Genomic DNA, 72,089 nt, shown 5'->3' with positions numbered 1-72,089 from the left:
AACTTGTCCACCTGGGAAGACCCATGGGACTATAAGCAACTACATTTTTTCTTGCAGAGTCAAATTTACCTATTAAAAATGAAGTCAATAGCCTACACACTTCATATAATAATTTTATATTTTAAAAAGGAAGAGGAATATTACTTTAAAGAGAAAAATGAGGAAGTTAGGAGAGGCTGTTTTGAAGGAGAAGTTCATTAAAAGCAAGCAGGGATTTAGAATGGTTGTAGTTTCTCAGTGGCTGAGCGCTTGCGGTTTCTCCTTGGCTGCTCTGTTGCTGGGTAAGGAGAAAATCTTCGTTCCTCCATCTAAGGTGGTAAAGAAACTTTTTCTTGCCCAGGAATGTAAAGTAAGCTGCAAGGGATGGTTATGTGTGTGAGAGCTCCCCCTTAGGACTTCCCGACTCCACTTTAAGTGAGGTTCCCCTTCTTGAATACGGAAGAATTAAAATGTCTGAAAGAATTAACTATTTTGTAAAGAATTAATAATCTTTATATCAGATTATTGAGAAGAATTTATATATAATAAACTTTACCATTCTTGTGTAGAAGTCTATGACTTTTGACAATGCTTAAAATTATATATCAGTCAAAAAAGATAAAAATATCTCATACCACCAAAAGTAAGAAATCACATACCCTTATCCCCTGATACTCTCTGAGACAATCATTTATCTATTTTCTGCCTATGTAGTTCTGTCTTTTCCTGAATATTATATGAATGTGTAGAGGATTTTGATCTCACTTCTCTCCCTTAGCAAAATGCTTCTGAGATGCATTCAGGTGTTGTAGGTATCAATTGCTTGTTCCCTGTTATGGCTGAGTATTGGCATTTATGGATATACCACAGTTTGTCCATCCATTCATCAGTTGAAGGGTATTTGGGTTGTGCAATTTGGATGATTATGAAAAAAGTAGTTATAAACATTTGCATACATGTTTTTGAGTAACATACACATTTTTATTTTTCTTAGTTAATTTCATAGGAGTTGAATTTTAGCTTTCAAAACTGTTGTCCTAATTGCTATAATACATTTCAGTCCCACCAACATTGTAAGAGAGTTAGAGTTGCTTGACAGTTCTGCCAGTACTTCGCATTGTCAGCTTTTTTTGATTTTGATTTTGGCTATTTCACTTTAAATATGTAGTGTTATTCCACCACTCTCTTTTTAATTACATTTCCTTAATTACTGATGATGTTTATTCCTTTTTACATACTTATTTGCCACATTTATATAAAATACATATAATGTAAAATCTTATATACCTAAGTATATAAGGCTCTTAGTTAGAATATGGATTATTGGAACTTTCTTCTGGCCAATATTTTTAAGAAATGCAGGTCTACTCTATGGTGTTCTGCTTGGAGGAGGATCATAGAACTTAAATTCAAGGTTAGGAGTATCATTAAGCTTTTAAACTTCCATTATGCATATATAATTACTCCTGTTGATTGTATACTCTAATAATTAGACACAAAAATTACAAGACACTGATGAAAATGACACAGATAGAAAGATATATTGTGTTAATAGTTTCAAAGAATTAATTTAGTTAAAATAACTATACTACCCACAGTAATCTATTGATTCAACACAATTCTTTAAAGTGGCATTTGTCACAGAACTAGAACAAAAAAAAAATCTAACTTTTTTTTGAAATATAAAAGACCTCAAATAGCCAAAGCAATCTGAAAAAGAAGAACAAAGCTGAAGGTATCACTCTCTAAGATCCCGAACTATACTTCAGAACTACTATAACCTAAGCAGTATGATAGTGGCACAAAACTATACACATAGATCAATGGAACAAAGTAGAAAAGTCCTAAATGAACCTTAATTTATATGGGCAATTCATCTAAGACAAAGGAAGCCAAAATATACAGTGAGCTAGACAACCTATTCTCTAAATGGTGTTGGGAAAACTGTACAATCGCATGCAAAGTAATCAACTGGACTACTGTCTCACACCATGCATAAAAATAAAACCAAAATAGATTAAAGACTTAATGTAAGACCTGAAACCATAAAACTGCTAGAATAAAATATAGGCAGTACACTCTTGGACATTAGTCTCAATTTTTTTTTTTTAAAATATGTCTCCTTATGTAAGGGAAACAAAGGTGAAATTAAACAAGTGAGACTATCAAACTAAAAATCTTTTGCACAGCAAAGGAAGCTATCAACAAAATTAAAAAAGGCTACCTACTGAATGTAAGAAGATACTTTCAAGTGGTACATCTGATAAGTGAGTAATATTCTAAATATATGAAGAACCCCTACAACTCAATATTAAAAAAAAAGAAATGATTAAAAATGAGCAAAGGATCTTAAAATATATTCTTTCATACTCTACACACACACACAAAAAAAATGAATAGATGTTTTAGAGTTTATGACCAAGTGCATAGGAAAATCTACCTTGAAAATTTACTGTGGAACTGACCAGAAAACTCAGAAAAGCAGAGTAATAAAAGAAAGAGACATAAGATTAAAGGAGGCTTTTTAATGGGAATCACATAATTCAAATGATCTAGTTGTAAGGGACATCCTGAAGATGTAAGAGAACTTTAAAGATCTAGGCAAAAATTGAAGATGTGAATTAATTAACAGGACAAGAGAGGATATAGTGCAAAGCAAATGTGGAGGAATTGGCCTCTCTTAGGAAGAGGAATAATTTCTCTTTCTTAACAATAGAAAAATAAATAAATAAATAAATAAAGCCTGGGGTATATGGTTTTAAGTTCTAGACTGCCTATTAGAGAAATGAGGGAGTTCCCATCTGATGGCTTCTATTTCTTACAATGAGTCCCATGACAATATGAGCAGCAGAACATGTGTATTGGGGGTGTTAGGAAGAACTAGGATGTTTGAGAGCAGAAAAACATAATCCAGAGTCTTTAGGGAATGTGGTAAACTACATTAGATAGGACTGAATTGTCTACCGTTCAGTTAGTTTTGAAGAAATGGCTAGCACAGGATGATCCCTTTTAGGAAGGTTCAAATTTTAGCATACCTGGGAATATAAATTTATGTTATGGGTCTACTCCAAGAGAAGTAACACATAGATATCAGATATAGTGTGGTAGTCTAAGTAAGAAGAGCAAACATGTTACTAGGTCCCACCACTTACCACACAACTTGGACAAGTAATATAACCTCCTAGTTTAAAATTTCCCATATGAAAATTTAAAATAATAATAATAAACCTCACAGAGTTGATGTATTAAAGGACTTAAAATGTGTAAAACATTTAGCACAAAATATGGTGCCTAATGATATTTCAGCAGTAGTTCTGGTGAAAGTGGTAGCAGAAATAATTTTAGACCCACAAAATAAGGACAGTCAAAAAGAACAGAATACACCGAAATCTGTTTTCTTTGTGCCTGGAATATAACCAGAAACACCAACAACCTACCAAAGCATACATACATTTACACACACACACACACATATGCACACACACACAGCCACTCACTCTTCATAGCCAAAAGAGTATATTTAATCTTTAAAATTAAATTCAATCATCTTTCCAAAAAGTCTTTGATTAATACAGGTCAGTGGTCATTCCTCTTTTCATTCCTCTGATATATAGTGAATCATATAATATTCTATGTGTCATCTGGGATTGATTGTGAGCTCCCTGAGAGAACAGGAAGTTTCTTCCATACATTAAGCACTTTACACTGTTACTATAAAAAGTAGGGCTCCATTTGTAGTCACCTAATGAATACACAGGAGTTATGAAAGCAGAGATGTCTCCATGCATACCGTAAGCAAAGTTTCAGATCAGCACATTTTCACAAGAATAATCTGGAGATAAATGGAGTATTTCCGAGTTATTAAAACCCTACAAATGTACTATCAGCAATACCGGTGGCAGCAGCAGAACCCCAAGGTGATTCCAGATTTGTTAAGAAGAAGGATCATCAATTCTGAAGGATAATAAACCATATAACATGAGGTGATATTGGCGCACAAGTGAAGGTAGGTTATTGTGGAGCTTTCCAGAAATAAAAACATCAGATACCTAAATTCTTAATATCCAAATAAAATGAATGATTAAAACAAGCTCAAAAAAATTTAAAGAGAGAAATTAGGGCATGGACATAACCTTTTATGATAGGAAATGCAGAAAAGCACATAACAAGTAACATGATATTTTGTGCTACTTCTTATTTTGGGGTGCTTTTCCATACTATTAGCAAATTTTGTTTTCTGACTAGCTTTTAATCTAACATTTCTTGTCATAAGCTAATTTAATTGTTTCATGGTAGGTTTTGGTGATAACTGTTGGGTGTAGAGCAACTCTGCATGTAGTTAATGGATTTACCTATTCTTACAAAGAATTTTGTTTGACCGTGATATAAATTTACCTCCCATTTCAACAAAATGTGTTATTTCAATAATCTAACAGTGTGTTTTTTAGAAGCAAAACCATGGATTTACTGAGATAGAAAGAAAAAGACAAAAGCTTTGTCTCATCTATTGTATTTTTTAAGCAAGATACAGAAAGGATATTTGAGTTTAGTATCATTTAATGTTATGAAGCAAAAAATGTCCATACTATTAAAAGAACTGTTTAAGTTATATATCAGATAATCAACTCTTTCCCATTGTCCATTGTCAATGCATAATATATTCCCCCTTCTTTAAATTTGTTTAATATAACCTGTTATAAGTAGTTTCCAGTATTTTATAAGCTTTAACTATGATTCACCAGTCTCACCCATCAGGAAGCTTACATATGCCTCTTATCCTTATCCACCAGAGGGCACACAATGAAAACCACAATCACAGAAAACTACCCAAACTGATCACATGGACCACAGTCTTGTCTAGCTCAATGAAACTATGAGCCATGCCATGTAGGGCCACCCAAGATGGACAGGTCATGGAGGAGAGTTCTGACAGAATGTGGTCAGAACATTTTGAAGGGAGTGGCAAAACACTTCAGGATTCTTGCTTTGAGAACCCCAAGGACAGTATAAAAAGGCAGAAAGATAGAGCAAAAAGGATGAGCTCCTCAGGCCAGTAGATGCCCAATATGCTACGGGAGATCAGTAGAGAAATAGCTCCAGAAAGAGTGAAGAGATGCAGCCAAAGCAAGAACAACACCCAGTTGTGGATGTGACTGGTGATGAAAGTAAAATCTGATGCTATAAAGAGCAATATTGCATAGGAACCTGGAATGTTATGTGTGAGAATCAACGCAAACCGGAAGTGGTCAAACAGTAGATGGCAAGACTGAATGTTGACATTTTAGGAATCAGCAAAATAAAGTGGACTGGAATGGGTGAATTTAACTCACTTGACCATTATAGCTCCTACTGTGGGCAAGAATTCCTTAGAAGAAATGGAGTAGTCATCATAGTGAACAAAAGAGTCCAAAATGCAGTACTTGGATGAAATCTCAAAAACGACAGGATGATCTGTTTGTTTCCAAGGCAAACCATTCAATACCACAGTGGTCTAAGTCTATGCCCCAACCAGCAATGATGAAGAAGTTGAAATTAAACAGTTCTATGAAGACCTACAAGACCTTCTAGAGCTAAAACCCAAAATGGATGCCCTCTTTATTATAGCGAACTGGAATGCAAAAGTAGGAAGTCAAGATATACCTGGAGTAACAGGCAAATTTGGCCTTGGAGTACAATATGGAGCAGCACAAAGGGTAACAGAGTTTTTCCAAGAAAATGCACTGGTCATAGCAAACACCCTCTTCAAACCACACAAGAGAAGACTCTACACATGGACATCAACAGATGCTCAACACCAAAATCAGATTGATTATGTTCTTTGCAGTCAAAGATGGAGAAGCTCTATATAGTCAGCAAAAACAAGACCAGGAGCTGACTGTGGCTCAGATCATGAACTCCTTACAGCAAAATTCAGATTTAAATTGAAGAAAGTAGGGAAAGCCAGTAGACCATGCAGTTATGACCTAAGTCAAAGCCCTTATGATTATACAGTGGAAGTGAGAAATAGATTCAAAGGATTAGATCTGACAGAGAGCCTGGAGAACTATGGATGAAAGTTAGTGACATTGTACAGGAGGCAGTGATCAAGATCATCCCCAAGTAAAAGAAATGAAAAAAGGCAAAATGGTTGTAAGGCCTGACAAATAGACGAGAAAAGAAGTAAGTCAAAAGCAAAATAGAAAAGGAAATAGATACCCATTCAAATGCAGAGTTCTAAAGAAGAGCATTAAGAGATAAGAAAGCCTTCCTCAGTGATTAACTCCAAGAAATAGAGGAAAACAATAAAATTGGGAAGACTAGAGATCTCTTCATGAAAATTAGAGATACCAAGGGAACATTTCATTCAAAGATGAGTACAATAAAGGACAGAAATGGTCTGGACATAACAGAAGCAGAAGATATTAAGAAGAGGTGGCAAGAATACACAGAAGAACTATACAAAAAAGATCTTCATGACCCAGATAACCACGATGGTGTGATCACTCACCTAGAGCCAGACATCCTGGAATGTGAAGTCAAGTGGGCCTTAGGAAGCATCACTACAAACAAAGCCAGTGGAGGTGATGGAATTCAAGTTGAACTCTTTCAAGTCCTAAAAGATGATGCTGTGAAAGTGCTGCATTCAACATGTCAGCAAATTTGGAAAACTCAGCAGTAGCCACAGGACTGGAAAAAGTCAGTTTTCATTCCAATTCCTAAGAAAGGCAATACCAAAGAATGTTCAAACTACCACACAATTGCACTCATCTCACCAGCTAGCAAAGTAATGTTCAAAATTCTCCAAGTCAGGCTTCAACAGTACATAAACCGTGAACTTCCAGATGTTCAAACTGGATTTTGAAAAGGCAGAGGAACTGGAGATCAAATTGCCAGCATCTGCTGGATCATCAGAAAAGCAAGAGAATTCCAGAAAGACACCTACTTTTGGTTTATTGACTATGCCAAAGCCTTTGACTGCATGGACTCACAGCAAACTTCAGAAAATTCTGAAAGAGATGGGAATACAAGACCACCTGACCTGCCTCCTGAAAAATCTGTATGCAGGTCAAGAATAACAGTTAGAACTGGACATGGAACAACAGACTGATTCCAAATTGGGGAAAGGAGTACATCAAGACTGTACATTGTCACCCTGCTTTTTTAATTTAGATGCAGAGTACATCATATTAAATTCTTGGCTGGATGAAGCACAGGCTGGAATCAAGATTGCTGGGAGAAATATCAATAACCTCAGTTATGCAGATGACACCACAGTTATGGCAGAAAATGAAGAACTAAAGGGCCTCTTGATGAAAGTGAAAGAGGAGAGTGAAAAATTTGGCTTAAATCTCAACATTTAGAAAACTAAGATCATGGCATCTGGTCCCATCAATTCATAGCAAATTAATAGGGAAACAGTAGAAACAGTCAGAGACTTTATTTTTATGGGCTCCAAAATCACTGCAGATGGTGACTGAAGCCATGAAATTAATAGATGCTTGCTCCTTGGAAGATAAGCTATGATCAACTTAGGCAGCATATTAAAAAACAGAGACATTACTTTATAAAGACAGACCACAACAGTCCATTTAGTCAAAGCTTTGGTTTTTTAGTAGTCATGTTTGGATGTGACAGTTGGACCATAAAAAAAGCTGAGCACTGAAGAGTTGATTCTTTTGAACTGTGGTGTTGCAGAAGACTCTCAAGAGTCACTTTGACTACAAGGAGATCCAACCAGAAAATCCTAAAGGAAATTGGTCCTGAATATTCATTGGAAGGTCTGATGATGAAGCTGAAACTCCAATACTTTGGCCACCTAATGCAAAGAAGCAATTTATGAAAAGACTCTGATGCTGGAAAAGATTGAAGGCAGGAGGAGAAGGGGATAACAGAGGCTGAGATGGTTGGATGGCATCACCAACACATTAGATATATTTGAGTAGGCTCCAGGAGTTGGTAATGAACAGCGAAGCCTGGTGTGCTGCAGTCCACTGGGTCGCAAAGAGTCAGACCTGACTGAGTGATTAAACTGAACCAAACTGATGGCATCAGTGGTATTGCAGAGCTGCCTGTCAATAGAACAAGACACAAGGCTGTGGCCTTTTAGAGGGAGTGACTCTGTCAGTTCTTAAATACTACTAAAATAAGGAAAAAAGAAAGGAATATTTCAAATAACCTTTGTTTAAAGAATTAATTCCACATACACTAAAGTGAACTAGATTATTCATCCATGAGAATTATAGATGGGATTCCTTTCCAATTCCATTGAAAAATGTGACATTGCAGATATCCAAGGGCCTTTCCAAACATTATGCTTCATACATCTTTTAAGATATCTTTCTGTGTCAAAAATACTGCTTTCAAGAAAGAATAATTCTGTCCTATTGATCACATAAAATTATGAGTATTTGTTTTAAATCTGCATTCTACACTTGGTTGATAAGTCATAGTAGACAGTTAAACATTTCACATGTTTAGTCTCAAAATCCCTTAATCCATTAATAATGTACTTTCATAGTCCAGAATCCGTTTAGATTACAAATCAAACTGAAGTAATTTCTTTAGGAGAAAAGTCTTACCTAATTGTTAACATTGACTGCATATATTGAAGGGAAATGTTTTTGGTACATCTTAGAAAGCATTTTCTTTTCCTTATGGCTGAGAAAATTATTGTTTACACACAATATTCAGTGCATTCACTTTATGCTAGTGATTTCAATTTGCTAAAGGTTTGTTTCCTAGAAAGAGTTTAAAAGCTAACCTGTAATGTCAGGTCTTTCAGGTTTCTCATGTGATCATCTCCTTATTCCTCAGAATAAATTGCTCATTAGATCTCAGTTTTTAGATTAGGAAGCTGAGGTTTCAAGAGAATAAGTGACTTGCTTAAAGTAATAGGTTTCATTGCTGGAATCTCAATGTAAGTTTTTTTCTGAGTTCAGGGACTATTCTCAGAAATCCCACTTCAAAGACTTCTATGACAATTATTATTTTAAGTCATAGGTTTAATTTTTATTTCTTGAATATGTGCTATTGGCTCCTTTCTGGGTTGCCTGTTTAGAATCTATCACATTTTTCAGGGCACAGCCTTGAGTTTCTCAGTTGTATTATTTAAGTAACCTGTTTAATACTATAGAGTCCTGGTGTTACAGAATCCTAATATCAACAACTAGCAAGGGAAAAAGTGATCAATTAGGGATTATTTTGGTGGATAGGTATGTTTGAACCATTCCTTAAATCCTATGCGGCTTCCCTGGTGGCCCAGAGAGTAAAGCGGCTGCCAATAATGCGGGAGACCTGGATTCGATCCCTGGATCGGGAAGATCCTCTGGAGAAGGAAATGGCAACCCACTCCAGTATTCTTGCCTGGAAAGTCCCATGAACGGAGAAGTCTGCTAGACTACAGTCCATGGGGTCACAAAGGGTCGGACACGACTGAGTGACGTCACTTTCTTTCTTTAAGTCCTATGCAAAGGTTTGATTTCAATTACTCATGATGGAACTGAATTGAATGACTTAGCATTTGTGTATAGAAATATTTAAAATTTTTCTTCCAATCATTCATTAGTTAATTTAGAATGCTGTTTACTGTATTTTTACAGATTCCTAATAGGAACATAGTCCCTCAAATAGGCAAACTTTATTGCTTTTACTTGATCAAGGATACAACACTGAACTTAAAACTTTTCAATTTGTAGTTGCATATCACATGGTAGAATACATTGCAGGGACTTTCAAGAACAGATGAGTGAAGCTTTCTACTCTGGATTCCCCTATTAATTCATGGTGCATTAGCATACACTAATGAGAGAGAATGGACAGTAATTTGTGATTGTACCCCACTTTTATTTAAGTCTAGTCTGGGGCACTGCCCAACTCCCTTTGTGTGATGGACTCCATGCATTAATAAAATTTCCTAATCTTCTCCTATTAAACTTTTCTCTTTTTTAAATTACCCAAAGATGCTATTTTTTTTTACTAGAATGATTGTTGCCAATGACATTAGTTTCTTTCTCCTTCACAAATCCTAAGTGATCTCATTCAAACCCATGATTTAAACTCCTTTGGTTTCCAGTAAAGATACATATACTGATGTTTAGAAACATATACCTATCATTATGAGCCCAATTTGATATGCCTCTTACATTTTCAACAAAGCTCTTACTTTGCTTTCTATGTTCTTTTGTTTGGTTAATTTTTGTTTATTTTGTTTTTAGCCTGTAACTAGGAATAAGACATTTCTTTTATATGATTGTCCCATAAAATTGACAACAATCATGACATAGATGATTAGCATGTAATTTGGCTCACAAAATTACAATTGTTAATAACCTGAATTCCCTTAGAAAATAGTGAAACCTTTGTTTTAAAATTTCAGGGAATTCCCAGGTGGTCCAGTGGTTAGGACTCTGCATGCTTTCACTGTGGTGGCCTGAGTTCAATCCCTGGTTGGGGAACTAAAATCCTGCAAATAAATAAATAAATAAATGAAAGAAAAATTTCAAGATTGTTCATCTTCTTGTGGTACAGGAAACTGCTGGAAAAAAATCTCTTTGAATTTAAGAAAAAGCAATAGTTATATTTTTAGTGATCTCGCTGAGGAGCTCCAAATATTACACTAGTCACACTGATTTGAAGAAGCCATGTATTTATATATTAATTATACTCATTAAAAGTAAAGGTCAAACATTTGACATGTATAAAGTTTTTAGTTATGTTAGATGAATAAGTTCTATAGACCTACTCTATAACACACGGCCAGTAAGAATACTTTTATATTTGTTCATTGGATAGATCTCACGCTAAATGTTTATACCACAAAAAAAAAAAAAAAAAAAAAGAGGGGAGGAATGAGGGAACTCTGGAAGAAGGTGTTGCATATGTCTATTATCTTAATTGTTGTGATAGTATCATAGGTGATTGCATGTAGCCAAACTCATCAATTAAATGTGTTAAATATGTACAGTTCTTTGTATATCAACTGTACTTCAATAAGGCTGTTTAACAAAAGTAAAGGTAGAAATAATACAGGGGAAGACAGTGAAGTAGGAAGCTTCAATAATTTCTTGCTACCTACAACACGGCACTAGCAGAACAGATGTAACTATTTTGGAGCTCTGCAGTCTACTGAAAGCTCATACTTTGCAGAAGGAAACTTAGACGGTAGATTGTGCTTAATTCTAGTCACTTTCAGGTCTTAGCATAGCAGCAACTACTCCCCACCACCCTAGCCCATGTCAGGCAGTCACACACGCATTCCAGACACAGTTTACATGCAACTCGTAGGAGCCAGGATGGGAAGAGATTCTTGCCTTTTAGTTACCAGAATCTGTGCTCTGATCATTCATTGCTTCTTCAGAGCTCAGAGGTACAGACAAACAAGAAGGCAGCCATGGTTATGCCTCCTCTCATTGTGGAAAGCCCTTTCCCTTCTGACTGAAGGGACTACCAGGAGACTTATAAAGCTAGTGCCTTAGTTGACTTCATTTTAATATTTCCCCCACTCTGGGAGCCACACATTAAAGATTAGAACATTCAAATACAACTGCATATGTGTGTGTGTGGAGGTAGTGGCAGATTAAAGAAAGCCACTATGTATGCCCAGGGAAAGGCATAGGCTTGGATAAAATTGAGAAAACTTTGAGTTGACACCTCAGGCTCTTAAAATGGAAAGAGCCTTTATCAATGAAAAATAAACAAAGTGAAAAAAGAGCAAATGTGGGAAAGATAGAGTCAAATTAATTAGCAGAATTACTATATAATTATGTCCATATGCTTACTTTTCAATAGCAACAACAACAAAAAATCACAGGAGACAGAAACATAAACATAGTTCAGTCAACAAAAAATATGTCAACAAAACCTTACCCTGAGAAAGACCTGTTGATGGATCTACTAGATGAAAAGTTTAAAATGACTGTCTCAAAAATGTGCAAAGAAAGGAAATGAAGGAAGATGTAGAGAAAGTCAAGAAAACAATGCATAAAAATGATGGAAATATCAGAAAAGACATAGAAAACCTAAAAGATAACAAAAAGAAATTCTATATTTGAAAAGTAAAACTGAGATGAAAATTTTACTAGTAGGATTCTAAGGCAGATTTGAGCAGGCAGCATAAAGAATAAGTAAACTTAAAATTAGGATGATGGAAATTATGGAGTCTAAGGAATAAGAATAAAAAAAAAATAAAGTGAGCTGAGCATTAGGAATCTAAGGGACAACATAGATCATCATATACATCTTAAAAATCTCAGAAGGAGAATAGACAAAAGGGTAGAGAGAATATTTGAATGATTAAAGTCAGAAAACATCCCATATTTGAGGAAGGACACTAATGCAAACATCCAAGAAGCTAAAGAAACTTGAAGATGAGCTCAAAGAATCCCACTCAAGACACATTATAATCAAATTTTCAAAAGCTAAAGAGATAATTTTGAAAATAGCAAGAAGTGACTCATCACATACAAAGGATCCTCACTAAAATTATATGGAGATTTATTACCAGAAACATCAGCGGCTAGAAGGCAGTTGGCCAATATAATCAAAGTGCTAAAACAAACAAATGAACAACAAAAAACACAAAATAAATGTTAACTAAGAATCCTATATCTGGCAAAACTTTCCTTCAAAAGTAAAGAAGAAATTAAGACATTTCTAGGTGAAAAAAAGATGAGAAATTTGTTGCTATTAGACCTTTTGAGTTTCTAAAGAAGATCCTGAAGGCTAAAATAACATGATTCTAGAGGGTAACTTGAGGCCATATGAAGAGATAAAGATCATAGTAGAGATAAGTACACAGATTATTACCAAATCTGGTATTATTTTAACAATGGTTGGTAAATCCACCTTTTGTTGTATATATGATTCAAGAGACTAATATGTTTAAAAAAAAGTTAATTGAAAAGCTATTGTAATGTTAGCTAAAACCACACCACATTTTTATACATAATGTAATAGACTAATCTATTTTAAATTTAAAAAAAAAAAACAGTTTATGTTTGGAGGCATGCAATATACAAAGCCTTAATTCTGTGATACTAAAAACTGAAAAAGGTGAGGACAGAGCTAAAAGGAGCAGAGTTTTTGTGTTATTGAACTTGCTGCTGCTGCTAAGTCGCTTCAGTCGTGTCCGACTCTGTGTGACCCCATAGACAGCGGTCCACCAGGCTCCTCTGTCCCTGGATTCTCCAGGCAAGAATATTTAAGTGGGTTGCCATTTCCTTCTCCGATGCTTGCATGCATGCTAAGTCGCTTCAGTCGTGTCCGACTCTGTGTGACCCCATAGACAGCGGTCCACCAGGCTCCTCTGTCCACAGGATTCTCTACGCGAGAATACTGAAGTGACATTTCCTTCTCCAGTTATTGAACTTAATCTAGTATAAATTCAAGTTAGAGTGTTAAAACTTTAAGACTTTAAAAAACAACAACAAAAAAAAAAACTTTAAGACTTTAAATGCAAACTCTATGGTAATCACAATGAAAACAGCCTTAGAAGGTGCACAAAGGGAGAAATGAGAAAGAAATATTCGCTTTAGATCCAAAGTCACAAAGGGGTTTGTGATGAAAAACTCCATTTGCTGTATCAGCAAAAAAGGATGTGTGGCCATTGAGCCATCAGCCAATACATCCCCACATCCTTCTTTTCCCAAGAGTGAGCCCAAGAGATCTCAGGAAGGAAACTAAGGTGCTGTACACTGCCACGTCCTTAGCCACTGCAGACACTCCCAGTGGTGTACCCTGGGGGAACTCAGGATGGGAAAGAACAGAATACTGGCCCTAGAGGGCTAAAGTACACATCAAATGGATGATTTCAATAAGCCCAGACTCTTACATCTTCTCATACACTGAAAAGTGCTAATAAATTCATTAGCTTGAAATATCTGGTTTTCTTTAATTAGCAGTACTTTTTGATAGTCTGACTACTTGGTCTTTGTTTCAATTCCTATATATTCCAGCTGTTCCATTACCTCTTCAGAGCAGTCCTTCAGCACTATCTGAAAGACTGCTTTTCAGGCTTGAAGTTTGCAAAATGAATAAAACAAAATTCTCAATTTTTGTGTATTTTTTTTTTCAATAGACAGATTGAAACTGAAAGGATGGAAAGATATTCCATGCACACAGTAACTCAAAAAAAGCATTAGTGGCTACACTTTTATTAAAAAGAAAACAAAAAAACTTTAAATCAAACAACTATAAGAGACAAAAAGTACACTATGTATTAACAAAAGGTTCAAATCAGTAAGAATATATAATGATAATTAGCATTTAATTAAAGATCTTTTATGAGCAGGAGATGGGAGGGAGATTCAAAAAGGAGGGAATATACATAAACATTTGGTTAACTCATGTTGATGTATGACAGAAATCAAACCAATATCATAAATAAATCATCAATTAAAATTAAATAAATATCTTAAAAAATTACTTTAGGGAAAAAATAAAAGATACTTTCAATATATGAAGGAAAACGGACAGAATTAAAGGGAGAAAGACAGTTCCACAATAATAGCTACAGACTTCAATATTCCACTCTCAATAATGGACAAATTACCGAACTAGAAGATAAGTAAGGAAATAGAGGATTTGAATAGCATAATAAACCGACTAGAACTTAGAGACAAATACAGAACATTCTACCCAACAACAACAGAATGCAAATCTTCTCAAGGTCTCATGAGATATTTTTTAGGATAGACAATACATTAGGCAACAAATTAAGTCTTCACAGATTTAAAATGGCAAACATCATACAAAGCATGTTCTCTAACTACAATGGGATGAAGTTAGAAATCAATAAATGAATGAAAACTTGAAAAAAATATGGAAATTGAACAATGCCTTCCTAAAAATATAATAGATCAAGGAAGAAATCACAGAGAATTGCAAAATACTTAGAGACAAAAATGCAAACAACATATCAAAATTTATAGGAACATAGAGAAAGTACTGATAATGAGAAAATGTGTAGCTATAAATATCTATAATAAAGAAAATGTTTAAATCAGCAATCTAACTTTAGAAATAAAGAGCTAGAACAATAAGAATGAACCAAATTCAAATCCATCAGAAGGAAAGAAATAATGAAGATTAGGGCAGAAACAAATAATAAATACAAAATCAAGAGAGAAAAATCAATAAAATATAAAGTTATTTCTTTGAAAAGATCAACAAAGTTGAGACATCTTTTAGCTGAAAGGAATAAGAAAAAAAAAGAGAGACTAAATTAATAAAATCAGAAATAAAAATGGAAGTATTGTTGCTGATTCTATAGAAATAAAATAATTTTATATGAAGTCTATAGAAATTGTATACCAACAAACTGGATAATGTAGATGAAAGGGACAAATTCCTACAAAAACAAAACCTAGTAAGATTAAACCCATAGAAACAGAAAGTCAGAACAGACTTAAAAATAATAGGGAGACTGAATCAGTAATTTAAAAAAAAGCCCTGGACCTGATGGCTTCATTGGTGAATTCTACCTAGCATTTTTAGAGAACTAACACTAACACTTCTCAAATTTTCAAAAATGAACAGGAGAGAACACTTACTAATTTTGAGAGGCCAAAATTACCCTGATATCCAAGTCAGAAAGAGATATTACAAGGAAAGAACATTACAAATTAATATCCTTTATGAACAATGATGCAAAAGTTAAAAAAAAAGTTAGCAAACCAAATTCAATAACATATGAAAAGAATTATACCACACACCCAAGTAGGATGCATTTATGGAATTAAGAGATGATTAAACACATAAAAAAATGACCAAGGAAATATACCATTTTAGCAGAACTATTTTTTAATCCTATTATTGTCCAATTGATACAGAAAAAGCAAAAGCATCAGAAAAAATTCAGCAGTTTCTTAGTAAAAAAAAAAAAAAAAAAATCAGCAAATTAGAAATAGAAGAAAACTGCCTCAAAATAATGTCATGCATAAGCAAAGTTCTAAAGATGGATGGTGCTAATAGTATCACAACATTATGAATTTGTTTAATACCTCTTAACTGCATAGTTAAAAATGGTTAAGATGATAAATTTTATGTTAAATTTTTCCACAATAAAATTTTTCATTGTGGAGATAATTATCCATTTTTTTCTACAATGAAAAATGAAAAATAAAATAAAGTTCCATTTTATATAATGTAAAAATAACACAATATGAAGTCTTTTTTTTTCTTTTAATAAATGTTTGATATAGAACATTGCATATTTGGGAAGGAACAATTGCATAATTGTTCCAACACTTCAAATTTCCTGTTTAGGTACCACATTTTTCAGTATGTATATGCAGTTGCTTATCCTATGTTGCAGTGGGGTTTTTGATGTTTTTCTCAATTGTTATAGCTAGCTTATACTACAGTAAAACATAGCCTCCTATCTATATAACTTAAAACAGTTATAGTTTGTTTCCATTTGTGCTATAAGTTCACACTGGTTTTGCTGGCAGCTCTCTTCCAATGTGTCTCTACTCTGAGACACTGGCTAAAACAGCTTTCATGAGAATACTTCTCAAACTTTAATGTGCATACATATCACTTGTTAAAATGCATATATTGACTGAACTCTGGAGAAGTATCTAACATTCAATATTTCTAGAAATGTTCATAGATAATATTTATGTTGTTGGCCTGTAAGCTTCACTGATTAGAAAGATTCTAGAGCAGAAACTCTTCATGCAGGAGGAAGAAAATCTAGCAAATTGCTCATTGGCTGTTAATGAATTCCAAAAGGAAGTAAAATGTCTCAGTTCCATTCACATTCCATTTACAGAAACAAGTCAGACAGCCATTTTCTACTTGAAGAACACAGCTGCACTGTATTTCCAGACATGGGAGAACTAAACACTAGGTAATGGCCTTGGTAACTATCATAGAGAACAAAATGTCTTCAGTACATAGAGATGTTATTATAAAGGAACAGTTGCACCAATAACAGCTATTTCTGAGCACTACAGACTAAAGCAACTGAGCGCGGTCCAGAAACTTAGGTTGTGCCAGTGCAGGTGAGCCCCCTTGATAGAGCTTTGACTTTTAAAGCCAGGAAATATAAATAAACATTTTAGCATCCCATGTCTTATAAGACATCTTATGAAGCGAAAAAAAAAAATTGTTTAATCCTAAAAAAAGTTCTTATCTAAGATCAATTATCATCCTGCCCCACAGAAATTAGCTGAAGCAACAGAGGCTATGGTCAAGTCTGCATTTGAGTTTCAAGAAAGGAATGGAACTGATAAATATAGTCATAGGAACCTTATCACCTAAGAAATGTTCCAAAATATAACGTGTTATCTCAAAAGGTTGAAATACTCAGTTCTATAGACAAATTCTAGTTTTATTTGATTACTTAATAAAATGGCTTCTTGCCCTACTTTTTATCCCTTTTTCTACAATTCTGAGCAATATATCTCCTCTTTTAAACCAGTTCCTCAATCTTCATTGGATTTGGAGAACTGGTAGCTATGGGGTCAGGAAAGAAGGATGTGTGTCATGACATCATGGTAACAATATTTAGCTTTATCACTTTATCTCAAAGTAAAGTTATTATATTCAGCCTCAACAAGACGTAAGGAATGACCAGAATCAGTTAAAAATTAAGACCTATATCTCAGGAAGGTCAGTACAGGATTTATAAAATTGGGAAGTAGTTACATAAACACGATAGTTCAAAAGATGTAAGAGTATAAAGACAGATTTTGTCGAGAGAGGAAAGGGTCTATGGAGATATTCATGCATTCGACTAAATGAAGGACGAATAGTGTACCGTATTAGGAAGGAAACAGAAAAACTGCAATATCAGATATCAAGGAAGTATAAAAGTGAAATAATAACATGGCAGTTAACAGTAATGAATCATACAGAAAATTCAAGATAACAGTAATTCTGTGATAACTTGCTTATTTTGAAATCTGGTTTCTAGTAAGAAGAGGCCTGGTAGTATATAAGCTTTGGAATTAGAAAACCTGAAATTAATCCCATGTTTTGCCACTTTCTAGCTCTTTGGTACCCTTGGGTGATTTGCTAAGTTTTCTAACTTCCAATTTGTTATCTATGTGTGGGTTAAAGTATACCATCCATGTGAAGGTTCTAGGTTTTGTCAGAAATAAAAAGAAAAAAAAATTCAATAAATTTTAGCATAAGAATAATGATTTGATAACATTTATAAGAGGAGTTTTGAAGAGTGATGAGAATCAAGCCTAACTCCAAAGGATTTATGATTTGGGCATTAATTATAATACAGAAGCAGTAAACACTAACTCGTCCAATAATTATTGCAGTAGAGAGGTTAAGTGTATCAACTTTGGTGGGTACAAGATTTGAGGTTATAAACCTTTATTTTTTCCTGTTACTAGTTTTTAGAATAAAGTTCTTTTGAACATATTTTTAGTGGACTGGAAAGATACAGTGAAGAGACAGATTTGAAAAGAGAGAAAAGTCACAAAGGATAAGAAGAAAGAATCATAGCCTCAGTAGGCAGGTTAGCTCTGGTAAACAAGACTGAAAGGTATTCCTCTGAACCCAGAGGGGAGTAGAAAAGGAACAGGCATGTTGAGATTAGAAGGTGGAAGTTTTTTTTCAAGTAGCCTCAGTCTAAAAATACATTGTGAAAGGTCAGTTGGAAAGTGGCAGTAGCAGAGATGGGGTTTCATACTGAGAAAGCAGAAAGTTTGGGGTAAGACCAAATAGAACATTACATAGTGTCCAGTCTTAAATGACTAAAACATTTCCCAGAGTTAGGAAGATAATAAAGATAGGGTGACTCAGAGGTTAAAGCATCTGCCTGCAATGCGGGAGACCTGGGTTCGATCCCTGGATTAGGAAGATCCTCTGGAGAAGGAAATGACAACCCACTCCAGTATTCTTGCCTGGAGAATCCCATGGACAGAGGAACCTGGCAGGCTACAGTCCATGGGGTCGAAAAGAGTCGGACACGACTGAGCGACTTCACTTTCACTCTCACTTTCAAAGATAGGGTAGGGATCTTTGTTATACCTTAACCCAAAGTATAGAATCTGTATGTCATTTGTAAGCATTGAACACCAAACAAAAATAAAGTTAATCACATAACTCTAATTGGGAGTAATAATCTCAGAATACCATTGAAAATAGAGGGGTAGGATAATCTTATAACAAGAAAGACTTGTCAATAGCCATCTTTATAAAATAACTCAGTGTACAAAACAATTAAACTGAAAATGGGAGCAGGGAGAATGAAATGGATGTCTGATACAAGATTTTTCAGTTCAATTGATCCATTTAATTTACATTTATAAAACAGCACACAGACAAGAATGTGGTTGTCTGATATTTTCTACTTTCCCAACACAGATCCCATTATAGGTTATGTAATTTATTTGAAACTTAATTTTCAAATAAAACTGAAGTAGTATGGCTAAGTTTTTTTTTTTTTTTTTTTTTTTTTTTAGATTTTTTTTTCAATTATTTTTATTAGTTGGAGGCTAATTACTTCACAACATTGCAGTGGGTTTTGTCATACATTGACATGAATCAGCCATGGAGTTACATGTATTCCCCATCCCGATCCCCCCTCCCACCTCCCTCTCCACCTGATCCCTCTGGGTCCTCCCAGTGCACCAGGCCCGAGCACTTGTCTCATGCATCCAACCTGGGCTGGTGATCTGTTTCACTATAGATAATATACATGCTGTTCTCTCGAAACATCCCACCCTCGCCTTCTCCCACAGAGTCCAAAAGTCTGTTCTGTACATCTGTGTCTCTTTTTCTGTTTTGCATATAAGGTTATCATTACCATCTTTCTAAATTCCATATATATGTGTTAGTATATTGTAATGGTCCTAATCTTTCTGGCTTACTTCACTCTGTATAATGGGCTCCAGTTTCATCCATCTCATTAGAACTGATTCAAACAAATTCTTTTTAATGGCTGAGTAATATTCCATGGTGTATATGTACCACAGCTTCCTTATTCATTTGTCTGCTGATGGGCTAAGTTTTATTTATCCAAGTAATTGACACTTGACTATGTGAGAAACAATGAACTGATTGGACTGAAAAAAAATTAATTAGCATGATTTGAGACTACAGAATCAGCAGTCTGGATTATTTAATGAGGGCTGTAGTCTATTCAGTTTTCATATTAAACCAACTTAACTGTTAATTTTTCTCTAATACAAAAGTTGAAGAAAAGACTCTTATGTAACTTGGTGCTTATAAAATGCTCATGAACAGATCACTTTTTTTGTTCTTTTAATCTGAGTAAACGTCTGCTTGCTTTTGTTCTAAAGTTTAAGGCTAGTCTTTGGAATCAAAGCAAACTTACAAGACCAATATAGTCATTGGAAGTTTGCTCTAAAAATTAATGAAATGAAAGTCCTGTTTGTAGAGAAAAACCATGTTTTGTTTATGTAGGGAGAAAAGAAAGCATACAGTTCTTCTCCAGGGAAAGACATTCTCTGTTGATTTATGTCTGTGGCAGGAGAATAACATAACAGATATATATTGCCTGGAATAAAGCATATACTGTGCACAAATTTAAATCATATACAACTTGTATTTTATAGAACAGCTGTGAATTATACTTTTTTTGTTTCCATGTGTAATTAGATAATATAATAAATGTGAACATTAACTTTAATATTCCCATTACAAAGAAAAAAAGATATATGCTGCCCAGGGACAGGAGGAATTTTTTCTTTGTGTAGATTTTTTCCTTTAGAAAGATACAAGAGATGGGAGGTGGACTGTAAGCATCACTATCTGGAAACCTACACAGTAAGATAAGTCACAAAATGTGTCAACACTAACTTATGACTATGCTCAGTTTTAGGCAGTAGCCTGAGGATTTGGAGTCCTCTGCTGAGAGATTTAGAGGGTAAAGGACTGGTAAAAACTAATACGGTATTGCCCAAGATATTCTTACTTTTGGATGGCTTATTGTGTCCACCTGCTCTTTCGAAAATGTCTTTGTCCGCCGCCCCCGCCCCCCACTCCCCAAAATGGGATTAGAATACAAGGCAAGCTAGTAGGCAGGCATTTGCTCTTTCCTTCTGTGGCTATTTTGGCTGGAACTATCTCCAAGAGAGTGGTGGCCTGTAGGTTGGCTGTCTGTCATGCTAGAAAAAGTAGATGAAATAAATCAACCCATGGTAACAAGGCTACAGAGGACACTGTGGTAATAATTGTCAACTTTATGCTGTGTGTTTTTGCTGCCATTAATTTAATTTGTACCCACTAAATTTTATGTTTTCAGTTTGAATTGGGAAGCAAAAGCAGGATTGATGATGATCTGCCAGACTCACCCTCAGGTTTTGAGCAATACTCTGTACTAGATGAGAAATTGTCAACTATTTTGCAATATTTTGCACAAGATAATTTTGCCTTAAGCTTTTTGAAAGAAGGATTTAGGCAAGCCCTGTGTCAGGGCCAAATTCTATCTACACATACCATATTTGATCTTTTGGATTTAATTTCCTTACTAAAAAGTTATTATGTAATTCCAGAAAGAAAATCTCCTAAAAGGACTCCAGATTCTGAAGACTAAAAGACAGGAATAGGAAAGCACTTGATTCACAGCATTTCCTAAGAAAACAAGTATTTAGTATTAATTGAATATCTGAAAGGAAGTCTTTGAAATGTTTCTATTATAGACAGAATGTTAAATAATTTTGGAATTTAAAAGTTTCTTAATAATTATCATAAGACCAGTAACAAAATTTTATAAATAGACATGATAGTGGTATTGATTCAATAAGAAGTAAACTGGTCATTAGTTTTATAGTGATTAAACAAATCATTTCCATAATATTTCACTCAGTTTGATCAGACTGCCAGGATGAACATACAATTTGTATTTTTTACATACTTTTTGATGCTATTAACAAAAGATATTTTCAAAGACATCAGTGATTGTCAAAACCCATGAAATTAACAATAGCACATCATTTCCTCATTTTTTACCTGTATAATATAGATGGTAATACCAACTTCACCAATCATTGTGTGAATTCAATAAAATGTTGTGTTAAATGAGACCAACAAGGTTGCTTTGAGAAGGGGTAGATATCTAGGTTTGAACCCTCACCACAAAACTTCCTTCTACACCCTGATATTTACTTTCTGTTTCAAATTCGTGTCTCTGCAAAGGAACTACTATTTTTTGTAGTTAATTGGCAGAATCATTAAATCTACAAATGTTTAAATTCACTATCAAAGATTTACCATCAATTCTGCCCTCAGTTCTAACTGACCAGTTTGTCCAAAGGCAAAGAAGGTTGTCCAAAATCTGCTATAAATATCTCTGATTCTATCAGCAATGTGAATCACAATTTTATTGTTATTTGTTCTATACCCTTGGACCTAAATAGCCTTCATTTTTACATTTGTTGTTTGATTTCCAGTTACCAGAGTGTAGATTATATGAAGACAAAATTAGATAAGTACAGGTGCAGTTTCTTATTTAAAGCTCTGTGGGTTTTTTCCTTAGTGAAACCATAGTAAATCCTAATAGTTTCAAATAGATGCTATTTGCTAACCTGCAAGAGAACAAAGTGAGTTTTAACAGCAGGTGATGGCCACAGTATTCCAAGGAGGACCACATGAGATATGGATGAGGGATTGAGCCTGGATAATCTTGCCTTTGTGATGCTGTCCAATTCTGTAAATTACTTCCTCACTTCATTCCACCCCCTCCATCCAACCATTGGCCAGCCTATTCTATTTAAATCACTCTGTCTCAGCTTCTGGTTTAATCAGAATGGTAGTCAGCACTGCTCAACTTATTGCTCCTGTGGTGTTCAGCTCCACAGGAGCCAGAACATAATGGACCTACATAATGGATGACTGAATTGGAAATAAAAATAAGCTATTTGTTTGAAATTTACCTCCCATTTATTATATACTTGCATAGGAGGTCTCTTAAGAATTTCTAGGAGAGCCTTGTCTGGAAAAGTTATATAATAAATGTTTATGTGCTGAGAGTTGAATACACATGTGATTACCATGGTGTTTCATTGCACTGATTTTTTTAGTAATATAGCCTTGAGGAAATTGAAATGCAAGTCCTGTCACCAAACACATGCCTAAATAACATACTCATTATAAGAGAGTCATGCAGATACATACACACAGACGTAAATCATAGTTGGTGACCGAAGTTCTGATCATTAGGGAGTTTGAAATGTTCTTCAGTTGTACGCTGTGACTAAGATGATCTTAGCAAAATAAAAATGATCTCTTCATGCATACCATGAGATCTGTCAAGACTGAGAGCCCATCATCTAACGATCTAGAATTAACATTATAAAGATCTATTCTCTATACTCTCAAAGAGCTATTACTTCAAGCACAAGTGCTATTATTGGTAGAAGGAAGTTTACTCATATTTCACCCTATGTATTATTGAAGACATACTTCTATGCATCTTGCATTATTATTATTACATGATGGCTATTCAGCATGCAGACGTCAAAGTGCAATCTATCTGGCTCTTCAGCTGAACACCAGAAAGCAATGAGTTAGTATAATTTGCTGGCTCTGGAGAGGAGTGTCACTAGAAGTTTATGACTTCTTAAGTGAAAATTAAGGATGATAAACAAAGGCTTATAGGAACAGCTGTCTCTATGGGAAAAGGGTTAACATTGGTAATCTAACAGGTTTCAGATATTTCCTTAAAGTCTCCTAAAAAAAATTCCTCATTATTGAAGCCTCTGTATAGTAACTTGTGAATGCATCTAAACCATGGCGTTGCTTTGTATGAACCTTAAACAAAAGAAAGACTTTATTTGTTCCAGGACTTGCAGATATTAGTGTAAATCATCTCCACACATATTGGGAGATACTTTAGGTTATTCTACAGCTTAAAAAAAGACAATTAAGTGTGTGTGAAAGAAGACTGGGTCAGGACAGTCTACTGCTTCTAACTAAGCACAGCAAAACATAAAGATAGAATGACTAATTCAGTTTTTCCTGGGACTTTTATCCTAGTTTTAAAACTGAGTCCTATACCCTGAGAATATCCCTAGTACTGGACAAACTAGGATAGTTGGTCTCCCTAGACTAGAAAGTGACAACAGTTCTTTATTAGACACTTCTGTTATCGAACAACAGAAGGTATAGAGTTCATGTGACTTGGCTCCATATCACAGACATTTAGATATGCATAAACACATACACATAAAGATGGCTAGGTAAGATCAGCAAAGAGGACCCACGAGTCAGAAACTAGGAAGCGAATGATAGACCAACAAATGGCAAAGGCAAAACTAGCTGGACCTCACCTTAGCCAATGCTTACTAATTACGAAGTTCAATTTTCATAAAAAGATAAACATCTTTAGCACACATTGTTGCTTAAAAGCATGATCTTTGGAGTTGAATTACTTATAAAACATAGATGATGCATATGGATATAATGATATATTATTATATATTATTTAATACATATAAATATACACATATATTCAATACATACAAAACACCAAATATAATAAATGTTGGTATCATCCTTTTATCTTCTGGTTATCATTTGATATAAGAAATAGTACACTAGTTCTCTTTACTAATATACCATGAGACTCTTGGAACTGGGATGGCACTGAGCAATAGGAAACACAAAAATGAGGTGATAGAGTTTCTGGTGCTGATATTTTGATATTGCTTCACTTTTAGACTACTCTGAGGTACATATGATCAGATTCCCTGTAGAGAGTTCACTTTGAGTTGACAGTTATATAATGAGTCATTTCTCTAGTAAGCACAAATTCAACACTAACAGTGTTTTTTTGTAATACATGATTGCATTATTTATAAACATGTAAAAGTTTAATTTTGCCACTTATTGCATGAATCACCTAAAGTATCAATTAGGATAGAGAAAAGGAGCAAGGAAAAAGTAAATGAACAAATTGGTTGAACTTTTAACTGCAGCTCTGGCAAGTTTCTTATGTAAAAAATCTTTGTTGAATAAAACTCAGGAAAATATTGTGAAAGTTGGTATTTCTCTATTATTTAAATTTATAGGTAACATGAAAGATAGAAATAGTATAGATTTATGAATAAACAGTTCAGGGTTTGAAGGTACTAATAATGTGTGTGTGCCATGTGCTCAGTCATTTCTAACTCTTTGCAACTCCATGGACTGTTGCCTGCCAGATTCCTCTGTCCATGGAATTTTCCAGGCAAGAATATGGGAGCAGGTTGCCATTTCCTTCTTCAGGGGATTTTCCCGACCCAGGGATCAAACACACGTCTCTTGTGTCTCCTGCATTGGCAGGTGTGTCTTTACCAACTGAGCACTAATAAACTGGAATGCATTTGTAGAGTTTGTATTTCTTCCTGTTTAATTGACATAAAATAGTGAGTGAAACATTTAGGAGTCAAGAGTAACTCATTACATCAAATAGAATAAAGATGTAAATTATATAATAGTTCTCAGTTTCTGAGATAACTCCACGGCCCAGTTAGTTAAGTTGCTCAGTCGTGTCCAACTCTTTTGCAACCCCATGGACAGTAGCCAACCAGGCTCCTCTGTCCATGGGATTTTCCAGGCAAGAGTACTGGAGTGGGTTGCCATTTCCTTCTCCAGGGGATCTTCCTGACCCAGGGATCGAACCTGGGTCTCCAGCATTGCAGGCAGAAGCTTTACCATCTGAGCCGCCAGGGAAGCCTTTACAGGTGACAGTAAGTCAAGCATTAACACAGGAAATTACACCTCCATGGTCTAGAGATGCTTGCAACTTCTGACACAGAATACATATTCTGCTACAGAATGTAATATCTCTCACAGTAAACATGCTTTCACTTAAAAAAAATAAACAATATAAAAGTCATAAACTGCAAATATATGAGGGCTCACTGTATTTACTTTTCATAACTTCTATCACTTCAGCCAGTACTATAGTTTATAAAGAAAAGGAGCATAGCTTGGATTTGTAGATATAATTAATATTAAAGTTGATTAGATATCTCTTTGAAAAGAAAACTGTGTTTTCCTTCCTACTTCTTTAGGTATTTACAATAATCCATTCTGATTTCTTGGGAAATGTTTTACCAGGTTAATCCAATAGAGAGGATTTTTTTTTTTTAAATAAAGATTTCATAGGCCATTATTGGTGCATAATTCAGCTGATGTTATGCTTCTATTCATATGTTGCTGCAAATTTTATAGACACATATATATGTACACATTTAATTAGGATAATGTTAATTATTAATGTCTTCAAAGATGGTGGTCTCCTGAATTAATTTACAAGCTACAGTAAACAACATTTAAAGCCTGCTAATACTTTAAAAGATACACATTTTATATAGCTAAATGCAATATCTCTTCCATATGTTTCCTAAAATGTCAGTCTACAAAAGATGCTGAAAGACAGCATCCAGAAATTAAATTTTGAGTGGTACTCTCATTTCCTGGGGAGATAGTGAGCTGGCATAGACTGATGTTTTTTCTCACCATATTTTACTCTGTAGAAACTATAGAAGAGATAGCTTAAGCCTGAACCTCAGGACTACAAATAACTGTGATAACTACTTGTAAAGACTAAGGTTCTTTGAAATGATATAAAAGGAGAGGTATGTACCAGTAGTCAGGGATGTTTGGTGATAGACTTACCAGAAGGAGAATATTTTAGAAAAAATTAAGTTGTTCTTGGAAAGAACTTCCTTACTTTCACACTAAGAGGGAAATAAACAGCAATATCTCACCTATGGGGAATAAGATACCCTATTATTAAGCTTTCCTAAAGTCCTCCTGGGGAAAACAGTTGATGAAAACAGGTTTGGGCAATAAATTTGTCCACTCGCCTCTGTTCTTCTCAATATTCAAATATTGAGGATTATAAGCTAGGAAGTGTAACCATTTTTCAGTGATATCCATTTCAAAGATTTTGAGCGAGATTCTCTGATTAAAACTTTGCATGAGAATGTGGTAGCAAACTTTGTTGGTCAATCATTAATCTGTGATACCTAAAATGATGTACCCACAGTACTTACCATATTCCTAATATCACAGAGATACATCTCCTACTCTGCTACCCTTCTAGAGAGAGTATAACTAAAACTTCTGTGGAACTTGAGCTAACAGGTCAAAAATAACTAGACATTTCAAATAACACATGACCACAGTTAAAACAGATAGTGAACAATGCCATATATCAGAAACAAAACATTGGAACACCCATATCAAGGGTAACATATAGACTATTATATAATGACATACATAAATTATACATACACACAAATACACATACATGCCTCAGGGGAAAACATTCATTTTATACAAAAATAATTAAATAATTATTTAATTATAATTTAAATAATTAAATGGATATAAAATATTCATTTTATAAAATAAGTGAAATTATGTTCAAAATTGGGAGGAGGATATATAGGATGAATGAAGCCAATGGAAAATTTAAATTCATAATCTGAAAGAACTTATTGAGTAACTCTTCCAAATGATATCAAGTTAGATTAAAAAGATAAAATATAAGGAAACAAGTTGTAATAATATAAAATATATCATCATATAGGTAACAGTTTCAATCACATGGGAAAAAAAACAAGGACAGAAAATGAAGGAATAATGAAAAGAATTTTCCAAAGTCAAATCAAGATGAAGACATAAGATGAAAAATTATCAATGACTGCCAAATAGGATAGAAAGTGAAAGTACATATAAAGAATTATTATAGTGAAATTTGAAAAATTAAGATAGATAAATAGTTCTAAAGACTTCAGAGAGAATATAAAAATCATCACAAACAACAAAAACTAAAAATTAGACCCAGCAATCCTGGGTCTAATGTAAAAATAATGTCTTCAAAGTACAAGAAGAAGTGACATCTGAATGTCCATCCTGCAAAATTGTGAATTATATGAGAATATGCAACTGAAATATTTTTTAGGCATATAAGGCTTCAGAAGTGAGTACCACAAGGGGCCATCAAAAAACATTCTTGGAGAAAGAACTGAAACAAGAATAGAAGCAATCCCTCCAAATGAAGGGGAGCACCACCTGAGGTAGTGTATCAAGTATATCAATGTGACTCACTAAAACTAGAAAATGAGATGTTATTCCCTGTGATAATACACAATAGTAGGTAATCTATGAAATATACTACTTAAGGCAAAATTAACTTGACTCTAACCAACAAAATAAAAATACAAATTTCTGGGAAATATAAGGAATATGAAGGTAAGTTAAATTACATCCTGGAAAGCTCAAACGGTAAAGGGTCTGCCTGCAATGTGGGAGATCTGGGTTCAATACTTGGGTCAGGAAGATTGCAAGGAGAAGGAAGTGGCAACTCACTTCAGTATTCTTGCCTGGAGAACTCCAGAGGAGCCTGGTGGCGTATAGTCCACCGGCTGGCAAAGAGTTGGACATGACTGAGCAACTATTACAAAATTACATCATTAAGAAGCAAATTAACCTGCATAATACAGTAATTTTAGAGCACAGATAACACGGTTTTTACTACAAAGCAATGGTTAACAGTGGTTGAAATTAAATGATGGGAAAAAAGCTAAGTGTGAATATAAGCAAAAACAAGAATAAAAGAGTGCAGCCTTTTTAATATTTGACAAAAGAGAATTCAGTTAAAATGGGTAATTTTATATTTCTAAAAGAATACTTAAGAATGTTTATTTTCAAAATGTATTTGTAAAGCAAAGAATGACCTGAGTCAAAACAAATCAACATATTAGTAATAGTGTATTTTCAGAAACCTATAATTGAATATGGGCTTCCCAGATGGCTCAGTGGTAAAGAAACTAGTCTGCCAATGCAGGAGCCACAGGAAATGCAGGTTCAATCCCTGGAATGGGAAGATCCTCTGGAAAGGAGGATCTTCTTCAGTATTCTTGCCGGGATAATCCCATGGACAGAGGGGCCTGGCAGTCAGTCTACAGTCCGTGGTTTGCAAATAGTTGGACATGACTGAGCACGTATGCAAGAACAAATAATTGAATACATTGATTTCTGATTAAAATTAAATAAAATTTTAAAAATCAATATCAAAATTTTGTGTCACAATTCTACAAACTTTCTTTAAAATAAAACCATTGGATATAATATTATATTTAGGACTGAATGAAAATTCTACTGTTCTTATCAACATTTTTGAAGGTATAAGTAAATTTATTAGAAAATAGAAAAAAGCAACATATAAAATACTCAATATGAGAATTTGGGATAAAAGATCATGAGAGTAATCTCAAATGAAAGTGAGATAATAAAGATAGATATCAATGAAATAGAGGGCAGTAAAAATAAGTAGAACATATTTGGTTATTTGGAAACACTATCTATACTGATTTTCAAAAATTGGTAAGTGGAAAGAATAGAGATAAAAGTTAATAAAGTTCAAGATTAAAATGGGGAAATCTTTAGAGAAATAGCTATTCAGTTCAATTCAGTTCAGTTCAGTTCAGTTCAGTTCAATCACTCAGTCGTGTCCGACTCTTTGTAACCCCATGAATCGCAGCACGCCAGGCCTCCCTGTCCATCACCAACTCCTGGAGTTTACTCAAACTCATGTCCATCAAGTCGGTGATGCCATCCAGCCATCTCATCCTCTGCTGTCCCCTTCTCTTCCTGCCCCCAATCCCTCCCAGCATCAGGGTCTTTTCCAATAAGTCAACTCTTCACATGAGGTGGTCACAGTATTGGAGTTTCAACTTCAGCATCAGTCCCTCCAATGAACACCCAGGACTGATCTACTTTAGGATGGACTGGTTGGATCTCCTTACAGTCCTAGGGACTCTCATGAGTCTTCTCCAATGCCACATTTTAAAAGCATCAATTCAGCGCTCAGCTTTCTTCACAGTCCAACTCTCACATCCATACATGACCACTGGAAAAACCATAGCCTTGACTAGATGGACCTTTGTTGGCAAAGTAATGTCTCTGCTTTTTAATATGCTATCTAGGTTGGCCATAACTTTCCTTTCAAGGAGTAAGTGTCTTTTAATTTCATGGCTGCAATTACCATCTGCAGTGATTTAGGAGCCCAACAAAATAGTCTGACACTGTTTCCACTGTTTCCCCATCTATTTGCCATGAAGTGATGGGACCAGATGCCATGATCTTAGTTTTCTGAATGTTGAGCTTTAAGCCAACTTTTTCAGTCTCTTCTTTCACTTTCATCAAGAGGCTTTTTAGTTACTCTTCACTTTCTGCCATAAGGGTGGTGCCATCTGCATATCTGAGGTTATTGGTATTTCTCCTAGCAATCTTGATTCCAGCTTGTGCTTCTTCCAGCCCAGCGTTTCTCATGATGTACTCTGCATATAAGTTAAATAAGCTGGGTGACAATATCCAGCCTTGACATACTCCTTTTCTGATTTGGAACCAGTCTGTTGTTCCATGTCCAGGTCTAACTGTTGCTTCCTGACCTGCATATAGGTTTCTCAAGAGGCAAATCAGGTGGTCTGGTATTCCCATCTCTTTCAGAATTTTCCACAGTTTATTGTGATCCACACAGTCAAAGGCTTTGGTATAGTCAATAAAGCAGAAATAGATGTTTTTCTGGAACTCTCTTGCTTTTTCAGTGATCCCAGCAGATGTTGGCAATTTGACCTCTATTAGATACAATAATTTGAAAAGATGCACTATACCAACACTGGAAATTAACCAGAGAAATTAGATATTTCAAAGAATGTTAAAGAAGTAGTAATGACATCACCTTCCAAAATGAAAGAAGCAAGTTCCAGACATTTTATCAAATAAGGTCTTTTGAACTTTGAAGGAACAGATTATTCTTCTTTTAACTTTACAGAAAATATAAACAATAAAGCTCTTTATTTCATTTTAAAATCAAATAAAACCTTGATACTGAAAAAGATGCAGTGAGGAGCCTATTTCAGTTATAACTAGATGTGAAAACCCTAAATAAAATATTGGCTAACTGAATCCAATGATGTGTTAAAATGATCCTCTGTGTTTAACTGAACTAATAGGCTAATGGAAAAAAAAATTACATGAATTAACTCAATAGAGGGAGTATTAGCATTTAATAGTATTAAAAACTTCAATTATGGCTTTAAAAATTCTTGGCAAATTAAAAATCAAAGGAAAATTATTTAGGACCAATAGAATTTTAGAAAATCTGTAGCAAATATTATCTCCAATGGAGAAACTTCACAAATTGCCCTCTAAATATCAAGAACATACCAGGCAAAGCAAAACAAATAATATATGAATACATATAATAAGGAAGCACATATTCTATTATTTAGAGATGATATAAATATTTATGCAAAAAACAGAATATGAAATTAGTACAAATGATTTCAGCATTTTAAATACAAAATCAACTTTAACATATCAGCTACACAAGTCATTAACATTCCTCCCAAAGAATAGCAAAGAGAACATAATTCAAAGTAACATACCAATATGAAGAGCAACAAAAACTAAAAACACTCTTTTCTAAGCAAGCTTAAAACATGCAGCTTAAATTGCAGCTAAAAATGACTCTATAGTGAATTTTTAATTCATGTTAAACAACATGCATATACTTTTAATAATAAAACAGTTCATGCTCTTGGATAAGCAGATTTAAAGTTATAAAGATCACTGTTTTCCATAAATTCATTACAATTTTAATATATACAGAAATAATATTTATTATTCTAAACTGGAAAAAAAAATAGTGAAAATACATTCTGCACTTAGCTGCTTGGTCATGTCCGACTCTTTGCAACCCCATGAAATGTAGCCCACCAGTTTCCCCTGTCCATGGGGATTCTCCAGGCAAGAATACTGGAGTGGGCTGCCATGCCCTCCTCCAGGGGAATCTTCCCAACCTAGGGATAAAACCCAGGTCTCCTGCATTGCAGGCAGATTCTTTGTTGTCTGAGATACCAGGTAAGCTCAGTGAAAATAATAACAGTTATAAAACAGGCAAAATATGGCTTAGTATAAAATATGAAAAACAATAATTGAATAAAAATATACAAAGTTAATAGAGAAAATGAATGAAGGACCTATATTAGGAATTTCTTAGAAATACTTCTTTTCTTGAATAAAAATGTCTTTTTCTTACTAAAATCAATACAATTATTAGTAAAATAATGATCTTTGACTTTTTTCTACTAAAAAGTACTTATGAAAACTGTATGACAAGTGCTTAGAGGGAAGCTGTTTGAATAAAAAGGCATTATCATATCCTGGAAACAGGAAAGTAGTTTATATAATCTACTCAGTTAATAAACATGCCAAATTTTGACAAAGAAATATGGAGTGATACTAAGTAATTGGGCTTCCCAGGTGACTCAATGATAAAGAAAACTTCATGGCAGTGCAGGAACCACAGGAAACATGGGTTCCATCCCTGGGTTGGGAAGATCCCCTGGAGGAGGAAATGGCAACCCAGTTCAGTATTCTTACCTGGAAAATCCCAAGGACAGAGAAACCCCGGAGGGCTATGTTCCTTAGTACTGCAGACTTGGACATGACTTAGCAATTGAGCATTCTTTAACTAATTTTCTGTAGGGTGTGTTTGGAAGATGTCTTTTCTTTTTCATTTGCTGATTACATGAAATATTTGTATTTTTTAAAGAAATCACACAGAATTTTCTTTCCATTGTTCCCCAAGTTTCTTTCATGATATGTGTTTTTAAGATATTCATTGATCAAACATATTTCTTTTGCTTAGATGAATAATGGTATGAGCATCCCTGTTTGAGAAACCTGTATAAGAAACCTTTGATTATACAAAAACTTCTTTTCTACTTGACTGATTCTCAGGAACACAGCAAAAATATGCAATTATTTTTTCTAAGGCTCATCATCCTCTCCCTTTTACACTGCAAATATCAGAAAAACACTACAATTTATCCATATATATCACATTCACTAAATACCTAAGAGAGTCAAAAATCTATGAAATACATGTATGAATGTGAGAGTTGGACTATAAAGAAAGCTGAGTGCTGAAGAATTGATGCTTTTTTTTTTCTTTTTTTTTGAATTGATGCTTTTGAACTGTGGTGTTGGAGAAGACTCTTGAGAGTCCCTTGGACAGCAAGGAGATCCAACCAGTCCATCCTAAAGGAAATCCATCCTGAATATTCATTGGAATGACTGATTCTGAAGCTGAAACTCCAATACTTTGACCACCTGATGGGAAGAACTGACTCATTTGAAATGACCCTGATGCTGAGGAAGATTAAAGGCAGGAGGAGAAGGGGATGACAGGGGGCTAAGGAGATGGTTGGATAGCATCACCAACTCAATGGATATGAATTTGAGCACACTTGGAGCGTTGATGATGGACAGGGAGGCCTGCCATGCTGCAGTCCATGGGGTTGCAAAGAGTCAGACACAAATGAGAGACTGGACTGAACTGAACTGATCTGATGAAATACATGAGTAACTGTTATGTTTGCTAGCACACAACAGGCAGCATAAAACAAGTGGATGTTTTCTCTTTATGACTTTAAATGTCATGTGTATTCTATCATATTTTTACAAGAGGTAAAATCATAATATAATAAAAAAAGCAGACTTTTAAAAATTCTGTGATTTCTTGTATTTTTCTCTTCTTAGAAAATGCTATTTTCTGAATCACCTATATCAAATAAATGTCATAATTTCAAGCTTTGCCCAATTCTAGAACATTAGTTAAACAACCCATAGCTGGTATGAGGCAAATATAAAGATTTCTAATCATCTAACACTACTGACAAGGACTTGTGAATGCTTCCTAAGGACACTGCAAAATGTATTTCTTTTGGAAATTTTTCTTTGAACATCTCTATCTTAATCTACCTGGAGGTAACTTCTCATATAACATTGATACAAAGATGTTTGGATGCAGTGTGCTAAGGTTCAATACTGGCTGTGCCACTTAATCGTTCTGTGACCTCAGACAAGTCATTTTACTTTTTGGCAGAGTATTTTAATATGTAAAATAAAGATGATGTCAGTTCAACACTGCAGTAATATTTCTCTCCCCATGCCTATATCCACACATAATCTATAAACTCCTGTCCTCCAAGGAGCAGAGATCCTTTTTCATTCACCACAGTGCACCTCAGCCTGGCATCCTTCCTGGTCACAGGTGCGAAGTGGGTGAGGACAGAATGTGTGAGGTCAGTGCTTACCTCTTATGCTCATTTATTCTATTCTAAGCAGAGCTGGAGTTGTACTCTGAGATGCCTGAGTGAGCTTCACTCCAGGGAAGCACAGTCAAGGAGGAGAGGCCAAAAGTGCTAAGCAGACAAGTTCCCAAATGCCAAGACCCAGGGAGGACTGCAGAAAGAACTAAGGACTGAATCTAGAAAACTGGGGTCTTTGTCTAGGATCTGCAACCAATTCCCTACATGTCCTTTGGCAAGTCACTGCCCATGCCCTCTGGAGCTTTCTGGAATCCTCCCTCTGAATTGTCTCCATGTATAATCTAGGAGCAGTTTGGACCAGAACTTTCTCAGTTTAGCAGTCTACCTTGTCCTCTGGAGAACGCAGGGTTGATTTCCTTTAGGATTTACAGGCTTGATCTCGCAGTCCAAGGGACTCTCAAGAGTCTTCTCCAGCACCACAATTCAAAAGCATCAATTCTCTGGCACTCACCCTTCTTTATGGTCCAACTCACATCTACACATGAGTACTGGAAAAACCATAGCTTTGACTGCACAGACCTTTGTTGACAAAAGTGATGATGTCTCTGCTTTTTCACACACTCTCTAGGTTTGTCATAGCATTCCTTCCAAGGAGCAAGTGTCTTAATTTCATGGCTGCAGTAACCATCCACTGTGATTTTGGAGCCTAAGAAAATAAATTCTGTCACTCTTTCCAATATTTCTCCATCTATTTGCCATGAAGTGATGGGACAGTATTGCTTCCCTGATGACTCAGATGATAAAGAATTTGCCTGCAATACGGGACACCTGGGTTTGATCCCTGGATTGGGAAGATTCCCTGGAGGAGGACATGGCAACCCACTCCAGTATTCTTGCCTGGAGAATCCCCATGGACAGAGGAGCCTGGTGGGCCGCAGTCCGTGGGGTCACTAAAACTTGAACACGGCTGAACACAACACAGTCATAATCTTAGTTTTTTTGAATGGTGAATTTTAAGATAGCTTTTTCATTCTTCTCTCACTTTCATCAAGAAACTCTGCAGTTCTTCTTCACTTTCTGCCATTAAGCAGTATAATCTGCATATTTGAGGCTGTTGATATTTCTCCTGGCAATCTTGTTTCTATATTATGCTTCATTCAGCCTGGCATTTCACATCATGTGCTTTGGATGTAAGTTAAATAATCAGGCTGACAATATATAGCATTGACATACTCCTTTCCCCAATTTGGAAGCAGTCTGTTGTTCCATGTCAAGTTCTAACTGTTGTTCTTGACCTGCATACAGATTTCTCAGGATACAGTAAAGTTGTTCTGGTATTCCTATCTCTTTAAGAATTTTCCACATTTTTTGTGATCCACACAGTTAAAGCCTTTCATGATGTCAATGTAGCAGAATTCTTCAGTAAATAGAATAAATAAGGAGTTTGTACCTTAAGACTCTTCGAATCCCTTGCCTTAAAACCCATCCTTTGTGTACCAATCCTATACTACTGAAAAAGGATCCCTATTAAATATTTTCTGGTTATAACTTTATACATTTCTATGTGCAAATAGTATACTCTATAATCTGGATACAGTATTTTCATTTATTCATATTATTTTCTTTGAATTTGTTGAGACATGTTGTCCATGCACTCTACACTTATAATGAAAAATAAGCATTCTTCCATATAGGGTCATCGTTACCATTTTTATAAATTCCATATATATGCATTTATACACTGTATTAGTGTTTCTCTTTCTGGCTTACTTCACTGTGTATAATAGGCTCCAGTTTCATTCACCTCATTAGAACTGACTCAAATGCATTCTTTCTATAGCAGAGTAATATTCCATTATATATACGTACAACAAAAGAGACACAGATGTAAATAACAGACTTTTGGACTATATGGGAGAAGGTGAGGGTGGGGCAATATGAGAGAATAGCACTGAAACATATATTAATATATGTCAAATAGATGACCAGTGCAAATTTGATGCTTAAAGCAGGCCACCCAACACTAGAGCTCTGGGACAACCCAGAGGGATGGGGTGGGGAGGGAAGTGGGTGAGCGGTTCAGGATAGTGGGATACATGTATATCCATGGCTAATTCATATCAATGTATGGCAAAAACCACCACAATGTTGTAAAATAATTAGCCTCCAATTAAAATAAATAATTAAAAAAAAAAAAAGAAAAGTAAGCATTCTTGAAGTGCTTAACTTAGTTATGGAGAGTCTTACATAAAAGTGGTATAGGCTAGTACCTTTATTCTCAGTTACTTGTACAAATCTCTTTCCTAAAGCTGGACAAACTGAGACAGTAACTAAAGACACACAGAAATAATTTTGTCCTTATCTTTTAAGAGAAAATGACTCCAGATTGTTCTTCTCCTTAGCAATTTCAGCCTGGAAAACACTGACAAAGTCTCCTTAAATAGAACTTTAAAGCCTCCCATTACTAGAGGAAAAAAAAAAAGAAAAACTCATAGAGGTAACACTCCTGCAAACTATAGCAATTTTTTGCCTAAGAAGTAAAACAACACATTTCAACTCAGAAAACAGTGTTTTATATTTCTATTTAATATCATAATGCCCTAAAAAGTATATGCTAACTATAAATTAACTATAGAACATTCGAGTTTTATGTAAGAAACAATGGAGAGATTTGTTTCACTTATATGGAAGAAATCCAAAGGAGTTTTAAACTGCATGTTTTCAGAGACATATGCCCTTTCTTTTTAGAGAAAAATTACCATTTCATTTGAATACTGCAATTGCTAGGGGTAGAAAACATCAGTTTAAAGAATACTTATGACTAGGACAAAGGTAGTGACCTCAAGGAGAGCTTGACATCTTCATTCATCCACATTCCTTCTGACACAGTGGGCTTCATTCAGGCAGTGGCAAAAGGGATATTTGAATTGCCAGCTTATAACAGCATCTGAGGGCATCTGTGGCACCCTTAAGACAATATGACGAGTATCAATATGGGAAGCTGGAGCTTCATCCCTGTGGACATCAAGCCAATGAAATGCAGTAGACAAAGGCACCAATACAATACCTAACACCCTCAGGAGAGCTCTTGGAAGCCAGCAAACATAAAAGCAAAAGGAAACCCCAAAGAGCTCACATTATCGTATTCTTGTAGAAAACTTTAGTGAACCTGTACCTTGAATACTGCAAACACTTCTGGTCATCACATTTCAAGAATGATACTGGAGAAGATCCAGAGAGAGAGAAGTAAATAGCGAAAGGATGTGAATGCCAACTGAACATAACGCTACCCTGATGATGGGGAGAAAAAGCAAACAAAAAACAAAAAAGGAGTAAGGCACAATTAAGATAGAATAACTTAAGAAAAAATAAAAATAATTTAAGAGGCAAATATAAAAGAGTTAAGGGTGCATATTAATAAAAGCAGATGGTACATTACATAAGGTGTAACAAATATATAGCATTTCTTACATTATTTTATAATCTACAAAAATGTGTAGTTTTACGACAGACTTTGGAAAATTCATGGATACTGCACAAAAAGAGAATTCATGATGGTTAAATAAGATGACCATACAATTTATTATCCAAATAGGGGTGATGCTGAGAATAAGCAAATAATTAGAAAAAAGTATATAAATACAAGTATAAACCAGGAGAGTCAAACTGGCAAATATGCTCACATTATACTTAGGAAATATTTTCTTTGACTTTTAAGTTATTGTAAGGAACAAAATATATTTCCCTCTACAGCACAGAATAATGTCCTTGCTGTTACTGTTAAACTTTGATTAAAAACCTATATTAGATATTGTTACCTGAGAAATGTATTTTAAGATGAAAAAGCACCAACTCATACATCATCTCACTTAGATAACACAGATTTTTAAATTCCACCCTTTCATTCTTTGAAGAAGAGAAAAAATTTTCTTTTCCACTTAATTTCAGAAACAAATATTATTTGTACTATTTGTATTTCCAGATAACATAATAAATAAATACTATATTATATTATATTATTATAATTTTTAAGTATGTTTTTATTTCTGTAGGAAGAACCTGGGGAAAAGAAAATGCCACAGTCTTACAGAGCTGTAGAATATGAATTTGAAGAAGTATTGTGTTGAAGTAGATGAGACTAATAGACATAACCTAATTCCAGGAGAAAGTTAAAACTGCAGACAATTTTTGGGAGTTGTGTTAATTCAGTTTAAAACATACTTTGAAAGATACAGTATGATAAATTGCTAAATAATAACTGAGATGATAAACATATATGTAAATATAACAACATATCCTAAGCTGGATTTATAAAATAAGCTATTAATTAAATAAAATTCAAAGCAGTAAAATGTCCACCTTATATATCCCATACATCTAAGAGGTCACTTAACATTTCAACTCAGAAATGTGAAAGACACTGAAGAATCATATGTCAAAAACTCACTTAGCTTCCTAAGTCAGATACCCAGAAAGAAAATTCCAGAATCTGAGAAAGCTACACCCTTGACAAAGCTCCTTCACTAATAACTCTGTCCAAAAATTCACCAAGTTCTGCTGATTTTACTTAAAAAAAAAAAAAAAAAAAAAAAATTCTTATCTGTGAGCCCCTATCCATCTCCATCTTTAACTACCAAACAAAGCTAACAGCATCTCTTTTCTGAATTACTGAAATCTAGGTTTAAATATTCTCTAAATATATAGTTGTTTCCCCCAATTCATCATGTACTATGTAGCCAGTGTAAACTTTAAACATAAAGAAACATATCAGTTCTTAACACTATGAACCCATGACTGAGTATAAGAAAAAACTAAGATCTTTACTATGGCTTTCAAGATCCAAAACTGCCTGTTCTAACTTGCCTCTTGTAACTCATTTCTAACCACTCTCTTAATTCATGCAATTTAGTAGCACAACTAGTCAAACTGAACGCTCATTTATTTTTATACCAGTATTTGTACATGCTACCTCTGCCCGCAATCCCACATACTCAACTACTTCACCTTGTCACTTGTATTTAACCTTCATTAGCAGTCCATAAATTATTCTTTGATTCCCCCAAATTAAATTATACTCCCCTTATTATAGATGCACAGAGCTCCCTAAAGTTTTTAATCACTAATATAATAATTTAGAACAATATTTTGAAGAGATATTTTGACTAATATTTGTATTCATTATTAGATATAGCACAGTGACATGAGGGATTCCCTGATAGCTCAGATGGTAAAGAATCTGACTGCAATGCAGGAAAGCCGGGTTAGGTCCCTGGATTGTGAAAATTCCTTGGAGAAGAAAATGGCAATCCACTCCAGTAATCTTGCCTGGGAAATCCCATGGATGGAGGAGTCTGGCAGGGTACATGGGGTCGCAAGAGTTGGACATAACTTAGCAACTAAAAATCACCAATGACATATGGGATATATTTGTTTGACATATTAAAGATCTAAATAGATATTTTGAATAAAATATGTCTTCAGTACCATATCACCAATGATTTTTTTTTTTTTTTTTTGCTTAGTATGGTAAATATGGAATAAGTATTTCTGAACAAAAGATAGCCACTAAATAAGGTTAGTTACAATTACTCCTTTGCCATACATTCATTTTGACTTCTATTAAGCAGTAGAATACAACCCAAGTGAAGTTATGTATCTTCCAAATCTAAGCTGAAAGAGGACTGGTAGCTTTCAGCTCTCATTTTTTGGTAAAATCATTCACATAATTTTACAGGCTATAAGCAAATTCAGACTGTTATGAAAGGGAGGGAGGAGGGGAAGGAGAAAAGGGGGAAGGAGGAGGAGGAGGGTTCTCATTCCAGTCTTCTCCCTAAATTGACCCTTTTTAAAAATTACACATCTTTGGTTCCCAGTCATGTTCTTTTACCAGGTAACGAGTCAAACCTCCTTCTTTATAAACTAATCTTCAAAGAGAAATTTGATACAACGTTTTCTTGGATATACTTTCTCTTTTAAAATTTAGATTACAGAACTAGCATCACCTGTTGCCTTTTATTTATGAGTGTAAAGTCTTAATGCTGATCTCAGATATTCACAAGGCTAATGAGCATAGGGTGGATGAAGGCGGCCTTGGGATGATGCCAACTAAGACAAGCCACAGAATTTCTGCAACACTGCCTGGGAATCAGACAAAGGTCAAAGCTGACAGCTCCAAGACTGCAATTTCCTCATGAGAAGGAACTCACAGAAGAAACACCTGTTCAATTCAGTCTCTCAGTCATGTCCAACTCTTTGCAATCTCATGGACTACACCAGGCTTCCCTGTCCACCATTAACTCCCAGAGTGTGCTGAAACTCATGTCCATCTGATCAGTGATACTATCCAGCTATCTCATCCTATGTCACCTTGTTCTCCTCCTGCCTTCTATCTTTCCCAGCATCAGGGTCTTTTCTAGTGAGTCCACTCTTCACATAAGGTGGTCAAAGTATTGAAGCTTCAGCTTCAGCATCAGTCCTTCCAATGAATATTCAGGGTTGATTTCCTTTAGGATGGACTGAGTTGATTTCCTTGAAGTCAAAGGGACTCTCAAGATTCTTATCCAACACCACAGTTCAAAACCATCAGTTCTTTGGAGCTCAGGCTTCTTTATGGTCCAACTCTCACATCCATACATGAATAATGGGGAAATATATATATATATATATATATATATATATATATATATATAGCTTTGACATTATAGACCTTCGTCAGCAAAGTGAAGTATCCACTTTTTAATATGCTATCTAGTTTTGTCATAGCCTTAAACAAGTGTCTTTTAATTTCATGGCTGCAGTCACTGTCCACAGTAATATTGGAGTCCAATAAAATAAAGTCTCTCACTGTTTCCGTTGTTTCCCCAACTATATGTTATGAATGATGGGACCAGATACCATGATCTTAGTTTTTGAATATTGAGTTTTAAGCCAGCATTTTTCACTCTTCTCTTTCCCTTCATCAAGAGGCTCTTTAGTTCCTCTTTCTTTCCTTCCATTAAGGTGATATTATCTGCATATTTGAGGTTGTTGATACTTCTCCTTGGCAATCATGATTCCAGCTTGTGGTTCATCTAGCCAGGCATTCTGCATGATGTATTCTGCATATAAGTTACATAAGCAGGGTGATAATATAGAACCTTGACACACTGCTATCCCAATTTGAACCAGTCTGTCATTCCTTGTTTGCTTCTAACTATTGCTTCTTGGACTGCATAGATTTCTCAGGAGGCAGGCAGGGTAGTCTGGTATTCCCATCTTTTGAAGAATTTTCCACACTTTGTTGTGATCCACACAGTAAACGGCTTTAGTGTAGTCAATGAAGCAGATGCTTTTCGGGAATTCTCTTATTTTTTCTATGATCCAACAATTGTTGGCAATTTGATCTCTGGTTCCTCTGGCTTTACTAAATTCAGCTTGAACAGCTGGAAGTTCTCAGTTCATGTACGGTTGAAGCCTAGCTTGAAGGATTTTGAGCATTACCTTGCTAGCATGTGAGATGAGTGCAATTGTGTTGCAGTGTCAACTTTCTTTGGCATTGCCGTTCTTTGGGATTGGAATGAAAATTGAACTTTTCCAGTACTGTGGGCACTGCTGAGTTTTCCAAACTTGCTGGCATACTGAATGAAGTACTTTAATGGCATCATCTCTTAGGATTGGAAACAACTCAGCTGGTATTCCATCACCTCTACTAGCTTTGTTGGTAGTGATACTTTCTAAGGCCCACTTGACTTCACATTCCAGAATGTCTGGCTCTAGGTGAGTGATCATACCATCGTGGTTATCTGGGTCATTAAGATCTATTTTACAGTTCTTCTGTGTATTCTTGCCACCTCTTCTTAATATCTTCTGCTTCTAACAGAAAAAGAGACACAGATATACAGAACAGACTTTTGGACTCTGTGGGAGAAGGCAAGGGTGGGATGTTTCGAGAGAACAGCATCGAAACATGTATATTATCTAGGGTGAAACTGATCACCAACCCAGGTGGGATGCATGAGACAAGTGCTCGGGCCTGGTGCACTGGGAGGACCCAGAGGGATCGGGTAGAGAGGGAGGTGGGAGCGGGGATCGGGATGGGGAAAACATGTAAATCCATGGCTGATTCATGTCAATGCATGACAAAAACTACTACAATATTGTAAAGTAATTAGCCTCCAACTAATAAAAATAAATGAAAAAAAAATTTTTTAAATAAAAAATTTAAATAATATATATATATATATATATATCTTCTGCTTCTGTTAGGTCCGTACCATGTCTGTCCTTTATTGTGTGCATCTTTGCATGAAATATTCCCTTAGTGTCTTTAACTATTTTGAAGAGATCTCTCATCTTTCCCATTCTATTGTATTCCTTTTGATCTCTTAGGAAAGCTTTCTTGTCTCTTCTTGCTATTCTTTGGAACTCTGCACCTAGATGGGTATATCTTTCCTTTTCTCCTTTGCCTTTTGCTTCTCTTTACATATCTATTTGTAAAGTCTCCTCAGAAAACCATTTTGCCTTTTTTGCTCTTATTGGGGATCGTTTTGATCACCACCTCCTGTACAATGTTGTTTATCTCCGTCTGTTGTTATTCAGGCATTCTATCAGATTTAATCCCTCGAATCTATTTGTCACTTCTGCTGTATAATCATAAGGGATTTATTATAGGTTATCACTGATTTTCCCTACTTTCTTCAATTTAAGTCTGAATTTTACAATAAGGAGTTCATGATCTGAGCCACAGTCAGCTCCCAGTCTTGTTTTTTCTCACTGTATAAAGCTTCTTCATCTTCAGTTGCAAAGAATATAATCAATTGATTTCAGTATTGCAGTCTGGTGATGTCCATGTGTAGTCATTTCTTGTGTTGTTGGAAGAGGGTGTTTGCTATGACCAGCGTGTTCTCTTGGCAAAGCTGTTAGCCTTTGCCCTGTTTCATTTTGTACTCCAAGGCCAAACTTTCCTCTTACTCTATGTATCTCCTGACTTTCAACTTTTGCATTTCAGTCACCTGTGATGAAACATCTTTTTTTTTTGGTTTTAGTTTTAGAAGGTCTTGTAAGTCTTCATAGAATAGTTCAACTTCAGCTTCTTTGGCATTAGTGTTTGGAGCATAGACTTGAATTACTGTGATATTGAATGGTTTGCCTTGGAAACGAACCAAAATCATTCTGTCGTTTTTGAAACTCTACCCAAGTACTGCATTTTGGACTCTTATGTTCGCTATGAGGACTACTAAGTTTCTTCTAAGGGATTCTTGCCCACAGTAGCAGATATAATGTGATAAAAGTCCATGAACAATTAACTTTAAGTAAGTTAGATTATCTTAGATAATCTGAATGGGCCTGATTCAATGAATTCAAAGTCTTTATAAGTAGAATGAAGGCTTCCCTGAGGAAAAAGAAATACTACCTACAAATAGAGGCTTTAACTCATGTCTAAAAGTTTCATCTTGTCTTTCCTGATGTCCTATGGGTTTCAAACGTGTCTTTTTCTCCATAACCAGGTATACCAATCCCTTGCAGTTAGAATATATATAAAATCTATAATTATTTGTTTTCTTGGTTGTTATTTTAGTCACTAAGTTGTGTTTGATTCTTTATAACCCCATGGACTGTAGCCTGCCAGGTTCCTCTGTCCATGGGATGTTTCAGGCAAAATTACTGGAATGGGTTGCCTCTTCTTTCCTCAGGGGACATTCCTGATCCAAGGATTGAACCCACATCTCCTGCATTGCAGGCAGATTCTTTATTGCTAAGCCATCTGGGAAGGTCTCAGTAAGTTAGATTTTTAAGGACATGGTATAATTATAGTACCAACTTTTACATAATGTTATAGCTCAATATAAATACATGCCATAGTATCACAGAAAATTTTTATTTAAAAACTTTCTAGAGTGTTTTACAACCAGGTTCAAAACAACATACATACAGAGAATTATAATCCTGTATTTGTGTACTGTACCCTTCTCTCTTACTGCTATGGACAGAGTAACCAATCCAAGAGATTCTGCACCTCAAATCCTGAACAGTCCACTCAGATGAAAAAAATCTGTATCTCAGCAAAATTGTGATCTGGCTTGGCAGTCCTAACTTGGTGAACCAAAACAATATGGTCTAGGCATAACATTCTTTTGTGGATTTACTTAATCAGAAACAGACTTAAAGGTAAGAATGAATAGATGACATAACCTTCAGACAATTATCAATAGTTATTTTCTTTCAACAAAGTTGTGATAAGTAGTTCACTAAAAAAAATGATAAAGAAAAAAAATGGTAAAGAAAAGAAAGATACAGATAAGGAATTAAAACACAGCTAATCTATGACAGTTATGAAGAAATGCATAATATATAGAAAAATAGAGAGATATAATTTTAGAATGTATTAAAAGGATATGTTTTTGTCTTCTTCAGTACAGAAACAGATTATTCATTAAAAACCAAAGATTTATATCATAGCCATAATAACCTAATTCCCAACTTGAAATAACAGTCTTATACTGTCTAATTTTGATAAAAATAAATTCCAGTAATCCAATTAAGATTACTCAGGGTAAAGCATATTATTACACAGCAGAATGAGGTGTTTTACATTTATTTCTTTAGTTATTTTATATAAGATTATAGCTATGAATCAGTTAAAATATCATTAGACTGCTACTGAAAATTATGATTTTAGATTTAGTGTAGTAAAACTGTCAGTTTGTACAAGATACTGAAAAATAAAACCAATTGATGTGGGGGGGGGTGTGGATTCTGTTGTACAGCCTGCAAAAAAGTTAGTGATAAAAAATATATATACTGGAGACTGAAGATTCTATCCATAATGCAAAGATAGGAGCTATATGAACTTGAGTTTTTAGGAAGAAAAAGAAGACTTATGAAAATCAGATTTTTCATATATAGGTGATTGCAAGAATGATGTTGCGCTAGGAGAAGCAGTACAAAGGAAGAAAACTGGTCATGATGGAATGAGAAAGGGAAGAGGATAGGTTCGAAAGGGTGTAGCACTTGTAGAACCTCAAAGTGGATACCTTAAGCAAAGAGCAAGTGTCAAGGGCCACTTTCAGGGACAGTTCCTACAAATAAAGATTCTGGGATTTCATATATATGTTACTTAAATTCAGACTAAATCTGGTTAAAAGGAGTCAGAAGAAGCTGGAGATGGAGGCACAGCATCAAGGCAAGATACAAAAGTTAAGGAGGGGGGAAGAGCCAAGATGGAGGAGGAGTAGGATGGGGAAACCACTTTCTCTCCTAGAAATTCATCAAAAGAATAACTGAACGCAGAGCAAACTTCACAAGACAACTTCTGATCACTAGCTGAGGACATCAGGCGCCCAGAAAAGCAGCCCATTGTCTTCGAAAGGAGGTAGGACAAAATATAAAAGATAAAAAGTGAGACAAAAGAGCTAAGGACGGAGATCCGTCCCGGGAAGGGTCTTAATAGAGGACGTTTCCAGACACTGGGAAACCCACGCACTGGCGGGCCTGGGGGAAGTGTTTGAATCTCGGAGTTTGAATCTGACTGGGAGGGAAACAAATAAAACCCACAGATTATGAGCCTAAAAGCAACTCCCTGCAGAAAAGTACCCCAGACGCCCGCATCGGCAACCAGCAAGTGGGGGCGGAACGGAGAGGAGCGGGCGCATTGCTTGGGGCAGGGTCCGGGCCTGAGTGCCCTGAGGACAATCAGAGGGAGCTTGTGTGAGTTCCCAGCTTGAACTGTGGGAGAGCAAAGAGAGAGAAAATTAACCGGCCGGAACACACTAGCGGCCGTTCGCAGAACAAAGGGACCGAGAAAGTCCTGAGAAGAGCTCGCAGGCTGCGGACCGGCCCAGCCCCGCCGGAAGCAGGAGGCAGGGGGGAGGGGAAGGGGGCAGGCTCGGCCCCAAGGACCGCATCCCCTGCCACACTGCAAACGGGCCTCCGCCTTCTAATCAAAGACCTCCCGAGATTCTGGATGGTCGACATCCGCCGGGAGGGTCGCGGCTAGACACAGGGCACACGTGCCCGGCCAGTGCAGGCGGGGATGGGGGCTGGGGACGCGGAGGGCAGAAGGTGCACGCACCCGACTGGCGCGGAGGAAACTGAGGCTGGGATCGCGCAGGGCGGAAGACGCGCCGCACCCGGGGAGAGAGCGCCCGACAAGCGCCTGGCTGCCTGAGCCGCTCGGGCGGCGTGGGGACAAACCGCGGGCGCAGCTTTGTGTTCCGCGCTTTTGTGGATCATCCGAGGGCTGGAACCACGCGCAGCGTGGGGCGTGCTCCATACAGAGCAGCCGGGAGCCTGAGCAGCCCAGACAGAGAAAATAGGGCCAGCCCCTCCCTGGAGCGCCAGCCCCACCCCGCAGCACGAGGGAACTAGCTACCTCAATAAGAGTCCACCTCTGCCCGCCTGTGTCAGGGCGGAAATTAGGCCGGAAGAAACCGGCAACAGAAGCCAAATAAACAAAGGGAACCGCTTCAGAAGGGACCAGTGCAACAGATTAAAATCCCTGAGGAAAACACCGACTACACCGGAAGGCCCTGTAGATATCGAGAAGTGTAAGCTGGAACGAGGAGCTATCTGAAACTGAGCCGAACCCACACTGACCACAACAGCTCCAGAGAAATTCCTAGATATATTTTTTCTTTTTTATTTTTTTTAAGTAAGAAAAAAAAAATTTTTTTTTCTTTTTTTTTTTTTCTCTTCTATTTTCCTTTAAAATTCCCTATTACTCCCCCATTACTCCTTAACTTTCATTTTCATAGATTTTTACGATTTTTTTAATTAGGTAAAAATTTTTTCTTTTCTTTTTTCTTCTTCTCTTCTATTTCTATTTTTCTTTTTCTCTTATTTCCTTTAAAATCCTCTGCTACTCCTCTTACTACTCCTTAATTTTCATTTTCAATACACTGTAAACTTACAGAAAAAAAAAAAAGAAGAAAGCCCTATTTTTAAACCGAACTTCATATATATTTCTAAAATTTTTTGTGTGTGTTTGGTTTTTGTTTTTAATATAGTATTTTTAAGAGTTTAACCTCTACTCTAGATTTTTAATTTTTGTTTTTCAGTATATGATATAAATTGTGAACATTTAAGAATCCAATATTCAGCTCCCATTTTTATTCAGGAGTGTGTTGATTATTCTCTCCCAATCTTGACTCTGTTTTCTACCTCAGAACACCTCTATTTCCTCCTTTCCCCTTCTCTTCCCAATCCAATTCTGTGAATCTTTGTGGGTGTCTGAGCTACGGAGAACACTCTGGGATCAGACAACTTTGTAGATCTGTCTCTCTCCTCTTGAGTCCCCCTTTTTCTCCTCCTGCTCATCTCTATCTCCCTCCTCCCTCTCCTCTTCTTCATGTAACTCTGTGAACCTCTCTGGGTGTCCCTAATGGGGGAGAAACTTTCCACCATTAACCTAGAAGTTTTATTATCAGTGCTGTATAGTTGGAGAAGTCCTGAGACTACAGGAAGAATAAAACTAAAATCCAGAGGCAGGAGACTTAAGCCCAAAACCTGAGAACACCAGAAAACTCCTGGCTACATGGATCTTTAAGGAATAAGAGACTGTCCAAAATCCTCCATACCTACACTGAAACCAACCCAAGAGCCAATAAGTTTTAGAGCACGACATACCACGCAAATTCTCCAGCAACGCAGGAACATAGCCCTGAATGTCAACATACAGACTGCCCAAGGTCACACCTAACACATAGACCCATCTCAAAACTCATTACTGGGCACTCCATTGCTCTCCAAAGAGAAGAAATCAAGATCCACGCACCAGAACACCGACGCAAGCTTCGCTAACCAGGAAACCTTGACAAGCCAATCGTCTAACCCCACCCACTGGGTAAAACCTCCACAATGAAAAGGAACCACAGACCTCCAGAATACAGAAAGCCCACTCCAGACACAGCAATCTAAACAAGTTGAAAAGGCAGAGAAATACCAACAGGTAAAGGAACATGAAAAAAAGCCCACCAAGTCAAACAAAAGAGGAGGAGATAGGGAATCTACCTGAAAAAGAATTTAGAATAATGATAATAAAAATGATCCAAAATCTTTGAAAGCAAAATGGAGTTACAGGTAAATAGCCTGGAGACAAAGATTGAAAAGATGCAAGAAATGTTTAATAAAGACCTAGAAGAAATAAAAAAGTCAATTAAAAATGAATAATGCAATGAATGAGATCAAAAACACTCTGGAGGTAACCAAGAGTAGAATAACAGAGACAGAAGTTAGGATAAGTGAGGTAGAAGATAAAATGGTGGAAATAAATGAAGCAGAGAGGAAAAAAGAAAAAAAGATCAAAAGAAATGAGGACAACCTCAAGGACCTCTGGGACAATGTGAAATGCCCCAACATTCGAATCATAGGAGTCCCAGAAGAAGAAGACAAAATGAAAGGCCATGAGAAAATACTCGAGGAGATAATAGCTGAAAACTTCCCTAAAATGGGGAAGGAAATAGCCACCCAAGTCCAAGAAACCTAGAGAGTCCCAAACAGGATAAACCCAAGGCGAAACACACCAAGACACATATTAATCAAATTAACACAGATCAAACACAAAGAACAAATACTAAAAGCAGCAAGGGAAAAACAACAAATAACACACAAAGGGATATCTATAAGGATAACAGCTGATCTATCAATAGAAACCCACCAGGCCAGAAGGGAATGGCAGGACATACTGAAAGTAATGAAAGAGAATAACCTACAACCTAGATTACTGTACCCAGCAAGGATCTCATTCAGATATGAAGGAGAATTAAAAAGCTTTACAGACAAACAAAAGCTGAGAGAATTCAGCACCACCAAACCAGCTCTTCAACAAATGCTAAAGGATCTTCTCTAGACAGGAAATGCAGAAAGGTTGTATAAACGTGAACCCAAACGAACAAAGTAAATGGCAATGGGACCACACCTATCAATAATTACCTTAAATGTAAATGGGTTGAATGCCCCAACCAAAAGACAAAGATTGGCTGAATGGATACAAAAACAAGACCCCTATATATGCTGTCTACAAGAGACCCACCTCAAAACAAAGATACATACAGACTAAAAGTGAAGGACTGGAAAAAAATATTTCACGCAAACGGAGACCAAAAGAAAGCAGGAGTTGCAATACTCATATCAGATAAAATAGACTTTCAAATAAAGGATGTGAAAAGAGACAAAGAAGGACACTACATAATGATCAAAGAATCAATCCAAGAAGAAGATATAACAATTATCTTCTTCTATATATCCACCCAACATAGGAGCACCGCAATATGTACGGCAAATGCTAACAAGTATGAAAGAGGAAATTAATAGTAACACAATAATAGTGGGAGACATTAATACCCCACTTACAACTATGGATAGATCAACTAAACAGAAAATTAACAAGGAAACACAAACCTTAAATGACACAATGGACCAGCTAGACCTAATTGATATCTATAGGACATTTCACCCCAAAACAATCAACTTCACCTTTTTCTCAAGTGCACACGGAACCTTCTCCAGAATAGATCACATCCTGGGCCATAAATCTGGTCTTGGAAAATTCAAAAAAATTGAAATCATTCCAGTCATCTTTTCTGACCACAGTGCAGTAAGATTAGATCTCAATTACAGGAAAAAAATTGTTAAAAATTCCAACATATGGAGGCTAAATAACACGCTTCTGAATAACCAACAAATCACAGAAGAAATCAAAAAAGAAATCAAAGTATGTATAGAAATGAATGAAAATGAAAACACAACAACCCAAAACCTATGGGACACTGTAAAAGCAGTGCTAAGGGGAAGGTTCATAGCATTACAGGCTTACATCAAGAAACAAGAAAAATGCCAAATAATTAACCTAACTCTACACCTAAAGCAATTAGAGAAGGAAGAAATGAAGAACCCCAGGGTTAGCAGAAGGAAAGAAATCTTAAAAATTAGCGCAGAAATAAATGCAAAAGAAAATAAAGAGGCCATAGCAAAAATAAACAAAGCTAAAGCTAGTTTTTTGAAAAAATAAACAAAATTGACAAACCATTAGCAAGACTCATTAAGAAACAAAGAGAGAAGAACCAAATTAACAAGATTAGAAATGAAAATGGAGAGATCACAATAGACAACACTGAAATGCAAAGGATCATAAGAGACTACTACCAGCAGCTATATGCCAATAAAATGGACAACTTGGATGAAATGGACAAATTCTTAGAAAAGTATAACTTTCCAAAACTGAACCAGGAAGAAATAGAAGATCTTAACAGAACCATCACAAGCAAGGAAATCGAAACTGTAATCAAAAAACTTCCAGCAAACAAAAGCCCAGGACCAGATGGCTTCACAGCTGAATTCTACCAAAAATTTAGAGAAGAGCTAACACCTATCTTACTTAAACTCTTCCAGAAAATTGCAGATGAAGGTAAACTTCCAAACTTATTCTATGAGGCCACCATCACCCTAATTCCAAAACCAGACAAAGATGCCACAAAAAAAGAAAACTACAGGCCCATATCACTGGTGAACATAGATGCAAAAATGCTTAATAAAACTCTAGCAAACAGAATCCAACAACATATTAAAAAAATCATACACCATGACCAAGTGGGTTTTAACCCAGGAATGCAAGGATTCTTTAATATCCACAAATCAATCAATGTAATACACCACATTAACAAATTGGAAGACAAAAACCATATGATTATTTCAATAGATGCAGAGAAAGCCTTTGACAAAATCCAACACTCATTTATGATTAAAACTCTCCAGAAAGCAGGAATAGAAGGAACATACCTGAACATATTAAAAAGCTATATATGACAAACCCACAGCAAGCATCACCCTCAATGGTGAAAAATTGAAAGCATTTCCTCTGAAATCAGGAACAAGACAAGGATGCCCACTCTCACCACTACTATTCAACATAGTGTTGGAAGTTTTGGCCACAGCAATCAGAGCAGAAAAAGACATAAAAGAATCCAGATAGGAAAAGAAGAAGTGAAACTCTCGCTGTTTGCAGATGACATGATCCTCTACATAGAAAACCCTAAAGACTCTTCCAGAAAATTACTAGAGCTAATCAATGAATATAGTAAAGTTGCAGGATATAAAATTAACACACAGAAATCCCTTGCATTCCTGTATACTAACAATGAAACTACAGAAAGAGAAATTAAGGAAACAATACCATTCACCATTGCAACAAAAAGAATAAAATACTTAGGAGTATATCTACCTAAAGAAACGAAAGACCTATACATAGAAAACTATAAACCATTGATGAAAGAAATCAAAGAGGACACAAACAGATGGAGAAGCATACCATGTTCATGGATTGGAAGAATCAATATTGCCAAAATGGCTATTCTACCCAAAGCAATCTATAGATTCAATGCAATCCCTATCAAGCTACCAATGGTATTTTTCACAGAACTAGAACAAATAATTTCACAATTTGTATGGAAATACAAAAAACCTCGAATAGCCAAAGTAATCTTGAGAAAGAAGAATGGAACTGGAGGAATCAACCTGCCTGACTTCAGACTTTACTACAAAGCCACAGTCATCAAGACAGTATGGTACTGGCACAAAGACAGAAACATAGATCAATGGAACAGAATAGAAAGCCCAGAGATAAATCCACGAACCTATGGACACCTTATCTTTGACAAAGAAGGCAAGGATATATAATGGAAAAAAGACAATCTCTTTAACAAGTGGTGCTGGGAAAATTGGTCAACCTCTTGTAAAAGAATGATACTAGAACACTTTCTAACACCATACACAAAAATAAACTCAAAATGGATTAAAGATCTAAATGTAAGGCCAAAACTATAAAACTCCTAGAGGAGAACATAGGCAAAACACTCTCCGACATAAATCACAGCAAGTTCTTCTATGACCCACCTCCCAGAGTATTGGAAATAAAAGCAAAAATAAACAAATGGGACCTAATGAAAGTTAAAAGCTTTTGCACAACAAAGGAAACCATAAGTAAGGTGAAAAGACAGCCCTCAGATTGAGAGAAAATAATAGCAAATGAGGAAACAGACAAAGGATTAATCTCAAAAATATACAAGCAACTCCTGAAGCTCAATTCCAGAAAAATAAATGACCCAATCAAAAAATGGGCCAAAGAACTAAACAGACATTTCTCCAAAGAAGACATACAGATGGCTAACAAACACATGAAAAGATGCTCAACATCACTCATTATCAGAGAAATGCAAATCAAAACCACCATGAGGTACCAGTAAGGCAAAAACTACAAGTGGCCCAAAATTCTGAGAGGAAGCCTACCTCACAAAAGGAAACTCATGTAATCTATTTAAACATATTCTGATAACTTTCTAGACTATGACAAATTTAGTTCAGGGATTCCCTGTTGGCTCAGACGGTAAAGAATCTGCCTGTAATGTGGGAGACCTGGGTTCTATCCCTGGTTTGGGAAGATCCCCTGAAGGAGGGCATGGAAACTCACATCAGGATTCTTCCATGGAAAAGCCCCATGGACAGAAGAGCCTGGTGGGCTACAGCCCACGGGATTGCAAAGACGTGGACATGACTGAGCAATTAAACACAGGACATCACAGCAGCTTTTACTGTTTGTGTTAGTTGCTGAGGCATGTCTGATTCTTTGTGACCCTATGGACTGTAGCCCACCAGGCTCCTCTATCCGTGGCATTTCCCAGGCAAGAATGCTGGAGACGGTTGTCATTCCCTTCTCCAGGGGATCCTCCCAACCCAGGGATAGAACTCGGGTCTCCTCCATGGAAAGCATATTCTTTATCATCTCAACCACCTTTTATATTCAACCTAAATTCCCCAACAATCTTTGTTAAAAATGCATTTAATAAAGATGATTAAAGCAAACACACACACAAAAAAACCTGCAGACAGCTGAGGATTATAATTCTAACTGGTCATAAGAAATTTATATATTGTGAGTGCACTATGGAAATTTTATAATATTGATTTGGATCTTTAGAAAAGTTGATCAAGTTCAAAACAGAGAGTCTGAAATGAAATGACTTACAATTCATTTTAAGACTATTCACATTGATGTATAATAAATGGTCATTGATATAATTTAATACAGTATGTTTATATATTCATTGTTCATTCATTCTATAAATATTTATTGAATACAAAATACCTCTCAGACACTGAAATGCAAGAAAAAAAGAGATGACCCTTATTCTCAGAGGTTTATAAAGACACATGCTTAGGTAATTAGTATTTATTATCAAAATCATAATGCCAGAAATGGGTAAATATAAAGAAGAGCTTCTCTGAGTAGTTTATAGCTGAGCTGAAACATAAAGATTTAATAGCAATTAAGAATATAATGTTTAGGTAGGGTAGGCATTCTAGATACACCTCAAAAGCAAACAGAAGAAGGTGAGAAATAACTAGGACTGTGCCATGACTAGAGCATTTTGTAATTCCCAGAGCATAAAATTAAAGCCTTAGAGATAGGTCTGGAGAAGCAATAGGGGCTAGAAGGACACGTTAAGAAATTGATATTTATCCTGGGGTCCATCTGGAAAAGCAGATCTGCAGGGTGTTAAAAGATATTATAAATGAATAAAAGGGGTTCACTCGAGTAGGAGACGGCAATGGCAGCCCACTCCAGTGCTGTTGCCTGGAGAAACCTATGGAAGGAGGAGCCTGGTAGGCTGCAATCCACGGGGTCACGAAGAGTCGGACACGACTGAGAGACTTTACTTTCACTTTTCACTTTCATGCCCTGGAGAAGGAAATGGCAGCCCACTCCAGTGTTCTTGCCTGGAGAATCCCAGTGACGGTGGAGCCTGGTGGGCTGCGGTCTATGGGGTCGCACAGGGTCAGACACGACTGAAGCGGCTTGGCAACAGCAGCACTCTTGAATAAACTTGAAAAATACCAATTAAATAAGATTAACCAAGTATTTTTTAAGTTGTTTGATACATCTATATTTTTCTTTCATTACCAAACTTGACTCCTAAACTCATTTTTTCAGAGTAATTTTTTTTTTTTAGAAGTATCTTACAGGTGTAGGATATCATCAAAAATTCTCATAGAAAGTATGAGAATCATGGAAGATTTCAAAAATGGAAGTAACGGGATCACGTTCACAATTTAGAAATACTTCTCTGAGGAGTTTTGTAGGGGCTTGGTTAAAGGTTAAATGGATATAAGAAAGCTAGTTAATTGGTTATATCAAGAAAGAAACAATGAAGAGCAGTTTAGCAAGAGAATAGCTGAACTATGTTAAGGAATTGGAATCTGTTAAGATTTGTCTCTGGATGAATGGGTGAAGGGAGAAAAAGAAATCAGTTACCTCTTGGTTTCCAGATTAAGTGACTGTGAAAGTGATGGACAGCCAAATGAAATAATGTTATAGAATACCAATTAATCTTCTGAGAGAGAAATGATGAGTTAGGATTTGGAAACACAGAATATGAGATGCTTTTGTAAACAGCTCTGGTAAAGTTCAACAAGCCATATTTACATAAAATCTGAAGCACATGAGAAAATATCATAAGAGGGGATTTCTGACATCAGTAGCTTTGGTTTTTATGGAAGTTCTTCACACCCAAAATGTCATCTGTAATCTCCATTTTGGTTTTCTCATTCACACAATGGTGTCATTCAATTTGCTCACCGACAGTTCTTTAGATCACATTACTCATGCTTCTTCAGCATGCACACACACACATGCACACACAAACCTTCTATTTGTACCACTGACAAATGTTCCACCGAGCAACTGGCATTGTCGTTACTCAGACTAAATTAAGTTATCCTTGAGTCCTTCAGTAACAATACAAAAATATGTGACTTACAACAACCAAGATACATTTTTCACTGTAGTCTGGGCAATTTTCTAAGAGAATGACCTTCCAGTGACTTCTCATTCAAAAACACTGCAAGTTTTTGGATATTGATATTGATATATGTCACGATTATCATGGTGTCCTAAGAAAAAGAAAGTGGAAAATCACCAGTTAGCTCTGTTTCAACATGAAGTTAAAACAAATTAAATTGTTCTTGAAGCACAATTTACTACACCTCCTATGAACAGAGGAGTCTGGTGGATTACAGTCCATGAGGTCGCAATAATCATTCATGATTTAGCAACTAAATCACCAACATATCTCCTATAATTTCAAGGAGATGAAAAACTGCAAAAAAATAATCAAACGTGTTGGTGATCATCATAATACTCTGTTCTAAAAGAATAAACCAAGCGGAAAATTTTTATTTAGGTTCTAGCACTGTCATAACACTGTATCTACCTAATAAAAGAGAAGTTTAGTTAATATAAAAGTGTACCTAAATAATTATTCTCCAAAATGTCAAATCAGTCAAGTTCAGTTCAATTGTGTCCAACTCTTTGTGACCCCATGGACTACAGCATGCCAGGCTTCCCTGTTCATCAACAACTTGCAGAGCTTACTCAAACTCATGTCCATTGAGTTGGTGGTGTTATCCAGCCATTTCATCCTCTGTTGCCCCCTTCTCTTCCCACCTTCAATCTTTCCCAGAATCAAGGTATTTTCCAATGAGTTGGTTCTTCGCATCAAGTGGCCAAAGTATTGGAGTTTCACCTTCAACATCAGTCCTTCCAGTGAATATACAGGACTGATCTCCTTTAGGATGAACTGGTTGGATCTCCTTGCTGTTCAAGGGACTCTCAAGAGTCTTCTCCAACACCACAGTTTGAAAGTATCATTTTTTCAGTGCTCAGCTTTCTTTATAGTCCAACTCTCACATCCATACATGACTACTTAAAAAAAAAAAAAAAAAAAAGGAAAGCTTTAATCAGATGGACCTCTATTGGCAAAGTACTGTCTCTGCTTTTTAATATGCTGTCGAGCTTGGTCAAAACTTTTCTTCCAAGGAGCAAGTGTCTTTTAATTTTGTACCTACAGTCACCATCTGCAGTGATTTTGGAGCCCAAATATAAAGTCTCACACTGTTTCCATTGTTTCCCCATCTATTTGCCCTGAATTGATGGGACTAGATGCCATGATCTTAGTTTTCTGAATGTTGAGCTGTAAGCCAACTTTTTCACTCTCCTCTTTAATTTTCATCAAGAGGCTCTTTAGTTCTAATTCTCTTTCCACCATAAGTGTGGTGTTATCTGCATATCTGAGGTTATTGATATTTCTCCCAGCAATCTTGATTTCAGCTTGTGCTTCATCCAGTCCAGCATTTCTTATGATGTACTCTGAATAGGAATTAAATAAGCAGGGTAACAATATACAGCCTTGAAGTACTACTTTCCCGATTTGGAACCAGTCTGTCGTTCCATATCCATTTCTAACTTTTGCTTTCTGACCTGCATACAGATTTCTCAAGAGGGAGGCCAGGTGGTCTGGTATTCTCAACTCTTTAAGAATTTTCCGCAGCTTGTTGTGATCCACACAGTCAGAAGCTTTGGCATAGTCAATAAAGCAGAAGTAGATGCTTTTCTGGAACTTTTGCTTTTTTTGATGATCCAACGGATGTTGGCAATTTGATCTCTGGTTCCTCTGCCTTTTCTAAAACCAGTTTGAACATCTGGAAGTTCACAGTTCATGTACTGCTGAAGCCTGACTTGGAGAAGTTTGAGCATTACCATACTAGCATGTGAGATGAGTGCAATTGTGCAGTAGTTTGAATATTCTTTGGCATTGCCTTTCTTTGGGATTGGAATGAAAACTGACGTCTTCCAGTTCTATGGCCATTGCTGAGTTTTCTGAATTTTCTGGCATATTGAGTGCAGCAATTTAATGGTATCATCTTTTAGGATATGTAAGAGCTCAACTGGAATTCCAAGATGCCCACTAATTTTGTTCGCAGTGATGCTTCCTAAAGCCCACTTAACTTCGCATTCCAGGATGTCTTGCTCTAGGTGAGTGATCACACCATTGTGATTATCTGGGTGATGAGGATCTTTTTTGTACAGCTCTTCTGTGTATTCCTGCCACCTCTTATTACTATCTTCTGCTTCTGTTATGTCCACACCATTTCTGTCTTTTATTGAGCCCATCTTTACATGAAATGTTCCCTTGGTATCTCTAATTTTCTTGAAGAAATATGTAGTCTTTCCCATTCTACTGTCTTTTTCTATTTCTTTGCATTGATTGCTGAGGAAGGCTTCCTTATCTCTCTTGCTTTCTTTGGAACTGTGCATTCAAATGGATATACCTTTCCTTTTCTCCATCTATTTGTAAGACATTCTTAGACAAGCATTTTGCCTTTTTGTATTTCTTTATCTTGGGGATGGTCTTGATCCCTGCCTCTTGTACAATGTCACAAATTTCCATCCATAGTTCTTCAGGCATTCTGTCTATTAGATATAATCCCTTGAATCTATTTCTCACTTCCACTGTATAATCACAAAGCACTTGATTTAGGTCAAATCTGAAAGGTCTAGTGGTTTTCCCTACTTTCTTCAATTTATGTCTCAATTTAGCAATAAGGTGTTCATGATCTGAGCCACAGTCAGCTCCCGGTCTTCTTCTTCTTCTTTTTTTTTTTTTTTTTTTCTGACTGTATTGAGATTCTCCATCTTTGGCTGAAAATAATAAAATAAATCTGATTTTGGTATTGAGCATCTGGTGATGTTCATGTGTAGAGTCTTCTCTTGTGTTGTTGGAAGAGGGTGTTTGCTATGATCAGTGCGTTCTCTTGGCAAGGCTCTGTTAGCCTTTGCCCTGCTTCATTCTGTACTCAAAGGCCAAATTTGCCTGTTACTCCAGGTATTTATTGGCTTCCTACTTTTGCATTGCAGTCCCCTATAATGAAAAGGGCATCCTTTTGAGGAGATATCCCACATCCAAGGGCAGAGAAGCCCCAGCAAGATGGTAGGTGCTGGGCAGTGGCCACACAGTGCTAGAGTGAATTTGAGGAGATAACCCATGTCCAAGAGCAAAGGAGAAATCCCAGCAAGACAGTAGGAGGGGCAAGATTATGTTTAGAATCAAACCCCACACCCGACAGAGATGCTCAGAGGACTCAAACAGACCTTGTTCACACCAGGGCCCAGAGAGCCCGCAGAGACTGAGACAGAACTGTGTTTGAGTGTCTCCTATGGAGGTACGGGTCAGCAGGGGGCTGCTTCAGGGGCTCTGGGTGAAGTAGACCTAGGTATGGCATAAGCCCTCTTGGAGGAAGTCGCCATTGATCCCCCCATAGAGCTATCAGAACTTACACAGGACTGGGGAAAAACAGACTCTTGTGTGCACCAGCACCCAGTGGAAAGGAGCAGTGACCCCCAAGAGACTGACCCAGACTTGCCCATGAGTGTCCAGCAGAGGCGTGGGTCAGCAGTGGCCTGCTGCAGGGTTGGGGGCACTGCATGGAGCAGTGCCTGCATGGGACCTTTTGAAGGAGGTCACCATTATCTTCATTACCTCCACCATAGTTTGGCCTCAGGTCAAATAACAGGGAGGGAACACAGCCTCACCCATCAACAGAAAGTTTTATTAAAGATTTACTGAACATGGCCCCACCCATCAGAATAAATCCCAGTCTCCCCCTCAGTCAGTCTCTCCCATCAAGAAGCTTCCATAAGCCTCCTATCCCTCTCCATCAGAGGACAGACAGAATTAAAACCACAATCACAGAAAACTGAAATAAAAATCAAAGTGATCACATGGACCAAAGCCTTGTCTAACTCAGTGAACTATGAGTCATGCCCTGTAGGGCCGCCCAAGATGAATGGGTCATGGTGGAGAGTTCTGACAAAATGTGGTCCACTGGGAGAAGGGAATCGCAAGCACTTCAGTATTCTTGCACTGAGAACCCCATGAACAGTATGAAAAGGAAAAAGACTGGACACTGAAAGATGAACTCTCCAGGCTGGTAGGTGCCTAATATGCTACTGGAGATCAGTGGAGAAATAACTCAAGAAAGAATGAAGAGATGGAGCCAAAGCAAAAACAACACCCAGTTGTGGATGTGACTGGTAATGGAAGCAAGGTCTGATGCTGTAAAGAGCAATATTGCATAGGAACCTGGAATGTTAGGTCCATGAATCAAGGTATATTGGAAGTGGTCAAACAGGAGATGGCAAGAGTGAACAACGACATTTTAGGAATCAGCGAACTAAAATGGACTGGAATGGGTGAATTTAACTCAGATGATCATTATATCTACTACTATATCTACTACTGTATCTAAGGGCAAGAATCCCTTAGAAGAAAAGGAGTAGCCATCATAGTGAACAAGAGTCTGAAATGCAGTACTTGGATGCAATCTCAAGAACGAAAGAATGACCTCTGTTTCCAAGGCAAACCATTCAATATCACAGTAATCTAAGTCTGTGCCCTGATCGGTAACACTGAAGAAACTGAAGTTGAATGCTTCTATGAAGACCTACAAGACCTTCTAGAACTAACACCCCAAAATGTCCTTTTTATTACAGGGGACTGGAATGCAAAAGACATAAATAATGAATAATAATAAAAGGTAACCACTGGAATTTGTTTTGGAAAATGTATTGCCTGTGCTTCCACCTCATCTCTGACTACTTAGGAAGAATCTTAGTGAAAGGGGAAAAATGTTAAGATCATCTTGAGTACTACTTGGAATGTGATTTTAGGCAAAAATATGTTAAAAAAATGTGATCATCCATGAGATGTTCTAAGCTGTATTAAGAAAATCACAAATATTCTAATAAATAAAATACACATTTGAAATAATAAACAGTAATACAATTTTCATTTCCATGCATTTTATCAACCACTCATAATTGTCTCAACCTAGGCTCTAGAAGACAGATGGACTTTTGTTGACATCATTAGCAATGAAACTAGACATTCCAAATGACTGGTAAGTAACTTTTCAAAGGTGGTATAGTTAATAAACTGAATACAGTAATATTTTAAATTTGAAGAAAAAATCAAAATATACATATAAAACTTTTCTTTCTTTCTTTCTTTTTTTTCCCTCATATGTTCTGCAACTGCAACAGAGAAGCCAACAGAATCACACTGACAGTTTTTAGGGAAGATTAAAAATTTGGCATCAAGTGAATCCTTCTTGGGCCATGGCTTCTATATTTCACAGAATCATTTCTTTTAGGGAAGTTTATATTATAAAGTATAATGCGTCCTCATGTGATTTAGCAAACAAATGAGAGTTTCTAAGATATCACTTTGTAATAATAAAAATATATTCATGGACTTGAATTATTATACTGTTTATAACTATTCCCTTGGTGTGAATTACTTTGTAACAATTCAAAGCCTGCTCACTTGGCTTAATTAAAGTGTTCCCATTCTTACAAAGTGCTTAAGTGAAGCAGAATTATTTTAAAATATGTCGTTTTGGGGGAAAGAGTCTAATTAGTATTTGATTTAGTGGTACAGAGAAATGAGGTTAGCTATGGGCAGCAGAGCTCTGAGAACCAATGAAATTGTTGGGGAAGGTGAAATTATGAAGATATAAAAGAAAATTCTTTTTGACTTTAAGCACGCTTCCCAAATTATTAGAGATAGAATAACACTGTCTCCCAGGTTTGTGTTATTTTGTTTGTTCATTTTGTTTGCTTTTCACATAACAAACAAGTCATGGTGATTGTACATGCAGCATCCTCAACATGCAAACAACATATTGAAAATGATCCCATAGATTTAAAAATCTTAGTAAGTTTAATATGCCACTGTAGAACATTCTAAGTAGTAATACTTAAAGGTAATCTATATTTGCTAAAAAATCATAAACATGTGATCACTAGAAAGTAACAGAGAAAAATTATCTCTTTTCTCTAAAGATCTTCCTTGGATAAGAATGGGAAAACTGTTAATATCACATTGTGTGTGTGTTAGTTGTTCAGTCGTGTTCAACTCTTTGCGACTCCATGGACTGAAGCATACCAGGCTTCCCTGTCCTTCACCATCTCCCAGAATTTGCTCAATCTCATGTCCATTGGGTTGATGCCATCCAACCATCTCATCCTCTGTCATTCCTTTCTCCTTCTGTCCTCAATCTTTCCCAGCATCAGAGTCTTTTCCAGTGAGTTGGCTCTTTGCATCAGGTGGCCAAAGTGTTGGAGATTCAGCTTCAGCAGTAGTTCTTCCAATGAATATTCAAGGTCAGTTTCCTTTAAGATTGACCGGTTTGATCTCCTTGCTGCCCAATAGACTCTCAAAAGTCTTCTCCAGCACCACAGTTCAAAAGCATCAATTATTTGGTGCCCGGTCTTCTTTATGGTCCAACTCAAATCCATACATGACTACCAGAAAAACCATAGCTTTGAATACAGTGATCTATGTCAGCAAAGTGATGTCTGTTTTATATTTATTTATTTTTTATTATTTTTTATTTATTTTTATTAGTTGGAGGCTAATTACTTCACAACATTGCAGTGGGTTTTGTCATACATTGACATGAATCAGCCATGGAGTTACATGTATTCCCCATCCCGATCTCCCCTCCCACCTCCCTCTCCACCCGATTCCTCTGGGTCTTCCCAGTGCACCAGGCCCGAGCACTTGTCTCATGCATCCCCCCTGGGCTGGTGATCTGTTTCACTATAGATAATATACATGCTGTTCTCTCGAAACATCCCACCCTCGCCTTCTCCCACAGAGTCCAAAAGTCTGTTCTGTACATCTGTGTCTCTTTTTCTGTTTTGCATATAGGGTTATCATTACCATCTTTCTAAATTCCGTATATATGTGTTAGTATGCTGTAATGTTCTTTACCTTTCTAGCTTACTTCACTCTGTATAATGGGCTCCAGTTTCATCCAACTCATTAGAACTGATTCAAATGAATTCTTTTTAACGGCTGAGTAATATTCCATGGTGTGTATGTACCATAGCTTCCTTATCCATTCATCTGCTGATGGGCATCTAGGCTGCTTTCCATGTCCTGGCTATTATAAACAGTGCTGCGATGAACATTGGGGTGCACGTGTCTCTTTCAGATCTGGTTTCCTCGGTGTGTGTGCCCAGAAGTGGTATTGCTGGGTCATATGGCAGTTCTATTTCCAGTTTTTTAAGAAATCTCCACACTATTCTCCATAGTGGCTGTACTAGTTTGCATTCCCACCAACAGTGTAAGAGGGTTCCCTTTTCTCCTTTTCTATTGCTTGTAGACTTTTGGATAGTAGTCATCCTGACTAGAGTGTAATGGTACCTCATTTTGGTTTTGATTTGCATTTCTCTGATAATGAGTGGTGTTGAGCATCTTTTCATGTGTTTGTTAGCCATCTGTATGTCTTCTTTGGAGAAATGTCTGTTTAGTTCTTTGGCCCATTTTTTGATTGGGTCATTTATTTTTCTAGATTTGAGCTTCAGGAGTTGTTTGTATATTTTTGAGATTAATCCTTTGTCATTTGCTTCATTTGCTATTATTTTCTCCCAATCTGAGGGCTGTCTTTTCACCTTACTTATAGTTTCCTTTGTTGTGCCATTTGTTTATTTTTGCTTTTATTTCCAATATTCTGGGTGATGTCTGTTTTTTAATACACTGTCTAGGTTTATCACAGCTTTCCTTTCAAGGAGCAAGTGTCTTTTAATTCCATGGCTGCAGTCACCATCCACAGTGATTTTGGAGTGAGCCCAAGAAAATAAAAGCTGACACTGTTTCCATTTGTTCTCTTTCTATTTGCCATGAAGTGATAGTACCAGATGCCTTGATCTTAGTTTTTGAATGGTGAGTTTTAAGTTAGCTTTTTCATTCTTCTCTTTCACCTTCATCAAGAGCATCTTTAGTCCTCTTCATTTTCTGATATTAAAGTGGTATCATCTCTATATCTGAAGTTGTTGATATTTCTTCTGGCAATCTCAATTTCAGCCTGTGGTTCATTTAGTTAGACATTTCACATGATGCACTCTGTATGTAAGTTAAATAAGGAGGTGACATCCTTATCATCTCTTCTCAATTTTGAACCAGTTATTCTATGTAAAGCTCTAACTATTATTCTTGAACCTGCATACAGGTTTCTCAGGAGGCAGGTAAGGTGGTCTAGTATCCCCATTTCTTTAAGAATTCTCCACAGTTCATTGTGATCCACACAGTCAAAGGCTTTGGCATAGTCATTAAAGCAGAAGTGGATTTTTTTTTTTCCTGGAATTCCCTTGCTTCCTCTATGATCCAACAAATATTGGCAATTTGATCTCTTGTTCCTCTGCTTTTTCTAAATCCAGCTTGAACATCTGGATATCAAATTCCTATTATCCACACATCATTTCAAAAAAGCAATGCTTACATGTTCCATTGTTTTGTTGAAGAACAGATTTCTATTCTAATTATAAATACAGATTTGGAGAAACATATTTAAGACTAGCAGCAGATCATTTTTAAAAAGGAGGCATGGACTAGAGTAACTATTTATTTCATGTAATTTATGGCACTTCTTCATTTACTGTCCTTCAGTTCAGCACAATCTTTAGATATAAAAATAATAAATAATTTTCCTACAAATCAAGTATCTTTTTTCTCTCTATTATGCTATACATTCACTTTGAAAAGACATCATTTCCCAGATATGTGAAAATGAGCTAAATTTTTTAAGCATCATAATATGTATGCTGTAATGAGTACTTTGCTGTTTTATCATGAGTTCAATATGATCAAATGCTGGGTATACATCTGAGATTTCTGAAACAGAACTGAGAGGATCACAGGATTAAAGGCATATGAAATGTGAAATCCTTAATCATTTTTCACACACTTTTATGGCTAGTCTATCCTTTCTCACAACTCAATGAGGTTGAGATGATGACTAGTGGAAAGTAGTCAACTAATTAAATTTCAGACTTTCAAAAAGGTCAAAATAGTACAGTATATTACTATACTTCACAGAATAAATGGAGCATGCAAATGCCAATACTTCATTCTGGTGACAAAACTAGGGAAAAAGTGAAAGGAAATTGAGCAAAATTGTCTCACTTCTTTAGATGAGAAAGTCAAAATTTAGCTAGAATTTTAGGTTCATTGTGAGCTACTTGCTATAAGTAGCAAACGTTGCTTGTGTTCTTACAACTATTTATTTAAAGTTACCTTTAGGTTGTACTTCATGAATATATCTTAAAAAACTATGTAGGTTACAAGTTGTATATAAATGTTTAATAGATGGTAATTTATAATCTATATTTCTAAAATTATAAATATGAGACAAACCTCCCTTAGCTACATATCTGATAACCTTCTTTTAAAGCTTTCTTTAAGTGTGGTGAATTTCCGTATATTGTTCATTAATGAACAACCATATCTTATCAGTATGTTCAGATGCGGCAAATCAGCCAACATAAATATTGCATCAAAAAAACAATGCTGATGTTATAAATCTTGCATAATTGTATAGACATTGTGCATCATATACAAAACATAATTCTTATTGTTTCTTATATTTTTGATAGTAAACTATTAAGCACAAATGCTCTTTTTGAACTTCTTGCTGCTTTCCTTCTATTCTCAAGCAACCTAAATACCATTCCTCACCTCTTACTCTAGGCTTGGTATTTGTTCCAAATTCACCTTTTAAAAAAACTGTTCTAATGAATGATGTTTTCCTTTCTTTATGGTGTTCCCTTATAGCTGATCTTTGAAAAAATTATTTAAGTAGCAATTAAGACCATTGATGTAAAGCACATATCACAGGACTTGACACAGAAAAGATGTTTTAAGAAACATGGCCTCATTTGGACACAGCTTTGAAAGCTGCCCCACATTATCTGTAAATTGAAACCTCACCCTTTCATAATTATGTTTTCTTCAGAACATTATTCAACTTCAACTAAGCATCAGTTTCTGTATGTAGAGAATTAACAAAATGGTACTTATCTCATAAGGCTATTAATGTGGCTATGTATGATAATATTTTAAGGTGCTAAACATTTAATATTCAATACTCAGCAAAGATTCATTTCTGTTTTACCATTTTAGTATAGCTCTGCTTTCAATTGAATCATTTCATCTGACTGAACTTTCTCAAGCTTCTCTATGTGTGCAGAGTTAAGGTAAAACCCAGTGCATTAATTTCTATTTCTGCTGTAACAAAGTACCACAGCTTTGTGACTTGAAACAACATGATTCTAGTATTTTGCAATTCTATAGGTCAGAAATCTAACACAGGACTCGCTGGACTAAGATCAAAGTGTCAGGTTGCTGCATTCCTTACAGGAAGCTCTCTGGTAGAATCTGCTCTCAGACTCAGTTAGTATTGTTTCTTATAATTGTAGAAGCAAAGGCTCTGTTACTTACTGTCTGTTAACTGTGGGTCAATTCCAACTCTTTTTTAAAAATTTTTATTGGAATATATATGATTTACAAAGCTGTAAATCACCTCATCTTTTGGTCTGTGCACCCCTTTCATCATTCTTTAAAGCGAGCAGTTTCAGGTCAAATGCTTCTCATTTCTCATCTTCTTAGATTTTAAAGACTCATATGATTAGATTAGTCCAACCTGGACAAACTCATCTCAAGATTTACAACCTTAGTCACATATCCACATTCCCTTTTGTAATGTTCAGTAATATGTTCCCAGTTCCCAGCGGTTAAAGAACTTGGACATCTCGAGGAACCAACATTGTGTCATCCACAACCTGTGTGGGGACATGTCTTGAGACTAGTCTTTTGAACACATTAAATTCACAAGAGCACACAGTTTTTATTATTCCAGGCCTGATTATTAGAAGTAGCCCCATCTAAGAATTCTCCAGAAGGGCTACCAACAGAGGGACATATTTTTCTGTCCAAATAATAAGTAACAGTGCTGATTGACAGCATTGGTCTCAAATGCCTTCTCTTCCCTGCATCACCCACAATTCACTTCTGTCTGAAGATACTTTGCATCTTGTTACCTATGATGATTTACTACCTTATCTTAACCTCATTTATTTCTGGTCACAATGTGGTAAAACTTAAATACATTTACTACATTCTAAACTGAATTATCAGCCTAATTGCTATATATTTCTTATTAGACCCAATTTAAAGGATTCTCAGGTTTTACTTTACCTCTAACTTTAAGTAGGTTTTGGACCTGATGCTCCATATTTCAGTATTACTATTATTGAAAAAATATTATGTGACATTTCTATATTCCGCTCATCCTATTGGTATTTTGAGAACATCATAGGTCCAATTTTCGTTTTCCTTATTGAAATTTGAGATCAGAAATGAATTTATCTGGAATGTTTCTTTCAATTCCCATTTCTCCAATTCCCTCTATTTCCAGAGCCGTTTCTCTGATATTTTATAGTTGAATTTTAGTCCTACTCTTATTCATTCTCACCACATTGACCTATTCAATTTGGTTAACTCCTTCTTGATCCTTTTGACTTCCCCTTCACTTTTCTGTTCCTTATGTTTGCAGTTCCATTGGGAAGCATGCTCCTCTACTATGCCTATGATTATTTTCTCACATATGTGTTTATGCAATCTTGCAGCTGTCCTAGAGTTCCCCACAACTGCTACATTGGCTGGGTATCCAGTGGCTATTTATGTGGATATGTGTTAAAATTGTCTCAGATTTTTAACTTCACACTGAGTTATTTACTACAAAATAGCACTGTAAACTCATGATTTTAATACACAAATCTGTGTGTGTTTATGTATACAGAACCCAGCATAATCAGCATACACAGTGTTCCACTTTGCCTTCTAAACACCATTCCCTAATAAAAGGAACTGTGACTATTTAGAGAAGTGAGTGACTTCAGGACAGAGGAAATACAAGAGCTGGAATATTTTATATTCTCAGAAAATAAAGAAGTGCTCAAAAAAACAAAAACAAAAACGAGGGCTTGTTGAAAGAATACAGAAGCCAATCAAATTGAAGAATCTCCTAAGAGCAAAAGCAGGAAAATAAATTTAAACAGCAAAATAGATGACAGTATTAGACTTCAACTATAGAATAAAAAATTAATAAATTAATATTGCTAAAGTAGTCAATTAATATATGGGGAATGAAAGGCTATCCTTTCTTATAGTACTATTAAAACTGATAAAGAAGGCAAGAGGAAAATAGACACAAAATACCATTAGGAAAACACCACAGTAGTAAATTTTAAAGACAAAATCCTCTGATGGATGCTAAATCTATTAGACAAAAGTATGAAGAGAATCGGGATTTCATAATCTCAAGCTACCTTTCCAATATATTGGTAGAGTACAAATGAAAATATGGTAACATTATTATGGAGAACCATGGAAGAAGCCACCTTAACCATGTTATAAAGTTTAATAACGTCTCTTATTATGAACCACCTGATATGATTCACTAAAAACGATAAAGCATTATTTCTATGGTATCCTTTAAAAAAATTCATAACATCATTTCTTTTTTTTAAATTTTTTAACATCATTTCTGTGATGAGAAATCATCAGACAAACTCAAATTCAGAGACATTCAACAAAACTATTGATCACTGCTCTTCAAGTGTCAACATGATGAAAGACAAAGAAAGGCTTAGAAAATCTTATAGGCTTGAAAGATATTAGGGAGATAAAACTATAAGTAATATGGATCCTGGATAGAATCCTAAAACAGGAAAGGACATTAGTAGAAAATCTGATGAAATTTCTTTAGGCCTGTAAATTGGTTCATAGCATTGTATCAACATTAATTTTGTTATTTTGTCTATTTTACTACAGCTGCATAAATTGCTGACACAGGGAAAGCAGAATAAAATAATAAGGAAACACTTCATGAGACTTTGGCAACTTTTAGGTATGTCTTAATTAAAAAAAAAAAAAAACAGTTATCTAGTAAATGTTAGAACTATGCATAGGCACAAACTAATACACTGCAGAAGGAAAAAATAAATGGTAATATTATTAGCCACATACTATTTAGCTTTCTAATTCTGGTGTTTTTAGGATTTAATCCTGGTAATACTCAGGGTCATAGCGTGCTATAAGAAATACTGTAGCCAGCTACATTTTATATTTATATTTGTATTTGAGGAAACCGAGGCAAAGAGAGGGTGGATACTTTGCTGTTATTGTTCGGTTGCTGAGTCATGTATGACTCCTTGCGACCCCATGGACTTTAGCACACCAGATGTCCCTGTCCCTCACTACTTCCCAGAATTTTCTACTCAGTATTTTACTTTGAATCTGGGCGAAGCCTATGTTTTGCCCACTATGCTGCAAAGCCTATCCTCTGAAGTAATGTGTGCAAACTCAATAAAGGTTTTATTAAGCTGGTATTTGGATTGAAAAGTGCACAATTAAATTATTAAACTTTGATAAAAGGAGTTTAAAAATAAGTAAGCACAATTTCAGAGTAAACAACACATGCTCTCACTCAAAAATATATGTTAAATAAAGAAAAATAAAAATGAAGACATTAATCAGAATATGCTCATATTGGTTTCAATTTTATCCTTATTTGTTCAATTTTTATTTCCCTGTGCTTTTTAAAATATGAAATTAGTAACATTTTCCTTTTGATTTAATATTCCTACCTCCCAAATTTACATTATGGCTCTCACTACCTTTTGTCTACTTTTTCTTTTCTCTTTTCCTTCTTTCCTTTAAAATACCATAGATCTCTTTGCCTGCTCCACCCCCTTCAATCTCTCTATCTTTTCTCTACTTTATATAACTTGCTCCAGCTGGGAGGTTAACGTGCCTCAGCACTGTACATTTCCTCACATCACAGCAGCTAACAGAGTAAGCTTTAATTTTCATCTTAAGGATCAATATAAATCTCACTTTAATTCTGAAATGTTCCAGTAAAATCCTTATTCTTTCATCAGGTCTCTTTCATAGCTCCATATCCAAGATGAGTTTAGGCAGTGACAGTAAACTGTCGAGCTATTCAGTGGCTCTGACTCCCTCCCATTTCCTTCATTTATCAGCCTCTCAGGAATAAAAAAGAAATGACAAAACCCACTGTTGAGAATCTTGTAAAATTTACATTGTACTTTCAAATACAGATAATAGTTCTTATGGATGGGGAAAAGAAAAAGGAAAAACTAGCCTTTACTTCACTATTTCAGAGACCATAAGTATTTCACATTGTTGAGCTGTCATACCAAAGGAACAGAGGGTTGTTACCTAGCCTGAAAATTAAGAGTTAGTCCTGTTACAAAATGACACATAAGACTACATACCTTATGAATCCACAGAACTATTCTTCACCTCTTTACCCAAGTGCTTTTGTGTGACTGATATAGATTTCTCTTGACTGAGAGCAACACCAATTCCTCTCATATCCATTTTTCTGGGATTGATGAGTATCTTTTAATTTTTCCAGATTTCTTGTGGTATCATAGACAAATAAAAATTTCATAATTTGAAGTGCACAATTTGATATTTTGATATATGTATACACGGTGAAGAAATCACAACAATCAAGCTACTTACATATCCATCATCTCACATAGTTACCATATTTTGCTTTTTGTGGGTGAGAACACTTTAGCTCTATGCTCTTAGCAAATTTCAACTATAAAATACAGTATTACTAAATGAAGCCACAATGTTGTACATTAGATGTCCAAAAGTTATTCATCCTGAATAACAGAAAATTTTTATATTTTTACCAACTTCTCCCATTTTCCTTTGCCCTAGTTCCTTGCCCTAGTTCTACTCTCTGTTTCTATAAGTATGGTTATTTTCTACATGTCAGTCTTGAGGGCATGAGGTATTGATCTATCTGTGTTTGCTTTATTTCACTAAGCATAACGTCCTCAAAGTTCATCAATATTATTAAAGTGGCAAGATTTTATTCTTTAAGGCTGAATAATATTTCATTTTCAATGAGCATCTTAAACTCAATATGTGTGCTCAGTATGAGTCAACCACTTTTGCTCCATCAGTCCAAAGGGTATCCCCACAGTAGTCCAGCATTTCTCATTGACTGATCTTTCTCTCAGCCAAATATCTGTACATAGGCTTCTCACTAAAACCTTCCTCATTTGTCTCCCTTGACTATGCCATGAACGTTTTACTGAGTCCTTGCCCAATACAATGAACAATAATACTAATAACTTTAAATCAAATCCCTTACACAGTGGAAGTGAGAAATAGATTTAAGGACTAGATCTGATAGACAGAGTGCCTAATGAACTATGCATGGAGATTCGTGACATTATACTGTAGACAGGGAGAAAGACCATCCCCAAGAAAAAGAAATGCAAAAAAGCAAAATGGCTCTCTGAGAAGCCTTACAAACAGCCTTGAAAAGAATAGAAGTGAAAACAAAGGAGGAAAGGAAAGATATACCCATTTGAATGCAGAGTTCCAAAGACTAGCAAGGAGAGATGAGAAAGCCTTCCTCAGTGATCAGTGCAAAGAAATAGAGGAAAACAACATAATGGGAAAGACTAGAGATCTCTTCAAGAAAATTAGAGATACCAAGGGAACATTTCATGTAAAGATGGGATCAAAAAAGGACAGAAATGGTATGAAACTAACAGATGCAGAATATACTAAGAAGAGGTGGCAAGAATACACAGAAGAACTGTACAAAAAAGGTCTTCATGACCCAGATAATCACGATGGTGTGATCACTCACCTAGAGCCAGACATCCTGGAATGTGAAGTCCAGTTAGCCTTAAGAAGCATCACTACAAACAATGCCAGTGGAGGTGAAGGAATTACAGTTGAGCTATTTCAAATTCTGAAAGATGATGCTGTGAAAGTGCTGCACTCAATATGCCAGCAAATTTGGAAAACTTAGCAGTGGCCACAGGACTGGAAAAGGTCAGTTTTCATTCCAATCCCAAAGAAAGGCAATGTCAAATAACACTCAAACTGCCTCATGATTGCACTCATCTCACATGCATGCAAAGTAATGCACAAAATTCCCCAAGCCGGGCTTCAGCAATATGTGAATCATGTACTTCCAAATGTTCAAGCTGGTTTTAGAAAAGCAGCAGAGGAACCAGAGATCATATCATCAACATCTGCTGGATCATCTAAAAAACAAGAGAGTTCGAGAAAAACATCTTCTGCTTTATTGACTGTGCCAAAGCCTTTGACTCTGTGGATCACGACAAACTGTGGAAAATTCTTAAAGAGATGGGAATACCAGACCACCTGACCTGCTTCTTTAGAAATCTGTATGCAGGTCGGGAAGCAACAGTTAGAATTGGACGAGGAACAACAGACTGTTTCCAAATAGGAAAAGGAGTACATCAAGGCTATATATATGCCAATATACAGCCTTATTGTCAATATACCTGCTTATTTAAATTATATACAGAGTACATCATGAGAAATGCTGGGGTGGATGAAGAACAAGCTGGAATCAAGATTGCCAGGATAAATATCAATAACCTCAGATATGCAGATGATATCACCCTATGGCAGAAAGTTAAGAACAAAAGAGCTTCTTGATGAAAGAGACAGAGGAGGGTGAAAAAGTTGGCTTAAAACTCAACATTCAGAAAACTAAGATCATGGCATCTGGTCCCATCACTTCATGGCAAATAGATGGGGAAACAGTGGAAACAATGGCACTCTTTATTTTGGGGGCTTCCAGAATCACTGCATATGATGATTGCAGCCATGAAATTAAAAGAGGCTTGCTCCTTGGAAGAAAATTTATGACCAACCTAGACAGCATATTAAAAAGCAGAGGCATTACTTTGCCAGTATAGGTCTGTCTAGTCAAGGCTATGAATTTTATAGTAGTCATGTATGGATGTGAGAGTTGGACTGTAAAGAAAGCTTAGCACTGAAAAATTGATGCTTTTGAACTGTGGTGTTGGAGAAGACTGTTAATAGTCCCTTGGACAGCAAGGAGATCCAACCAGTCTATCCTAAAGAGATCAGTCCTGAGTGTTCATTGAAAGGATTGATGTTGAAACTGAATCTCCAATACTTCATCCACCTGATACGAAGAACTGACTCCTTTGAAAAGACCTTGATGCTGGGAAAGATTGTAGGCCAGAGGAGAAAGGGATGACGGAGGATGAGATGGTTCCGTGGCATCACAGACTCAGTGGATGTGAGTTTGGGTAAATTTTGGGAGCTGGTGATAGACAAGGAGGCCTGGGTGCTTCAGTCTGGTGGGGTTGCAAAGGGTCAGACATGACTGAGCGACTGAACTGAACTGTGCTGAATAACTTTAAAAATAAATTTTGAGCAAAAAATAGGAAAAAAATATTTTCATAGCTAATTCACACCACACAAAAGTTCAATTATTATTGTATGCTAACTTATTTTCTTTTGGTATTTATTTAAC

Source organism: Muntiacus reevesi, chromosome 21 (genome assembly GCF_963930625.1).
Source record: "Muntiacus reevesi chromosome 21, mMunRee1.1, whole genome shotgun sequence".
Classification (NCBI taxonomy): Eukaryota; Metazoa; Chordata; class Mammalia; order Artiodactyla; family Cervidae; genus Muntiacus; species Muntiacus reevesi.
The sequence above is the reverse complement of the archived record's forward strand: the minus strand, read 5'-3'. Positions refer to the sequence as shown.